Genomic DNA, 72,089 nt, shown 5'->3' with positions numbered 1-72,089 from the left:
TTTTTGAAATACTGTGCTACAATCTTAATTTAAATTGATAAGCATGTTATTTCCCATTGTTTGACTCATGTAGAAGAAAAACATATTATGTACATCTTCTATAATGCCCAGAGCTTAATTACCTAGTACTATATTCATGAAATAAGAAATAAGAAAAGAAGACTGATATAAAATAGCTACCTTTAATTAATTTCAAGTATATAATTTTTTGCTTGTAATTTAGAAGTTTAAAAATTAGAACATATAAATAGAAGTATTATCTCCAAAAACTGTATTAAAGTGTAGCAAATTGTATCAGTGGAAATGCCAATAGTAATTTGAAATAGCTCCCTATTTTTTACTTTTAGTTTTTAAAAGTATTTTATCAATAGCATAAGGTTCATTTCTATTGTCTTCTCTTTTTTTAAAAAAATCTTCCCTTGTGACTCCTTGGCTTTGCTGAATATTTTTCATGATTCTATTTTGTCTCATTTTATTGGCTAGTAGCTTGCTCTATCTATCTATATCTATCATCTATCTATCATCTATCTATCTATCTATCTATCTATCTATCTATCTATCTATCTATCTATCTATCTATCTATCTATCATCTATCTATCTATCATCTATCTATCTATCATCTATCTATCTATCTAATCTCTATCTGTCATCTATCTATCTATCATCATCTATCATCTATCTATCTATCATCTATCTATCATCTATCTATCTATCTATCATCTATCTATCTATCTATCTATCTATCTATCTATCTATCTATCATCTATCTATCTATCTATCTATCTATCTATCTATCTATCTATCTATCATCTATCTATCTATCATCTATCATCTATCTATCTATCTATCTATCTATCTATCTATCTATCTATCTATCTATCTATCATCATCATCATCTATCTATCTATCTAACATCTATCTATCTATCATCTATCTATCTATCTATCTATCTATCTATCTATCTATCTATCTATCATCTATCTATCTATCTATCTATCTATCTATCTATCTATCTATCTATCATCTATCTATCATCATCTATCTATCTATCTATCATCTATCTATCTATCTATCTATCTATCTATCTATCTATCTATCTATCTATCATCTATCATCTATCTATCTATCTAATCTCTATCTGTCATCTATCTATCCATCTATCTATCATCATCTATCATCTATCTAATCTATCTATCATCTATCTATCTATCTATCTATCTATCTATCTATCTATCTATCTATCTATCATCTATCATCTATCTATCATCTATCTATCATCTATCTATCTATCTATCTATCTATCTATCTATCTATCTATCTATCTAATCTATCTATCATCTATCTATCTATCATCCATCTATCTATCTATCATCTATCTATCTATCTATCTATCTATCTATCTATCTATCTATCTATCTATCTATCATCTATCTATCTATCTATCTATCTAATCTCTATCTGTCATCTATCTATCATCTATCTAATCTATCTGTCTCTACCTAGCTAGTGGTTGCTCCAGGATTCAGAGATTCGTATTATTAACTCTGAGCAGTCACGGGTCACAGTACAGTTTCAGCTGCTATGAGACCCACCCACATACAGCGTGAGGAGTGCACAGCAGCATATTCCGTCGCCCCTTTCCCGGCCTGTGTGCAGCTGTAGCCAGACATTTCACTTCTACATATGTTAGGACCATGATGTGCATTGTTGCTATTTTCAGTTCATTTTTGAAGTATTAAAAATAAGAAAAAGTATTTTATATTTATCCATGCATTTGCCCTTTCCAGCACTTGTTATATCACTTTGATAAACCCACATTTCTCTTGGGTTCATTCCCTTCTCCCTGAAGGACTTCCTTTAGCATTTTTGTAGTTTTAATCTACTGACAATGGATTCTCTCCACTTAGGTAAAAATAAGTCTTTATTTTGCCTTTTGTAAAAAAGGTATTTTCTCCTTGTGTTTTCTGTGAATGAATACAACTGTTTTTCCTTTCAGTACTTAAGAGATATGTGCCTACTTAATGAACGACCACGTTAATAAAACTATATGGTATATTCATCATATGGTGGAATAACTAAACTTTCAGTTGGATTGTTTGGTCCTGTGTGCTATAACACCTACAGTGTTGTGTCAGAGCAGAGAGGCAATAAGCAGAGAAGCAAAAAGTAAAGGCTCTAGGGCAGGTAGTGAACACGTGGAAAAGAAAAGAAGAGTAAGGTGACGAGGGGTCCTGGGCAGAATGTTCGGAAAACGGCTCTCTAAGGGTTTGAGGGTAAAGGAGTGAACTGGAGAATATGCGGCGGAGAAAACATAAGCCCTGGAGGGAGGGAGGAGGTTATTTTGGTTAATTTTCATCAGCCTCCTGTATTTATACCTATAAATTATAAATTAAACTAAAAAATGTGGATTTGACTCATTATAGCAAAAAGATGGAGTGTATCAACCATGCTAGTGTTCACTCACTTTTTATGTTAACAAAGCCCAATTTTAAACCATGAAATACCGTCCTTTTCTCTACTTTTAATTATATTTTAATTGTGCAGATTGTGAAAAGGCACTAATTCCACAGTTATTTTTTATTACAAGGTATTGATTAATCAATCATATCTGCTTGTTAAAAATGATTGCATCTTTAATTTTTAAAATTATTTCTCTTTTCTTAATTTTTTATAACTGCCATGAGGAAAAATTATATTTAAATTTAATAAATAATCGTTAATTGTCAGCAAGTATGTTATGCTTTTTGGTCTGCTCCTCTGATTATGCCCTGAATGTGATTAGATGTCATCTGAAACATGTTCCAAAATTGCTAGCTGCCACACTCATTTCACTCCATATTTAGAAAAGAGAAAAAAGTATATTTCCTTCCCAGAGGTAAGCCTGTGTACATTATTTTTTTATTTTTAAATGCTATTCTTTTCCCAAGGATAAAAATAATCAACATGGTCAAATTATGCAGAAATCTTCATAGCCATGATATTTTTATTTAGAATTTTAGACTTTATATTTAGGTAAGGGACTGACACACTACCACTGAGTGCTACCTTTAGAGAAAGTTAAACCACATACCCCTCTGAAAACTAAATGCTCATTCTAATTAAACAATGAAATATACATGCACATAGATATAAAATGTATATAATATATATGCATAAATATATATACATATGTTTATATATTATGTAATGTGTATGTATATATATGAATTTCAAGTATATGTATATATATAAATATGTATTTTTTTGTGCATAAATGTAAACTGCAGAATGTCAACTATCACAAATTCCTGAATTAGAATGGATCTAGAGTCACCTTCACAAAATCAGTAAACTGGCAATGGCTCAACTTAAATTATATTCCTTGGGAACAAAGCAAAGTATATATTGAATTCTCCAAGTCTAGGTATTCCACACCTAACAATGAACCAGATCCTCCAACATGCCTTCTGGAAGGAATGGAAGATTGTAACTAAGGTAGTCTTTCTGTTACAGTCAGCTTTATTACATTTCTATTGCTGTGTAACAAATTTACTATCTCATAATTTTTATAGAAACTGAAGTCTGAACATAGGGATATTTGGGTTCTCTGCTCAGCACCCCATCAGGCTGAAATCTAGGTATTTTGGGGCCCATGATCTCATCTAGTCAAAGTACCATGAAGGCACAAAGTAAGTGCCTTCAGTGTCTCGGACACAAATATTTAAAATACAAATATTTATAAGCTAATGCAGACAAATTCCAGAAGGATAATATTCATTAACAATTATAACTAGTTTTTAACTAAATGACAAATTAAATATAATAGTGATGGATACCTAGATTAGTGGTTTCAACCTTTTTCATCTTATGGCATATACACTAATTACTAAAATTTTGTGGCACACCAAAAAACATATTTTTTGCAGATCTGACCCCCCAAAAAGGTATAATTTTGATTCATTCACACCAGACTACTATTGTTGTATTGGCTCTTGTTATTTTTTTAATTTGACAATCTAAAGGAAAAGAGGTCAATGCTCCTGACTAAATAGCCAGGTATTGCATGTTTTAAATATTCTTGCAGCATAACGGTTGAAAAAGCGCTGACCTAGTTTATTATGTAAAGGAGTTTGTAACTATTCCCAAAACGGAAAACATGGATTTTGTTTTAATAATCTGTTTGATTATCTAATTTTAGTTATTACATCAAAAGTTAAAAAGATATTAGCTTTTTAGCTAAAGATTATTTTTGGTAGAATTTTAATTTTTTCCCCTCCCATTTATGCAGGGACAATTTATAACATAATAGGCTCTATCTTTTGATATTTGGTTCCCAAGATATCTTATTTTAACTTGTTATATGATTATGCATCCTTATTTTTAAAATACAGGTTAATTAAACAATATTAAAAACAGAAAAAGACAAGGAAAACATTGTAGAATGTAAATAACATGAAAAAATAGCCCAAATAACTATAAGCTTTGCCAGGTTTCTGTCTGATGTATGTATATTGGCAGACAATGAAAATCTTTATCTCATTTAATTCAAGAAAATTGTATAAAGTGATATTGACATTTATAAATTACACATTTTTCAAATAAATTATAGTAAACAAAAAGCCATATGCAGTATAAAAATGCATTTTGTGTTTTGATTTTATGAATTTCTTAGAGTCATAACAAATACACATCAATACTTATGTTTAAATATACTATATATAAAAATTAACTGTCATTTTTAAATGCCCAGCATTATTTATCCAGATGTTAATATATGTGTGTGTCTTTCACACTATTACATTTTATTTATTTTATTTTGAAAAAATTATAGCCAGATTTTTTATGTGAAATCTAAATTTAACTTATTTGTTAGCTCTATCATTTCCTGTCTTAATATTTTATTTAAACTATATTATATTTCACTTTTCCTATATATTTAATGCCATTTTTTTCATTTACTGATATTCTACATTATTACATTAATTTGGTGGTGAAATAATACAAAATTTGCTTATCCACATGATTTTATTTTTATTATTTCAAGGTATTTATTTTTGTCTCTGTTATCTCCCTTCAGAGAATAAGTAGAAGAGTTGTCTACTAAATACTCTGGTTTTCTATAAAATGCCTGCCTGTTCCTGAAAAACAACTTATTTAAGCCCATTTAAGCAGTGGTAGGAGCACTTTTGAGAGTTCTAGCGTAATGTAACCTTGGAGAATTTGGGCAGAACAAGAGTTCAACTAGGAAGAAACCTTGTTTCATTCCTCCACTATTTGTGCCTCTCTAAGACCTAGCTAATTAAATGAAGCTCATCTCTAAGGAGACTGTTTTACTAACTCCCTCTCCTCAGCCAGCAATCTCTTTCTAGTATTAATCTTAAAACTGCATGCTTTTTCTTTTGTTAAAGCTATCTTGATACAGTACTGCTGGAAAAAACAATAATTTAAAATCACAAGTATTTTCAGCCTAGAAACCAGGAAAATGCAGTACCAATGAGTTTGCAAAATTATGAAAAATAATTTCCCAGTTTGACTTAGGTAAATATATAAGAAAACTGTAACTGATTGATATATTTTAAACATTAACAAAAAGTATAATTAATGAAAACCTGTATTTCTCTATGCATATATAATTCTTTGTCTTTGAACAGTTTTCATTCTACTTCATTTGTTTATTCTAATAAGTTATTTAAAGATATTTAACACTTATTCTTTTTGTTATATGTTTGGGTACTTTGCTAGCAAAGCCCAGGGAGGGGAATAACCAAACTTAATATAAACATGTAGTCCAGAATTACAAATGAGAGTAGCATGATATGGTGAAAATCTGATGAACATTTTAGCTTGAGTGCTAGAATTTTCCAATAGGTTTTTTGGTACACCCTCCCCTGGGTCTCTAATATTCTGCGGAGAAAAACAAAAAGCTCCCAAAGCCTCACATTTCTGTTTTTCTAAAAATTCAGTAGATTCAGTGGTGTTGTTTTATATTAATATGCTTTGATCACAGAATTATTTCAGGATGAACTTCCTAAACTATTTTGACATTTTGAGATTATTTTGATACTTAAGCACTTAAAATAAAAATAAGTAAATATTTATCACAAGTCCCCCATGCCATCTTTTAAAACAAATAAGTTCATTTTTCTGATTTTCATCCAATCAAAATACATCTACTCAAAAAAGCCTACAACAGACATTTCAATTAACACCATATCTCTATAAAATGAGCAAACAAAATAACAACAAAAATAAATAAATAGCAACAATATCTGCCAAGGCAAAGTCTATTCAAGGGACTAATTTTCAATCTGAAAACAAGCACCTCACTATTTTAAATCTCTAAGGCTAAACTGGTCAATTTCCTCTCCACTTGCTTTACTGGTCAACATTTACAAGATGATGTCTTTATGTATCACTTGCTTTAATGATTTTTTTTCTTACATTAAACTTACTTTTTTCAAAATAGATTCAGTGACACAGAAGCATGGAACAGACAGACAAATCTCAGAGGGAATGTGGGGTGGGTGGGGAGAGATTAACCAAAGAATCTATATGCACATATGCATAACCCATGGACACACACAATAGTGTGGTGAAGGCCTGGGGCTGGGAGTGGGTGCAGGGTAGAAGGGGTCAATGGGGAAAAAAGAAGACATCTGGAATATTTTGAACAATGTATATATAAAAAAAGAGTGAATAAAAATATAGTCACTTTACTGGTACAAAAAAACATAAATATTAACTCAGATAAAAGAATAGGGCTAATATGTGTTTTACTTTCTTTTATATTACTCAATCACAATTACATTTGAAAACAGCTCTGAGATAAACTTCACTATTACATAAGTCATTGTCTATGCTGAAGGGGACTAATATTTAAAGTGTTCAATAAATGATTGCTTTAAAAAAAATTCAGTCTGTGCACTGTTTTGTCATCTTAAATATTGGGATTTATCCTTCATGGACATAAATAATACTGTAAGTTTATAAAGAATAGTGAGATCGCTTTTATTTAATTGAAGATACGTATAAAAATACTTTGAAAATGTTACTTTCTAATCCTATACAAATATTGATTTTAATTTAAACAATGTTTTCAAAAATTTGTGGAAGGCCTACTATCTTGCACTGTGGGATGATACATTTTTCCTTACCCTGGCCATGTTCCCCATGACAGATGAGGAACAATATAGTAAGAAATAAATACGTTAAGACCAGAGGTACGGCCATGAAGGATGTACCATTGGAAGCAATAGTCTTTAAAATGGAAGTTCTGCATCAGGATATGTCATAAAGGAGGATTTATGACTTTCTTGACTTATCATTCTAACCTTACATTATAAAATTAGATTCTTATGCAATCAGCGCTCTAAAACTTCCCATTTTCCACTGGTCTTCTTTTCTCATTTTTGATCTTTGCATTTAAAATGATCTGTGAAAGAATAAAGTTGTACCCCAGCTGCTGTTGTGTTTAATCTAGGAGCATTCAGATGTTTCTCCAATGACAGTATTCACAAAGTCAAGGAAAAATGCACCTTGAAAGTATTAAATCTGGTCTCTCTGTGTTTAAATATGATAACATTTCCAAAGGTGAAAAGGGTCTACCTTGAAGTAGCAGCTGATTTCATGCTGTAAGTTCCTCATTTTAGTTGAATTTGATATGAAATAAAAGAGCACACAATCATATCAAATATGACTGCCCTACTTTGTTAAAGTCAGACATATTAGAAAGCAAGAGACCCGTGCAATCATTATTAATCAAAAGATGACAGTCTATCATAACATTTATTGAGCACCTATTTTTATTGAATATTAACATCTAATATACTATCCATAATTTCTCACCATGAATAAAATTATAGTGTATGAAAATAGATTTTGGATATGAAAAACTTCATATTTTAATTCATGGCAGTTTCTAGTCAAATGGTTTTAGGCAAACTAGTTCATATATATCTTTCATTTTTCTGACTTTTAAAATGAGGGTATTAATCTACTTCATAGTAGTCTATGGGCATTCAAAGAGATAGTTATTCTATGATAATTTTTTGGTAAACCATAAGATATTAAACAATTATAAATCATTTGTAAAGATCCTATCATAAGATAGAAAAATTGTGGAATTTCAGAAAGCATAGCTATTCTTCAAAGTAAAATAAAGTCTGGTCAGATATCTCTTTACCTGAAATCAATCTTTCTAATAGAATCATGAATATTGAAACTCTGATTGGCCCTGCCCCAGCATATTCATTGAGCAGAGGCTTCATTCTAGGAAAGGCAAGCCAAGAAGACCACAGGCTACTAACCACCCTCCCTCAGATACCCAGTCATCGACCAAGAGTGTTACTCCAAGAAAACGGGGTACCCACCCCCCAGCTCCTGTGCAGTGGCACAAGGCACCATCCAGGCAGAAATCACATTATAAGGGTGCAAATTCTTCAGCTCTGTCTAGAGTGGCTGATAATTTAAGACAGAGAATGAGGAACTCCATGCTGAAGGTGTTGTCTAAAACAATGGAGATACCGGCGAAGAGCAATTGAGAGGACTAGTGATATAAGTCAAACGACAGAGTGGCTAGTAGTGTAATAGAAAGAACCAGAAAAAGAGACAGCCAAGAAGAGCACCCCTGAGGTCACAGTCAAGCCCGGGGTTTTGGTCGGCTGTGCAAACGGCCTAGGCTGCCCCTGCGTAGGAACAGTCAGAAAGGACGCTCACACGCACAGGCTGGACGCACCCCAACCCACCAGCACCGAGGAGAAGCCTCCTGGGTACCAGGGACTCAAAACGCCCTCTCATCCAACCCTGTCTGAGCAATAAGCCACTAGGGCAGCTTCTACGAAGGCAGGCTTCAGTATGAAATTATACATAGCCCCAAAGTCTGGAAGATTGTTTAAATGGCCAAGGCTCTGCCCTTTCCGATCCTAAAAGAGAACTACAAAGCTGACAATTCCTGACCAAAGACAGGGCCAAAAATAAATAAATTATCTGAATAGTAATAACTGCACCAAAGATGAAAAGGGGTGTGTGTGTGTGTGTGGTCATGCATTCATTTATTAACTGCTTGGGGACATGCAGTTGAACACATGGCCGAATTTCTAGGTGTAATGAAAATTGACGTCACTGAATTAATTTGATCAAGTCACTTAAATAACAAATGACAGAGCAAACAACAAAAGCAACAACCATCCCTGAGCAGAATCAGGGTCCAGAGTTACCAAAGGACCCGGCAATTCAGCTTCTTAATACATAACCCCACCAAAATAAAAATGTATGTCCACCCAGAGCAGTATCATTCAAATTAGCCAAAAATGGAAACAAGTGTCCATCAATAGAAAAATCAATGAATGAAATGTGGTATAGCTATACAGTGAAATATTATTCAGCAATAAAAAGAAAAGAAGTAGCAAAATGTGCTACAACATAGATGTAACTCAAAAACATGGTAACTCTATTTAAATTCTTAAAGAACTGCAATACCATGATACGGAGTTTCATTCAGTGCGAGAGAAAATGTTCAGGATTAGATTGTGGTGACAGTTTCACAACTCTGTCAACATACTAGAAAATACAGATTAGTACCTTTAGATGTACGACTTGCATGACATATGAGTTATATCTGAGTAATGCCTATTTTAGAAAACTTGAGCATGTAGTAAAATTAGTGCCAAATTCTGACAGGAGTTACAGCTGAATATTAGATCAGTGGGATGAAAACTGAAATGCCTGCGTAAATACAGCTGGAATAAACACGTTTCGAAGGTTCTATTCATTTATTAGCCTTAGACAAAGTACAGAAAGTAAAAGATAAGTTGAGATACAAGGTGTACTGGCAAGACATATAAAATGAAGGCTTTTTACGTAATTTCTTTAGGGAAGTCTTGTCAGCTCCACGAGGGGCCTGGATTAAGCTAGAAAATAACATCTCATCAAGATACTGTAGTCTAGGATCACAAACAGGGATGCCTCGTACTTCACACAGCCGCAGGTGTGACGCTGGTAAAAAATAAGGTCCCTGCTTTCCAAATAATTAGAGCTTCAATAATTTATGCTTTCTACAACTGAAAACAGAGATGATATTTCTCCACTGTTATGCGTTAAAATGTATGTTACCAGTGAAGTAGATTTGGTCTAGAAATGTAAGGACAGAGGCATTTTCTCAGAACTTACTAAGGGGTAGATATAATTGTTTTGCATTAAGAATGTGATTTCAATATTCAATGACAAGGTTTACTTTCTGTATATTTATCTGACTTGTGACATGTAGCATATATTATAGTAAAGCTGTGGCCTTGATTTTGATCTTCATCAAAGGTTCACACTTTGAGTGTTTCAGCACTTGGTTCTTTAACATTTTAGATAAAGAAAAGGCAAACTTATTTCCAAAATTTCTAACAGGTTATAGTCCTTGGACTCTCATCTTCTTGAGATTAGAATACTGTGTATAGCTTGCTTGTCAGTCTTTATAAGGGCTTTCTCTTTGTGCCTTGACATAAGAGACAAATGGAGAACTGTTCAATGGGACATAATAAAAAATGTTATTGAAAGAGTTAAAAATATGAGCTGTAAATGGGAATTTACAGACTTTGTGCAATGCCAAAGAAATTTCCAAGAGTAATAGAATACAAAAAAAAGCATTTTTGTAACATAAAATCTATTCATGAGATGCTGTCATTAAGCAGATTATTACCAGCACTTTCTATTCTCTCCATATACAATAAAAATTAACATTCACTGGGTTCATAAACAATAAACTATAAAGTAAGAATTTATGCTAGTGGCAGAAGCTTCATAAAATGTGTTTGTGTTGCTGTTTATTATGTATAGGCTCTGGAGATGAGTGAACTCTGGTATCTACAGAAATCTGTGGAAAAGAGCAGTGTGAAGATGGAAGCATATCACACTGCAGGCGTAGGGTTGTTGTTTTTCTTTTAGCACATTTTGTCTAGTGGGATGACAGTTTTAAATCATTTTCAACAGCTATACAGCTTTTTAACATATGAGAACATTTTACAGTTAAATTAATAATTCAAAATTTAAAGTAAATATTGGCTGAAACATTCTGTCTACTTAATCCATTGCATGCATATGTATATTTCAAATTCCATATTTTATCCAGCAAATCAGTTATTTTAAGTTAGCTTTGGATTTATTGGTCATGGACAAGTTGAATTATATTCAAACTTACGTGTGCATATGTATATGTGTCTTTAATTATGATGTGGACTTACTATATTCTTAAAATAGTCCTTAATTCAAGAAAGTTGGAGAAGCACTATTATAAATGTTGCTAAAAATGTGGGTAAAAGGTATAACAAGAAAATACTTTTCAAACTTTATCAAGGTTGTAAAAAAACAAAGAAGTTTTCTATGTATTTTCTGTCTAAATGCCACATGTTTCAAATGCTGTATCTGTGAATGTATTTTATCACTGATGCTTTGCTATTGGTATACTGATGATGGCCTTTAAAAACATTTCACTTAACTAAATTCATCCTGTTAGAGAAATGCTTAGTCAAATTATAATGTCCCTGTGCACTGAGAAGAGACAGCCATAAATCATCTCTAGTAAAACAAACATTTCTCAGCAACCTTTTCATTTAAATTAATAATAAGGAAGATAATTCTGCTCAGAGGAAAACATGATAACTTTGTCTCTAGAGCCCATGAAAATCCCCTTTTTAAAAAGTTCCTTTTGAAATAAATCTATTCATCTGTCCATCCATCCACTGACCCACTGAACTTTTGTTTTACTAACATATATCATGTTCAAGTCTCCATGTTTATTCATTTAAAAATAACTTGGGGCTCTTATATTGTGACAGCGGTGGAAATTGAATGGTAAAGAAACTATATTATTCATATCCACTTGCAGCTTATATTTTAGTGCAAACCATAGATATTTAGCCAATAGTTATACAAATATAGATTTACAAATTGTCATATAACTGAAGAAAATACAGGATGCTCTAAGAGTGTATGAGAAGAAAACAACCTATTCTAGAGGCAGATTTTATAACATATTTTATCAAATAAAGGAGAAGCCAGGGAACACATTTACTGGAGAGTTATATGATCACAAATTCAATGCTACACAAACCAGTTTCTTTCAGTGTCCTTTTTCTGCTTTCTGTAGCATTATTTGTTTCATGCTTGGTTGTACTGAGCAACAAGATTTATTTTTGTTGAACTGGCTTAAGACACATGTTACTTCTGATGTAATCTGTGGATGGAGGAGTTAAATATACTGTTTGGAAATGGGAAATGTGGACAAGGAGTTTTCAAAGAAAATTCACAGGATTTTTATTTCTAATTATGTTTCAGTACATGATGTCAACTTTTACTTACAAATATACATATATGTTAATAAATAAATAAAGAGGGAAAGAAGGGGAAAAAATGAGGAAACTAGATGAAGACAAAGTACCATAGGATAGGAGGCTCCTATATTTTGTTTTTGAAATTTTGAGTATAAAGAGCTATGATAGCCCTGATTGGAGGTTCTGAGCAGTAGCCTGTAGGTGCACAAAATTCAGTGGAGTAGAATCAGTAAGAGATATGCGGGGTTCGTAAACTTATACATGAAACTGAAATGTGGGAGTTATGAAATCATCTCAGTGAACATCAGGCATTGATAGTGGCCCAGGACTGAGTCTTAAGACCAATATACAAAAGTTAGGCAGAGGTGGTGGTCAAGAGATCAAAGGTTTGACAATGGAGATACTAAACCCTTGGCAGCACACTCTACAGGGTGAAGTGGGAGGAAAGAAAGGAGGGGGTCATGAATATGTAGTTTTAGAGGAATAAAACAATCTAAGTTCCTTTTAGTTTCTGATTAGATTAAAGAATGCTAATGGAGAAAGTAGGTACAGGAAAGTTAGAGGGCTGTAGTCAGAGGGATGTGCCTTTGATGATATTAAGATACATGCATCTGACTTTCTGTATGTTAATACACGTATACACAGGGGTGACTGTCAAAATGCATAGCAGCTGGTCCACACCGGAACAGAACAGGGGCCTGAAGGCCACCTGCAGGGCAGACATCTGTAATTTAGTGGTTGAATTACATCCACAAGATTTTAGCACCATGCAAAAATTTTATCAGTGCACACATATAAAATTTCAATAAAATCAGAACTATTTTGATTATAATCATTGTTCAAAACACTTTTGAAAACTTTGAGTCTTACCTATGATACTTCTCAATGTGTTAACACCTACAAAGCCATAACAATATATTTTGCAAAAATCTATTTTCATTCCAGACTTATTTGTAATCCTTATTATATAATCAATAAATATACAGGTCTTCAAGCACTTTCATGCTTTACTGCTTTCATCATTTTCATTTAGCAACCTCCAGATCATTTTGTACAAGTACTAGTGATTTTGACACCAGGTTTGGTCATAACCTTTGTCCAATAAACATACAGGCTGAGCAATCTCTAATCTGCTACATTAAAAACTGAAGGAGGCATTGAATGGGGACCAGTACTTGAGCAATTCAGAGACTGATTTTCACGTGGTAGGAAGAATCCAGAAGAATTTCAACCAGAAACAGTCCTTGAATCCATGAATTAGGTATAAAGGGTGAGGTCTGGCAAGAGCCAACACCTAATTATTTCCTAAGTGGCTGAGTAGTTCTCTTTCAGGCTAGAGTTTCATCAACACTGCAACACGGGGAAACATTCCACTCAGAATTATGATTCTTTGTTGGGAGTGCTGTTGTAAATATTGACCTTGTTTTGTATTGGTGACCATGTGAATGGGATAATGGAAAGGAAACATAAGATCCTCAAAATGTTACGTTAGCTGAAGCTGACATCTTATACATTCAGTGTTTTTCTAAATCTTTTGTATGAGGACACTGGAACAAAATCAGTCTTCCTTAGGAATAAGAAGCTATAAATGCAAGGTTAATGAGAGCTGCTTATTTCCATCTCCTCTATTTGTAAGGCGTAGACCCTCCACACAGAGCTGAGGCGTAGCAAGAAAGCATAATAAAAATGTCTTTATATCCCGGAGTCACTAATGCCTAACCCTGGCATTCCCTTTAATTTTTCAACTACACGTATCCATTAACTTATATTTGTTGTTATTTTTTTTATTTGCCTTCTATTTAAGCTAGTTTTAAATAAAAGAATGCTGACCAAAACCTCACCACACCTGCTATTTATCTGATCAGTGTTTGTCCCTTTGCTGGAATCTGAGGAGAGAAAAATAAAGGGCCTGTTCTTTTCCCTCAGGGATTCTGTTCTTACTCAAAATAATTAGTTTTGGATTTTGCCACGATTTGGAAAAGCGCAACCAAATATTTTCTTTAAGAAGTGTTTATTTTCAGTTTTAGATTGTTATGCAATTAAGAAACACAAGAATTTCAAAACAGGGAGTTGAAATAGAGGTGTGCAGATGAATAACTAGCTAAATAGGTAAAGAGTAAAACAGAAATCGATAAAGGGTACAGAAAATAGAGAGGTTAAACAAAACAACAAAGGAAAACTAAACTCACAGAAGAATGCTTAATACTAAAAAGTATGAGCAATTATTTTATGCTTTATATTAGCAAGAAAATATTCAAAAGCAAAGCAATTCTGAGAGGGGGTAGTTGAGTGGGAAAGCTTTAGGAGGGTTAGAAGCATTCTGGCGAAATGGGAGGCATTGCTGTTATACCGGATGGATTGAAATATTTTTTAATCTTGTGCCTAATATCTTTTCCCATATGTATTTATTAAAGGTCGTCAAACGCATGAACCCATGTCCCCTGTCGCAGGTGTGCTACAGAACACAGGCTGGGCCATAGTATATGGTTCAGTCGAAGACAATGCAATGTTTGGGGTTTTTTAGAGATTGAAATGGCACCTGGGAAAAAGAAGAGGGCGGTGCTCTCTCACTAAGGTTTGCACAGCGAGCTGAGAGGAGTTTAGGCCCTGGGGGCGTGAGGCGGGCCCCCCTGGAGAGGGCGCCAGGTGAGAGCAGGAAGGAGGGCCGGGGAACAGCCGCACACGCTTGGGAATATCATTTGGCTCCCGAGGCTCAGCTATCCCGCGGGTTTTTCAGCTGCATAAATGAGTGCATCCCCGTGTTTGTTTAGCCAGTTAGAAGTGGGTTTGTGCCACTGGGAAGGCCGACACTGCTTCCTAATGTCATTTTGTTCTTGCCACGGGGCCTGAAGCACATCCAGGAACAACCTTAAGGAAAACGTCCCTTAGAAAGGATATCTTTTCTCCTGGCATATATGTGTATGTTGAATACCCTACAAAGTGGTGTAAAATGGGCCAGATCGTCTAAGATATGTTACCAAAGGTTCTCCCCTCCTAATTAGCTGGTAGAAAACTTTGCGAAGTATTAGTTATGATTTTGCAACAGTTTCCAGGGCAAGAGTTGGACTGCGTAATATTTCTTTTAAAGCGTTTCAAACCACAATTCGATTAATCTCAATTCTAGGTTGTAAAAATCAATGTTTGGCAGTTATTTTAAGCCATATATTGCCCCCCCCCCCTTTTTTAAACACATTCTGCCAAAACCTCTACAATGCCTTTCAAGTTTGGAGAATATGCGGACAGGAACTTTAACAAAATTATTTCATCCCCTCCAGACACTTGGGAAAACTGTAAAGATAGGCAAAAAACTAAAGCTGACTGTTGGAAAAAGTGAATAGAAAATAAATTGTGAGAAATTTTTATTGCTTACCATGTTGTTCTGATTTATTACTAGGAGGAATTCCTATTAAATAGTATTTCAAATTATATATACAAAATTTTTCTATGAATTATAAGAATAACAGAAGTATTTAAATGAGAGTCAGTCTATGTATGTGAGCTTTGTAGAAAGCTTGTTTTTGCTAGGGGTAATGAACCAAGATAGATTCCTTCCAAATTTAGTTTTCAGGCCCCAAATTTGGTCCACAATAGAGATGGATTGGTCTTGTTTGGCCATGTCGATCACCCTTGAAAGGCATCTCTCAGGTGACTTTAAAACAGTAAACCATTAGAAACATCTCCCCTTGAGCTGTCTGGCATTGATTTTTTTTTTTTTGCTTCAGCTGAGACGTAAATCAATAACACTTCTTTGGCAATCATGACTACTAAAGTGGGGTCATGTTGTATTCCAACATTTCCTAGTATAATCAGAGGTATCATTGTAAAAATCTATCTGTTAACTCATCATATGATTTTTTTTTTTTTTCTCAGTTAATAAGGAGAACTGGTACGTAGAATACAGCATAATCCCTTTGGAGTGTAGTTTTTTCATTCAATCCAGGAATTTGTTTAACGCTATCTAATTTCTTTTAGATCTACTGTCCACCTGCTCCCCGCCACCAAATAACTGCTACAGAATAATTAGTACATAAGAATTAAGAGCAATCATAGCTCATGAAATTACAGATATATTCTTATAATTTCATAGAAACATGCCCATGTTTCCCATGTCAGTAAGCCAGCATAACATGATAATATTATATTCTTAGTGATATAGGGAGTAATGAGTAAAGGTAATGCGTAGACTCAAGGAAAAAGAACCAATCATAAAAGTTGTTGGAACTAATGCAATTGAGCCATTGCAAATTATGCCTAAAATCTCATTCTTACCCTATTTCCCTTGGTAAGCTGCTCATTGCATTTTATCCTACACTATACCTCATTTCTGGTATAAATACGACGGTGGTATCTTCACTGGGAATATTAAAAACTGTTCTACGAGTATGTACCCTTACTAATCGAAAAGCCATAAATGTGCCTTTTATTCATTTGTTGGTATAATAAATAAAGGTTGACTTTCTAAAATTAGGTTTTTACATGTAGAAAATTAAATTATGTTTCTCTTGTCTTTTAAAAATATTCTTAGATTAGAGTACACATAGCATAAGTTTCTCTGCTATTGATTAACAACACACAATTTTATTTTTTACTAGAACAGATGAAATTGACTTAGCATTAATAAGTGAATTTTAAATGTTTGATTTTATGTTCTTATAAACCGTATAAAACTCTTTGGAATATAAAACTTGCTCACAGACACATACAAAGAGATACATACTTAAGGTACTGCTTGTATCTACTATATAATATATATTACAGGTTTACTGCCTTGATTTCGGTTTGAGAAAACTCAACATTTTTAGTGAAACAACAAAAAACAAATACATATGTATATAAACATAGGGATTTTCTAAATGTTCTGTATTAATTGGTCAAATCACCTTCCCCTTCATATGCAAACTTTTGCAAATACGTACCTTTGTGAAATGACAGTTTTTGTTATTCTTCTGCAAGTATGTATTAGAAATGTATATTGTACACATTAAAACAAATTTAACAGATAAGTCTGAGGAATATTAGCATTCATATTTTAATATACATTTATTTATTACATGTATTACATAACTATATAGTAAAATATAAAAGTTAGCATTAGTTTGTACACTGCACTACACACACACACACAAACACACTGACACACATACATTCAAAACAGGAGTAGGAGCCATTTGCACTCTCAAATATTATGTTTGTATCTGTGTTTTGTAATTCTACTTACATTTATGTGTAATATACTATTTAGTTTTATTATTGATCAACAGTCTCTTAAAGTGCTAAGATGTATTTTAAATATTCCTTCAGTCTTTATGCTGTGTTTTTATATCTATTTGAAATGTAATTTTTTATATATTTAAAAAATACATATGTATACACATATGTATATGTATTCACTACAATGTGTTAAATAAATTATTCCCAGAAAACATTTATATGTTTATAAATATCACTTTGTCATCTTATCTTCTGTCAAATAATAATATGTATAGGTATACAAAACTGGTATTAAGTATTAAATAAAATTTGTTCATTTAAGTGAAAAGATTATTAGATGCATGTACACATGCATACAAAATAATATAAATACATTTAGAAAAGATAAAATTTATATCAGGCCCGAAACCTCACCAGAATTCAAAATGGTCATAATAGTGCTGCAGAAAGCTACATCCCATTTGTCTGATATAACTGAAATCAAAATGTACGCAATGACTAATAGTAAAATACTAGCCAAAGAACAGAAAGAGTATCTGTTAAGGTGTTCTCCATCAAGGAAAAAACCTGCTATTATTTTACTTGTAGTCCCTCTTTCCTTCTTTATTAGTTTAGCCTAAAAATAGCCAGGGACTTGTGTTTCATTACGCGCAATGTCAGAGTGAACTGCCGATGTTGCAGGTGAAATGAATAGCTGCTTCGCTCAGAAATACTCTGGCAATCAGCCACGCATTCTGCCAAACCAGCATGCTGACCACCTACTTGGCTTGAGTCAGATGGCTATTTGGAAGCTTTTAGTCATTACCTTTTATGTGATGTAACTGCCCACTATTCAGCATGACTCATTTATCATTTTATGCCAAAGAACTGAATTATCTTGTATTTATTCTTGTTATCTTCCTGGAGAGTCTGACATGACTTTAATGTCAGTGTATTTCTTGCTAGAAAATAACATATGCGATATTTTGAAAACTGGCTGAACTTGACAGCATGTGAATTGACACTAAGAATATGTAATTTTCTAACATTGCCTTGTGGAACGTACATGTGTTTACTTTTAGGGTCTGGAAACTTAAAGGTTTCTATATAACACCTCCTAAGATTCCCTTCAAGATTCTTAAAAATAAAATACAGAAAAAATTAGGTCCATCTGGACCTATTGGATGGAAAAACTTTGGTTACTATAAGCACTATAGAAGCAAGTCCTTTGCAATGTTAAATAAACCCCAGTAATTACTATTAATATTACATGGGAAATTAGAAACTAATAATCCATTTATTAGCACCAAGAAAAAAAGTAGCAAGAGCAGAAGTAGGGTTACATTATGGAAAGGCACGGAGTAGTGAGGAGAAATACCATGAAAACGTAAGTTACTCAGAAAGACAGCATCTGCCACTCTATCTACTATGCACACACCCTGCTTCTGCTCCTGCCGTTCGCCTCTCTCTCCTAGTGACATCTTCCTCTCCTTTTAAACTACTATACTGCGTAAACTTTATTAACAAAGAGACCTGACATCAAGCTCAAAGCGTTGTTCACTGTTTCCTCATCAGGCCTGGTGCACGGACACATTGACAAGGGTGATACAGGAGAAATGACTAGAGTAGATGTGGGGGAAATGCATATGCTGATGCAAGTAAAGCTGGAGTCAAGAAATCTGCTCCAAGAAATCTGGAGGGTAGTGATCAGAAAAGAATCAGCCTCAATATCTAAGTGAGGACACAGTGGGTGTCCAGAAGCTCCGGGAAGGTTTTTTATTCAGTTGTAGATTAAAGGGTTCTTTGACAACACTGGGCTATTAACCTTGATCTTTTTTTTAAGAATTGAAGTCATTGTGGACTTAATTATCCTTCCCATAGCCCCTATTTTGAATGGCATTCAATGTCAAGGACATGGCATCTTATATGTGAAGCTAATAATGTCTGTATTGGATGAGAAAGTGCATTGGATGGAAAGAAAGGGCCTGTCTGCTTGGCTTCTAACACTAGCTTTCCTTCCTATTAGTGATATGATTATTTGGACAAAATATTTGTACAAGTAATTTAACCTGATTTTTAATTTATGCTTTCATAACTTCAAGATTCTAATGCCTAACTCACAGGTTTAATGTGAATGTTAATGAGATAATGCATATAAAATTCTTAACACACTAGCTGGCTCATAATAAATCCTCAGTGAGTAAATCTATTTAATTATTTAATAATAAAACCTTATTAATTTAATTAATTATAATGTTAATGTGGATATTAATTTTTTTTCTTCTGGTTTTCTAAGTTATAGTTGTTTTTCTCAACTTATCCAAATATTTTTGACTAACAAGAATGTACAATGGTTATTAAAAAAAAAAAAAGTTCTACAAACTTATAGAATTATGGTTTAGCCCAAGATTTAAAATGAAGGAATACAAAGCTCTCTTTTAATAATTTGGAGAATTTTGAATAAAATAAATCTGTAAATTCTTTATACATTTAAGTTGGTGATTCTGATGGAAGTGATTAAAAGATATATGTTGTAAATACTACATATGGGCATACAGTTTAAAATTCAGTAGCTGAAACTGGTAGAAAGATGTATAATCTAGTAATCAACAAGAACTTTATTAATGACATCAGAAAAATGTTTGTAAATGGGAAGAAAGCAGAGGATATAAATGCAGTAGCTGCTTTTAAGGATCAGGTAATTCTATACGCATCAAATAGAATTTTGCAATGTCCAGAATGTTCAATTTGAGGCAAAATAAAATTCCTTAAGTGATTTTCTATATCACAATTTAATTATACTTACAACACCATGTCATAGCTAAAATCATGATCATCAACAATTTGAAATTAGAAAGAAGTGCAATTCCAAAAGAATGGTACAGGTGAGTTGGAGAATAGAGTTGTAATGATATGTACATCAGCAAATCAGGTTCCTCTGGTGTCACCTCGATCCATATCCTCAGTCCATATGTGGTCATTCCTTCTGAGGAAATTTAGAGCTGTTGGGAAACTCATATCCTGGTTTCATATTCTTGGAACTTCAGCTTCTGGATGTATCTACAAAGCACATGCAAGCATGTGCATACACACACAAACACACGCATACAAACACCATTAAAAAATCAAGTCTGGGACCTACTATACCCTCTGTTATATGAACACTGAGGTGAAATTATAAAAAAGAAGTAAGTTGTATAAAGTCAAGTGGACAGCATTTTTTAATTGTCTGTTTATTTCTACTGATCATCTTTATTTCTTGGCAGTATCATAAGTTAATACAGATCTCAAAAGTCTTCCCCAACCCTTATATTAGTTTTGTTTCAATTGAGATATTTTCCGGAATGACCGAGGAATGAATTTTTCATATAAGTTCTGCCATTACTCCATATTGTTCCTCCCCACTTGTCAAGAAATAAACTTGGTCCAGACTACATTTTCCAATATATCAGTAGGTGGTCAGGAAGCATAAAATTCCCATGAAGCCATTCCTAAAATCATGGCATTGGCAAGCTAGCTTCTAGAAGCCATTAAACTTATACTATAAATCTGGTCATAGCAAATCTATATGGGAATTGATGGGACACAGAGAATGAATTATGTATCACAGAACTGCTGAATGGCAAAGAAAGAATGCTCACTCAGGCACATGTTGTATAGAGGAGAAAAAAATATTTGTATGATACTTCTGCATTCTCAATATTAAGGAACTGAAATTGCCACAGAATATGAATGGTTGTGTAATGTTATGTTTTAATCAATTCAAGAGAAGCATTAGAATTCCTAATTAAAGAAATATCTGGGGTTTTTTTTGGTTTGGGCGATAAGTATACAGTAATTTTACAGGTATTTATTATTGAAATACACAAAATATAATATTTGCATTAGATACAATTAATTAAAGTAATTATCATTGAAGTATCAGAAATAAAGCTTGGCTTATAACTATGATGAGCTATGATCAGCTCAGCCAGTTTTAGTTAGAAAACATGAATATTTAATTGCAGATGCACACACACACATTTAGATTAATATTAAAATTGTAATTAATGGTCTTATTATGCAAATGATGCTGATGATTTCTTTTTAAAGGTTCATAAGTATATATTTTAGAAACATGTATCTATCTACTTGTTAAAAAGAAATTTTCTAATTTAAAGTACACATTTTATATAAAATAAATATAGGGATTAAAGATCCTTGTGAAGGAATTAGCCTGAGAACAAGCAGATCACTTCTAGAATGTCTTGAGATCTGTAAGGTTAATTTTATTTTTTCAACATAGCACAATCCATCCTTCACTTAAGGGTTCTTTCTCTCTTGCTCAGAAAACATTATCTTCCCCCAAGTATATGCTTATTAATGTAAAAGGTCCAGTTACTTAAATACATTATAATCAGAAATCATTTGCAGCTAAATTCATATAATGAGCAGTACACAAATTTTCTAAGAGTAAAATGGACTTTCTGATTATAAGTTGATTATGTAACATCTTAATGGTCATCAGTTAATAATGCACAAAATGTTTCCCTAGGGCTAGGTCAAGGTCAAGGAATAGTGTTGTTTATAGACCTTGAGGGCATTATGCTAAGTGAAATAAATCAGATGAAGACAAATACTGTATTATATCACTTTAATGTGGAATCTAAAAAAAAAACAAAACAAAAAAACCCCAAACTCTTTTTTTTAAATATATCTTTATTGATTTCAGAGAGAGGAAAGGAGAGGGGGAGAGAGAGATAGAAACATCAATGAGAAAGTCATTGATCAAGCCCGCAACCCGGGCATGTGCCCTGACGGGGAATCGAACCCCAATAGCCTGGATCCTAGGTCGACACTCAACCGCTGAGCCACGCCCGGCCGGGCAAAACCCAAACTCTTAAATATAGAGAACCCAAGGTGGGGGTAGAGAGTGAGTTTAATGGGAAAAGGTGGTCAAAAGGTACAAACTTTCAGTTACAAAATAAATAAGTCATGGGGATGTAATGTACTATATGGTGACTATAGTTAATAATACTGTGATGGATATTTGAAAATTGCTAAGACAGTAGATCTTAAAAGTTCTAATCATAAGAAATAAATTGTAAAAAGTTATAGTCATTACAAATAAAAAATCATAATAAATCATAGAAATGAAATATAGAATGATGGATATTAACTAGACTCATTATGGTGATCACTTCACAATATAGACATATATCAAATTACTCTGTGGATCACCTGAAATTAATATAATGTTATATGTTAATTATACCTCAATTTTTAAAAATAATGTCGATTGATATCAACCAGTTTATAAAATTATATTTAAACATTTGCCCAGCCAACCTGGCTCAGTGGTTGAGCATTTACCTAAGAACCAGGAGGTCACAGTTCGATTCCCGGTCAGGGCATAGACCCGGGTTGCAAACTCAGTCCCCAGGAGGAGGCGTGCAGCAGGCAGCTGATCAATGACTCTTTTATCATTGATGTTTCTACCTCTCTATCCCTCTCGCTTCCTCTGAGAGAAATAAAAATATATTTTTAAAAATATATTTAAAATAATAGTTAAAGGGTTTCTTCAATTTTGGATTTTAGAGAGGTTACAACTGTTACTGTTAAAAAGAAAATAATCTATTCATTTGAGTAGATTGTTTGCAGTTTCCTAAAGTTAATATAATATCGTGGAAAAGTGCAGAGTCTTTCTATTAGGGCTATGGTTGTATTCTTGGTATTTCAAGAATGATTTGAAAAACATATATTTGCATATACACATTCACATACATATGTACTACACATATACACATTTATACATTAATTTTTATTTTTATGTCATTTTTTTAACATATAAAACATATTTTTATAACTTATAAGACATATTTTCAGGAAGAGACAAGTTCTTAAGTTAGTTTTCCTCAAACTTGGAACTGAGATATAATATTGAGAATCCAAATTTTCCTTTAAATGTGATGCAAATATTATTCTAGGTTACTAAACACTTGTGAGATGAAAAGGCAGAAGGTTGTAAAGAGCGGAGACTTCAAAGACAAGAGTTAGATTAAAATCTTGATTTGTCACCAAATGATCAGTTACATATTAGTCTCAGTTTTCTAAACTATTAAGTTGAATTGGTAATACATAATCACTTAAATAAGGGAATTGGTATGCTGTAAATTTTTGTTTTTCTTCAATTTGCATTACTTTATCATTAGAGAAATGGCAAAATTTATAACGAGGAGAAGCTGAGGAGTCCTGAGAGGAGTCAATAACTCTTCTTTCTCTGTTCTAGTTGTGTCCTTCATTGGCTTTGTCTATTTTTCTTCTTAGGCTGACTGAACTGTTTATATGCTTAGGTCAGAAAGCTCTCAACCTTGTGGTCTGTACTCACTCAAGCTTCAGGATCCAGAGAGATATCCAGCACTGACATCTTTTTTATTTAAAATTGCTGTAGTCAAATGCCTTCAAATGTTGGTGAATCCTTTCTATTATTTACTATCCCACTGAAGGAAAGTTATAATTTTATGTGTTTCTAGAAGAGAAAAATAAAGCTGCCTAGTTTGACTCTTTCTGTCTAACCTAATATTTTTCCTTTATGATTGTTTAATCTTTCATTTCTAACATTCCTTCTTCAATAAAATTATATGCTGATGGAGATAGAATTAGCCAAATCTATAATTTTCTGCATGGGTCACAGAGGTAATGAGAGCAGTGACTCCATTCCCCCCCCCCCCAATACTCACCAGAGGATATGTTTTTATTGATTCTTAGAGAGAAGAAGGGAAAAAGAGAGAGAAACACCCATGTGAGAGAGAAACATTGATCTCGATCATCTGTCTTCTGCACGTGCCCCAACCATGATCAAACCTGCAATTAGGTATGTGTCCTGACCAGAAATCAAACCTGCAGCCCTTTTGTGTGTGGGACAATGCCCCAACCAACTGAGCCACCTTGCCAAGGCAAGCAGTGACTCCATTTTAAAATAAATGCCTTCCTTATGTCACTCCAAAGGGAAATAATATATATATGTTTGGTAATATCTTATGACAACCTACATATGATGTAATACATTTAAATGTGAATGAATATGTGACAAGTTTCAAGCATCTTTATTTTACATCTTCATTATAATTACTTGAAAAATTCCCCAGAAACATGTTGCTAAATGTGGCTTTAAATAGACTATAGTGCATTTTTGCTGAAACATTTGAGCTTTGGTTAATTTTCATGAGCCTCACAAGTGTGAGGGGGACTGGCTGGAAAGCTCTGGTGGCAGGTGCTTTGCCACCTGCCCCACTGTAATATATGGCTAGCAATAAAGTTAATGCTTTCCTCACTCACTGATTACCATTCACAGAATGACTGAAACTTTGGATGTGGTACAGTATTTAAGGGGATGACATTTCAGATTTATGAATGCTTATTCTGAGACTTAACAGTTTTTGAAACTACCATTTCTCAGTTCTTGTATATCAGAAGGGAGACACAGTTCTTTGTGGGTTATGGCAATTATTTAAATATACTGTGTTCATACAATATATCTTTATCATATATGCCTTCATTATACACACACATATACACACAGATGGTAAATGGCAGAGCTGTGATTCAGACAGTTACATTTGATTCTAGAACTTGACAATTAACTAGTACTGTACTATAAACTATAGATTTACATAAATCAAAGTAATCATGAATTATTTAACCTTTCCAAACTTAAGGTTCCTCAACCATAAGTTGAGGAAGGAAAGTATCTATATTGCAGAATCATTTTGAAAATTTGAAAATATATGCAAATTTTCTGGCACAATAGAATGCCCAATAAATTTTAATCATTATTTTTTTCTTTGGATTCTAAGCTACCATCACAGATGGCAAATGGATTTCATCTTGAGTGCTTTCTATGATCAGAGAGAGTGGAAGGTATGTTTCATTCCTCTGGTAAAGGCACAGACATAAATTCAACTTCTTGTGCCTATTGTGCCTTGAATTTCCTTCTCTTAGCTTTGGGACCTTGAGAAAATGAATGACTTTCCTGTGTCCATGTTTCTTTCACGTGTAAAGGAAGATGAAATTAGTACCAAATTCATAGGGTTATGATGAAAGTTAAATGAGATAAACATAAAGTTGCAGGCTGAACGTGCATATTTTATTTCACTCTCAAGCTGCAGTAAAACTTCAGCACACTGGAAGTATCAACTGGAATGCACAAAGAGAACAGCAGAAAAGACCATATCAGTTTCTATATTGGAAGGTCAAAGGGTGAGTTGTAACTGTGATATCTTGCATACTGAATCTGTGAGTGATACAGTTGAAAGCCTAGAAAAAACAACCACACTAACATTTATTCACTGGATTCTCTCTGAAAAGCTAAAATATTTTCAGATAGCTTTGCTAGTGGATGTGAATTAAAACTAAACAATCGGGCAAATATGTGAAATCTTCTATTTATTAGCAATGTTTTAACCTCCTTCATTGAGTGTAACATCAGAGGAGGGGATAACTGGACAGAGTATAATGGGGGATTGCTGGACTGGGGAACTCTGAGGCTTATAGGAGGCAGGAGACAGGTATGGAAAACAGGGAGATTAAGTGAACATACACCTTCTAAATGTTGAGACCTTTAACATTTTTCCTGTACTTGGCACTCAGATCTTAATGGATAGAACTGCAGTATTTGGCAAGATAATGAATGGTTCTTCTTTAGTGCAACTGACTCTGGGGTTCTCCCAATGAAACAAATACAGCCAGTTCTTAGTGAAGGGTAAAGACATCCAACTTAGGGTTTTCAATGAGATTATTAGTGATGCATTATGAAATATGAACACAAAGCCAAAGATAACCAGACTTTGGATGAAAGTTTCTACTATGAAAAATACAGAAAAAAGTCATATGCAGCAAAGACAAATTTTTGCAGGAAGAAGAAAATTCAAAACAATCACCAAAAAGAAGAGCTGCAGTTAGAACCAAACTGAGTAATATAAAAGTGAGTTATTCAGAGAACAGAATTGCCTTTGGATATTAAAAGAACACCATGGTAAAAATTATACTAATAACAACAAAAACTTTGGATAAAGTTTAGAAGTTGAGGAAATATCCTGTAAAGTAGAACAATAAGAAAAAGGATAATTTACTATCTGAGTAAAATCACCTGCAAAAGAAAACAAACAAACAAAAAGAATCTAAGAGGGAGCAATTATCATAGAAATAATTCAATAAAATTTCCCAGAACTGAAAAATAGATTATCTTGATTTTAAAAGTTCACCTAGTACAAAATATTTCTTAAAATTGATTGAATATTGTATATGTCAGAGTGTTTTGAGAAATTTAAATGATTTGTACAGTTGCAGTCATATTAGTGATGATTTTATGGAAAAGTAAAAAAATAAACTTATTTCCAGTGAGAATAATGTCCTGTGTGAATCACCTATAAATAGCATTTGCATAGTTACAATAATGTAACTTTGGGGCATTAACATAAACAAAATGACAATATAATTATATTAGAATTTTGAGAAGATAGAGAAGTTGCTTATATTTATAGAAGTGGAAGATAAACAGAGAGGCAGTTTCATATCGTGGTGTTAATTTCATAGCTAACACTACACATTGAAAATCAAGAAGCAGGAGTATAAGCTCAAGCATATAATTCTTAAAAATAAAGATAAATACAAATAAACAACTAAGGAGTTAAAAGTTGTTGCTCTGGGGAAAAGGAAATATAGGTGAAATCAAGGGACTGAGTATAACTTATTTGAAACTTCAAATTACTTGTGCATATGCTTTTAATCAAGATGCAATATATAAAATGAAATAAAAATGTGGCTTTTAACAATGTCTTACACATATTAAAAAAAAAACAAATTATCAGATGATGATGACATAATCATCATCAGCATCACCATGGGCCAATATTCTTCCTAAAATCTCTCAAACAAGGAGTATCTGACCTCAGTGTACCCTATACCTTTCACTAAATGGCCCCAGGCCAGAAACTAGCAGCAGCCAGCCTTGGTTCACAGCTAAGCCTTGTCTGGGCACCTCCAGCCCAGCACAAGTAGCAGCCATCTGCAGATCACATTGTAGCTCGTGCTGGGAGGCCCCTCGCAGAACACAGGTGACAGCTGACCTTGGCCCACACCTCCTGGGAGGCCCCAGAGCCAGATCACCTAGTGAACAGTTACAGATCACATCAAGGCACCACCACCCAACCACTACCACAAGTGACACACTCAAGGGGCAGATTCAGTGGACATGAGAGCCCTGCTGAAATAAGTCCTGCTCTGTGGAGTGGGACCCTAAACAGCTCGTCCTCCAAGGTGGTCAGTGGTCACAACCAGTCCTTGTAGACTGGGCTGGGTGTAACTCACTCCCATTGACGTGTCAACAGCAATCAAGGCTCAACTACAAGAGGAGGTGTACACAGACTACACAGTGTGTGGGGGGGTACACCTCCAGTGCCCATCTTGGGTGATCAGAAAGTCTGTGCCATTGGACCCTATAGAACACCTACTGTATTAGGCCACTCGACCAAGTCTGGAAGATGTAGTAGTCCTACCCAATTCATAGAAATACTGTCAAAGAGAGGAGACAAAGAAAGATGTCCCAAATGAAAGAACAGAACAAAATTCCAGAAAAAGAATTAAACAAAATGAAGACAAGAAATCTACTAGATGCAGATTTCAGAACACGGGTTATCTGAATCCTCAATGAGTTTAGTGAGAATTTAAACAGTATAAAAAAAGACCAGTCAGAAATGAAGGGCACACTAGCTGAAATGAAGAATAATTTACAGGGAATCAACAGTAGAGTAGATGAAGCTTAAAATCAAATTAACAATTTGGAATATATAAGAAGGCAAAAAAAGCTTTCAGAGCAACAATAAGAAAAAAGAATCCAAAAAAATCAGAAGACTGTAAGGAGAATCTTGGACAATTTCAAGCATACCAATATTCACACCATGAGTTGCTGGAAAAAGAAAAGAGAGAGCAAGAAGTTGAAAACCTATTTGAAAACATAATGACAGAACACTTCCCTACCCTGGTGAAGGAAATAAGACACACAAGTCCAGAAAGCACCGAGAGTACCAAACAAGATAAATCCAAAGAGGCCCACATCAAGGCATAATTAAAATGTAAAAGGTTAAAGACAAAGAGAATCTTAAAAGCAGCAAGAGAAAAGCAGATAGTTACCTAGAAGGAAGCTCCCATAAGGCTGTCAGCTGATTTCTCAACAGAAACTTTGCAGGCCAAAAGGGGGTGACAAGAAATATTCAAAGTGATGAAAAGCAAAAACCTACAACCAAGACTACTCTACCCAGCAAAGCTATCATTTAAAATCAAAGGACAGATAAAAAGCTTCTCAGACAAGAAAAAGCTAAAGGAGTTCATCACCACCTAATCAGTATTATATAAAATGTGAAAGGGTCTTCTATAAGAAGAAGAAAAGTGATAAAAAATATGAACAATAAATGGTAATAAATGTCTATCAATAATTGAATCTAAAAAACAAATAAATGAACAAGCAGAATAGAAATAGGCTCATATACAGAGAACATTTTAACAGTTGCCAGATGGGAGGGAGGCTGGAGGATGGATGAAAATAGTGAAGGGATTAAGAAGTATAAATTGATTGTTACAGAACAGTCATGGAGATTTAAAGTACAGCATAGGGAATATAGTCAATATATATATCCTATATATTGTGTAGGATGGGTGTGAGTTTTATCGGTATGGTCACTTAGTAAGTTAAGTAATGTCAAATCACTGGGGTGTACACCTGAAACTAATATAATGTATGTCAACTGTAATAAAAAATATTTTAAAAAGGAAAGAAAAACATGATATAAGAATAAGAATATCTTGGAAGAGAAATATTGGACACAAATATGGGGAGCACATAACTAAACATAAGGGTGCAGGACAAGGTTCCCAGAGAAGTCCTGTTTTAGTTGAGAACTGAACAACGAGTGGGAGTTCTCCAAATGAGACTTGAGAAGGTAAAGAAAGTGTTACAGAGGCAATATTACTTACACAAAAGCTGGAGAGAGTATGACCCACTTGAGAAATTTTGAAAAATAAATAGAACATAAAATGAGGAAATGGATGAAATAATAGGAGGGAGCAAGACAGAAGACAGATCTTACAGAGCATCATAAACCATTCCTATCAGGAGTTTGGAAGCCATTATAGCAATAAACAGGATACTGACTTCCCTGTAAATACATTAGAAAGTCTGAACATAATATATGAATAATAAATTAGAAGAAAGTATCAAGACTGATTAGTAGATTTTTTTCTTCAAGAAATTCTATTCAGGGATGATTGTAGTCTCAGTTGGCATAGCAACATGAGAGTGGAAATGTGATCACTTTAGGGAGGAAGACTCAATAGTACATAGATTTTATTTTATGAGTGGGCTTCAGGGATGGAAGAAAGAGGGAGCAGGATGATTTCAGAGTTGCTGGCATGAACCTGTAGGTGGACTATGATGTTATTCATAGAATGGCAAATGCCATAGAAGGAACATATTTAGGCTGTGGGAGGGGGCAGGACAAATGATGACTTTAGTTTAATTGTATTGTACTTTCAATGCTTCCAAGTAATCCATTTAAAAACTTGAATTTACTTGACTAAGACTGCAGACAAAGTTGTAAGCTATAACAGATATATCTGAAATTCATCAAAATGTGATTATAATTAAAGCCATGGAAGTAGAGTACATTTCCCATGGATACTGTGTAGAAGAGAGAAAAGAAATCGGGACAGAACGCTCTAGAGCAAAGCATCACAGCCAGCCCTGTGAGTCTAAGAATAAGGGGTTAGTGCTGAATACATTTGATGGTATAGATGCACCATAGTTGGTTTAACTGTTCATCTATTGAGGGAAACATTGGTTGTTGACTGTAATAAGGAATGCTTCTAGGAACAATTGAACAATTATGTAAAGGTTTTTGCATGGACATACGTTTTTCTCTGGGATAAATGCCCAGGACTGTAATTGCCAGGCCATATGGTGATTGTATGTTTAGTTTAGTTTTTCTTTTCTTTTTCTTTTTTTTCTCTGTTTTTATAGAAGCTGCCAAACTATTTTCCTTTAGTGATTCATTTAGGGTAGTAGTTCTTTTCTTTCAGCACTTGAAACATACGGTGCCACTTTTTCCTGGCCCCTTTGGTTTCAGTTTAGAAATTCATTGTTACTCAAATTGTTTTTCCTCTAAACATAAATAATTTGTCAATTATTTCTTAGTATTTCTAAGTTGCCAAAAGGCTTAATTCAAAAGGCATTTTTAAATGAAGTAGTGCCCTGTTCATATTTGCTTTTAATCAATACCAAAGTCAGTTTAGAAAACTATGCAAACACATGTGCATAACAGCATTTTTAATTGGCTTCTTCACCACACATATTCTAAAAACGCAGCCCAAAAATCTATACCAACTTATCATAAACATGCAAGCCTTTATCTTCTTGGCATAATGTAAAAGGCGGTCATCTCATGAGGCACTGTTGTTTTTTCATCTCAGTGGTTTTTCAAGTGATAAACCAAAACTGTGCTTTTATCTGGCAGTGAAATAGCAGTGAGTCACAGGAGAGAAAAACTTCAGGTGCTTATGACAGGAACAGACATGAAATGAACTTACCGACAGAATTTCATGTTGCAAGAGATAATGTAATCTTTAAAGTCCTTTTTATTTTTTTAATCTATCTTTATTGACTTCAGAGAGAGGAAGAGAGAGGGAGAGAGAGAGACAGAAACATCAATGATGAGAAAGTCATTGATCGGCTGCCTCCTGCACGCCCCTGACTGGGGACTGAGCCCGCAACCCGGGATGTGCCCTCACTGAGAATCGAACTGAGGTCTCCTGGATCCTAGGGCGATGCTCAACCGCTGAGCCACACTGGCTGGGCTCTAATGTTTTTAAAATTAATATATTTTATTTTTCCCCTGATACTCCTGTCCATACAGTTAAGCCCTTACCATAAACATGCAAATACCAACATGATTTTGAAATATCAGAATTTTTTATTGTCAAATCAACTGCATCATTGGGTTACAATAAAATTCAGACACCTAAATAAATAACCCATGACCATTTGAGATTCTTGAAATTAGGCAGGGAGGGGTAGTTTAGTGAGTTCATAAACTAGATGTTTAGGATCTGATTTCTGAATTAATGTTGAGGGGAAAAAAAGACTCAATAATATATATCAAGTGCTTACTTTGTGTCTGGTAATATTCAAAGAACTTTACAAATGTTACTGATTTAACCTCTCAGCAATCATAGGATATATTACATATGAAGAAATTGAGAGAAAAATAAATTACATTATTTCTTATCTGACTAAAAATGATCAAACAAATAAGAGATACAGGCAGAAATTAAACCCCAATCATCTGACTCAAGATCCCAGCTCTTAGTCCCTAAATTCTACAGCCTCTTTAAGAAAGATCTGTGGGCATCTTTTGTGTCAGCTCAAGCAATTAACACTTGAAAATATAAGTAAAATAAACTTTTATACAACAACAGGAAAGCCAGTAATATGGGAAAATTAAATGACTTGAATATTTCTTCACCTTGGCAAACTATTAGAACACAGGTCGTGGCAATATGTCCTATAATTATTAAAATTTTCTTTCACATTGTATTTTCACTGGCTTTCTTTGTTTGGAAGTGTTTGAATTGTAAAGTGTAAGAGCTGAAGCAACTGAAATGATTCAGGCCACAGAGAATAATATTTTTATTTTAGCATTTAAAAAGGTCACTAAAGCCGAACAGCACTAAATTACAATGCTAAAAATCACAGAGTCTGTAAACACAATGCACTTTCACAGCTGGTTTTCTTAATCTGAGTTAGATTTGCATTTTGGAAATCATATTAAGGTGCCAGTAAGGGGTAAATTGGGCTTCTTCTTTTGATTGAAATTTTTGGAACACAGAAGGAGTACTTTGTTTTTAAGTATACCTTCAAAAATTGCATTTAAAATTATTATAATCTTCAACAATATTTATGGATCAAAAGCAATATAAAAAGTTTCAAACAGTAAAATATTTATTATGTATTTTTTTCATAAGTTCAAATAAAAAATAGCAAATAATAGAGAACTTTAAATCTTAACAAGTAAATAACACACACACACACACACACACACACACACACACAGAATTAAAGACCATTTGATAGATTCTTTATTGTTTCTTTCTGTAGGGGCAGAAAATATTTTCTGTGCTTCTTCCACTTTCTGATGATCTCCTAGCTAATCCTATACAGAGAGAGCAGCTTCCCTACAGCAAAAGAAATCAAGGCCAGTCCTTCTAATTATACAATGAAAGCTATTGGTATTCGGGAAAACTGATTTGCTGCCAATAGAAGACTGTCATTAGGACTTCATGCTTTTTAGTATTAGAACAGTATGTTGGCCTGGTTTGCTACCTAAAGTTTAAGGACTTTCAACCCAATCCCACACTGTTTTTATATTTTTAATTTTTTTATTCTATTTCATTATGGTTGAATGAGAAGATTAGGAAGCCCAAACACTTATTTAGAAGTATACCATGCTGCTCTGCTCCAGGTCACAAACAGAAATCTGCCAGAAACATCTCAAGGCCAAGTGGCAAGAATATAAGGTGCAACAAATGCTATGACTTAAAGAGTATCTAATACCCTACATGCATTTTCTATTGCCTCACCTCAGAGTCTAAATTGTCCACCATTAGATCTCCTGTTTGGCTAAAGCATCATTTAACCAAAAAAAAAACCAGAACAGTATGAGAATGTAAATATCACTAATAATCAGTAAAATCAAGTCCATCTTAATGGTACGATGCAAAGAAAAACCTGAAATGACTATGATGAGAATAAACCCAGCTTGGGTGGCACAGGCCGTGTTTCGTGGGTGAGGCACAGGCTTATTACATAAGAAGGTAGAGGTTGACTTAGTTGGACATTAATATTTTTGCCATTAGCAAAAGAAAGTTATATAAGATAGCTATATTTCACTAGATCATTTTAGAGACTAAATTTTTTTATGCTATGCTGACTTACTGTTTTGATAATCATAATGAATCACCATTCTTTTCAGGGAGATAAGTATTAGTTTTAGAACTGTCCAGAAAAACCATGTATTTATATACTATTTTTTGGAAGGTGACCCTTTGACTGGCTAGACCACTGAGTATTAGAGAGTAATGCTTTGATTCGATGTTCTATTTCAATTTCAAAAAGGTTATGAATTAGGCTTTAAAATTGGTAGATGTTTACCCAAAATTATACCGTAGTAGTTCCTTTGGAAATAATGTTAAACCCTATTGTTTTAACGATCAGAAAAGAAGTCAAATTTATAATGCAGCCACCAGTTTGAAAATAATAAATCAAATTTCTTTATTGTTTAGCAAATTTAATTAAACCTATCATTATTGTGCTCTTCTTAAAACACTTCTATTGGTATAGTTGGAAAATAATGCTATTGACATTAAGGTTTGAGGAGACTGAGTCAATTTTTGGTAAGTAACTAGTATTCTGGCACATATTAAATGCTATTTTTGCATTCTTCTGCATGTAAAGGATTTAAGTTAAATATGATAGTTTATGGTAAAAACCACAAAGATAAACACATTGGGCTTATATTCAAGATTAAAGGTTAATATTAAGAGTGAAAAAACACCATCATAAAGATTATGTATTCATTTATGTACTAAATTCATTTATCATTAAATAAATAAATAATGCAGAGTTACTTTGGGACAGTAAAAATCAAAAGTGATTTATGCTAAGGGGAATAGGTTTGTTTTTTTCCTAATGAAGACAAATGTTAAATTAATTTAACCTGTTTCTACATAAGTATTAACCAAGTTCCCTGAGTTAAAAACCACTAGAGAAAAGCCCCTAGAGAAAATTTCTTTTGAAAATGAGATAAAGTACTGAAAATTTTCATTCCATAACCTCACTATATATTTCACTAGGAAATAAAGTTATATTTTATTACTAGAAAATAAATATCAGGTAAAAAAAACTACAACAAAACTTCAAAAATTATCACTTACATGTAGTCCTTGCATTAATATTTATGGAAGACTGTTCAGTAGTAGCTTCCTCACCATCAATGAAAGATAAAGCCTTACACTAATGCGTTTATCATAGTTAATTTAGCTTCTCTCTCACCCTTGAGACATGGGCCATATTAAGTATGTAACTTTAAATCTTTATTTGCTATGGAAATTGCAAATCAAGTCTGTCGTTACTTAACATTTTTGAAGTGAACATTTTGACAAGGGGCTAATGTCTGCACAACAACCTCACAGATTTAAACAGCAAAACATAAAACAAAAGTAAAAACAAAAACACGTTACAGTTGTACCCAGGGAAATACAGTCAACTAAAGGACATTGAATATTTAAGTCCTATTGTATCTTATTCTAGTGGTCTGAGAATCCTGCTAGATTCAAAGAAAACTTAAACGGTGACAAAGTAAACAAAGAAAAATGGGATAGCAGTTAGGACATTGTTATGGGAATTAGGATACAAAATAGGACAATTTTATGAAACAGCAGAAATGACAGTAAGCAAAGAGATAGGAACAACTGTGTCTTCCAAATGCCTTGTTACTCAGGCTAAATAGTCAAGCATGTACCCTGAGTTGGATGGTTCGGTAACAAAACGGGAAGAGAGAAAGAAGAGTCACCAAGGAAAGGAGCTATTAAACGGCACACAATTTCATAACTGGGAACACACAGATTGATTTGTTCAGAAGAAATGCCTTCTCCTTTTTGCAATAGTTTTCCTTACCTCCTGCGGGGAAATTCATTAAGGCCCAGTATTTCCTCTACATGTTTGCATTTGCATACATGTGCATCCATGTTTGTTCCCAGATCACCATATGTGTGACTCTGGGCCACTATATGACTCCAAATCCCAAAAAACCCAGTGACTGTCTTAGCTTTTCACTTTCAAAGCTAAAAGTATAGCTAATGCCACTCTTGGACATGAGCGATTGTTAGCATTTAACACTTGTGTTTTTTATTCTCAGTACTTGGGGGCAAGAAAGATCATGGCTTGTTTATGTTTAGAGCTGAAAATACGAAGTATAAGGAACATCTAAGGAGAAAAAAAAAAATGCTCCTGAGGCTTTTTACATTGTCAGAAACGCCTTGATATCTCTGTAGTTTCTATTCAAGAAAGCTATCAGGCAGTTCTTTTTGCACAATTGGTAGCATATAGCTCAACAGCAGTTAAGAACATGCAATGCATTTGCAAGTGCTCATTAAAGACCAACCCTTTCCAGGAAGATAAACACATTCTCAGAAAACTATTAGATAATACGTGCATATTTTCATATTCCTCAAGATAACAGATCTTAAGCTAAAGAAACGGAGGTTAGCCAGAGTAGGAAGGAGAAAGAATTCTTAAGCACTTCCTTGAATTAAGGTTGAGTGAAATTAAACAGTAGCATCTTCTCCAGAATGGTTTTGTGAAAGTAGATTTTTTTATTTCACTTTAAAATACAAGCGACTTCTTTGGGTAGTGTATACCAAAAGAAATTATAATAAAATGGGAGACTCTGTCAAAATAAATATTTTAAAATGGTAGTTGTACAGTCTACATTGTAATTAATTAATATATAAAATTGAACTTATAATTTATGTTATTTTCTTGAAAATATTACTCTGTGACTATTGCCACTAGATTATTTACTGACAGGAGTGGGGGTGTGGTGGAGGGGGGCCATTGGAGAAAAAAAGAGGACATCTGTAATACTTTCAACTTTGTGTTCTACTCTTGTGTTCTCATCTTTTGTGTTTGTGTGTTACCCTCCCAACCCCAATTGTGTTTTTGGTCCCAAATGTCACATAAAGCGTTATTGTCAAGCTTCATGGTTCTTATGACAACCAAGTATCCTTAGGTTATTTCTCCCTCACCCATCTCTCTTAGGACTACTATAAAAGTCTTATATGTATTTCCCACCATTGTCCCTCCTGCAACCCATTCTCCATGCTGCAGTCTTTAAAACATAAAATGAACTTATTAAAACAGAATAAAATTCAAACTGTTTCCTCTGAAAGCCAATTATAACATTATAAATCAGTACTCACATTTCATTTATTCCTACACTCCAAAACAGAAGTCAGTTCTTTTGAAAATAGAGCTTATAAATCATATCAGGGCATAATAAGTTTTATGGCTCTGATTCTTTATCTCCACCATTGTGGAGAGTTCAATTATTTTTAAGTAAGACTTGTGCTCACCCATCTGTACAAGTCTGTAGCAATATCTTTGTATGTTGTGAAGATAAAATTTTTAAATGTCAAAATGTAAATATAAAAATCCATGTATAAACACTATGCATTTATTTATGTAAAGATTATAAATGTAGGGTAAAACAATATAAAACGACTTTGAAATTAAACATGTTCCAGAGATGTTAATATCCTATAGACTACAATTACTTGATTGAAAGTTAGGCCAGCGTCTGGCCGGCATATCTCAGAGGTTGAACATTGAACTATCATCCAGGAGATATCGGTTCAATTCCTGGTCAGGGCACATGCCCAGGTTGCAGGATCCATTCCCAGGAGGCAGCAGATCAATAACTCTCTCATCATTGATGTTTTTATCTCTCTCTCTCCCTCTCCCTTCCTCTCTTTGAAATCAATAAAGGCATATTTAAAAAAAATAAATAAAACTTATTAAAAAAAATTAGACCAAGATTGTGTTAATAGAAGCTATTAAGCTATTATGATCTTATGGTTAGGTTATAAAGAAATTTTACTGTTAGGTATGTATTCAATTTCAAATACAGTGTTTTTCAAACAAATTTTTTTAAAGAAAATAATACTTAAATCTTTCAGAATTTGAGAATTTTGAATTACAAATTTTGGTTTTAATTCATTTAGCTCAATAATATTTTGCAGTGTGATTAAAGTAATTGTTTTCTCAAAACTCTCTGCACTGCCCAGTGTTCACATAGCGGATGGGCACCTAGACTGGGCCCTTGCCTGCTGAGAGGTCATCAGAGACAGGCTACAGAAAATGGCTTCAGGTGGTAAAAGCACTGAGAGGTACAAATGCAATATATGCATAACTTTCTTTTGTATACTTATCAGGACCGATGCCAAGTTAAGCCTTTGTGATAAAAATATAAAAGTAAAAATCATATTGAATGCTTATAACAATCCTGAGAGGTAGGTAATAGTATTATTTTGAAGAAAAAAACTGGAGAGTTGATGTAACTGGCCCAAGGGTCAAATACTGAGTAACAAGCAATAATGAAACAGCACACTGGTTCTGTTCCCTTAAAGCTGATTGGTAATTAATGATCCTTGAGTTATTTACAGAGACAACACTGCACATGTGCCACCCCTGTCCTTAAAACCACCCCCAAACCAAGAATCTTCACCCTACAAAACTTGCCTCACCAGCCCTATAGGGCACCCTGTTCTCCTTAACCCTGGAAATTTGTCTAGGCCCCAGATCTGGGAGACAGATCTGAGCAGTGTCTCATGTCTCCTGTGAGTTGACTCAACAATAAATAAATAGCTCTTTATTTTCTCAAAGGCAGTGTCATAGTTTTGGCTCCTATGCACATCAGGCAATGGGCTCTTCCTCACTGACAATATCAGAATTCAATTCCAAGACTGTTTGACTCTATTTGTAGCCCACACATGGTCTTATTAGATATTTCTGAATGAGTCATGCCAAAACCCAATTGGACATTCAAATGTAAGTAGATCGCCAGGTTCTCTTTCAAATACCAGGAGTAGGGGCAAGAAAAACTAAGTTTGAATAGAGCTTCCAGGGAGTTTGCAGTTACTTGGTCATTCCTTAAGCATCTCCATTCCCTTTTGTCCAAAAGGCTCCTTATTTTCAGGAGTCCTGTTTAAACTGTGGGTCTCAATATGGAGATGGATGTCTTAACCACCATCAAGTATGATTTCAGCAGAGATTAGCTTATTATCTGATAGTTATCTAAATACAAGCCCCATAGGTATGGGAGTGGTGAAAACGTATAGGTTAGGAGTTTGGGGATCTGGGAGTTCAAGAGTAGGAAAGCAAAAGCATATGAGAAAAAATATTTTCAAATTATTTCCAGGACATGTATATAAATGTGAAGAGGGAAAAGCCATTTTCACAAACACAATTTATTTTCTAAAACATACAATGCTACTCTCCCTATTACTGCAGTTGGTATACCAAATTTTTAATGTCTCATCCAAATTTATTAATATTTCAGTATTTGTTGTGGGGGTTGTGATTGTTTTGTTTTTGTTTGCTTGTAGTTTGGTTGTCAGAAACATATTTATATCTACATTTAATTTTCATGACACAATCTCATTTTATAAAATCAATTTTGTTAAAATTAAATTGACCTATACTTATATTCATACTCCGCACTAGATTCCTTGAAAGGTATTTCACATTTTTCTTAGCATGGTTTATTATAAAAATGGCAGTGTTCTAAATCCACTGCCAAATAGAAAGACATGGAGTTTGTTTTCTTAATATAATCTGTAAATTCATGAGTCAATGAGAGCTATATGAGTTTTAAGAAAATCAATATATCAAGAGATAGCAACACTCCCGGCATTTAAAGGAATACATTTTGCAAAAGAGAAAGATGGCGGCAGATTGAGTGGAAGCTACACTGACACTCTCCCGGGACTAATCTGGATTTGCAACTAAAACATAGACAAATCATCCTGAAAACCATCCTGAAATCCAACTGAAGACTAACTGGAGAGCACCCTCATAACCAAAGAGGAAAAGTGGAGACTGCAAAGAGACTGGTAGGAACTGCGGACGCGAGAAGGCTGGCTGGGCTCCCACAGGCAGCAGCTGAAGGTCTGAAGGGAGATCTCAGCTGTGGGGGTTCCCACTGAGAACTCTGGGGCCTAAACCCCAGGCATGGGTTCCCAGCCAAGAGCACCAGAACTGAGAAAGTTGCCCACATAACATCTGGCTGTGAAAAGCAGCTGGGTTTCTGTCTGCCAGGGAGAGGTGGCTGCAAATGCAGACATCCTCTTTAAGAACCAACACACAACGTTTCCTGTGCAGCCACTCACCTTGGGCTCCAGCAGAGGGGGAGTGGAGTGGACTGGAGCTGTGTGGGAAGAGTCTGTTCTCCACCCAGACTGTGGAGGACATCTTTCTTGGTAGGCAAACTATCTTTTGGCTTTTGCCTGAGGGAGGAAGCAATTGTCCCACCAGGCTGGAGAGCCTCTTGCCCCGCCCAGAGGATTTTATATAGCCTGAGTCTTGTTAAGAGACTGATAACAACGAGCCACCCCACCCTGTGGAGCTTCTATAGCCTGAGGCTCATTAAGAGAATCAGATTAACAAGTCTGCAGGCTGAGGCAGACCTCAGAGTGCTTTGAGTCTTTGCAGACTTTGGTGTACATCTCAGTCCTGTCCAAATGCACCCAGCCCCAGCAGTGGAGACCTCAAGCCTGGGGTTGTTGATAGCCCCAAACAGGGTACTCAGGGCCAGTCACAAACTGCGTCTGACATTGGCCTGCACCAGAGACGCTCCAAAAAGACTGAGAATCCTAGAAGATCTACCTAACATTTAGCCAAAATGGGGAGACCAAAAATCAAGCCCCAAGTGAAAGAACAAGAGAAGTCTCCAGGAAAAGAGCCAAATGAAACAGAGATAACCAATCTCTCAGATATAAAGTTCAGAGTACTGATTGTAAGGATACTCAACAGCATGAAAAAAGATTTGGAAACTATGAAAAATGACCAGTCAGAAATGAAGAATGACATAGTAGAAATAAAGAATACATTAGAAGGAATAAACAGCAGATTAGAAGAAGCTGAGGATTGAATCAATGAATTAGAAGACAGGGTAGAAAAAAATCACTCAATCAGAGACCCCAAAACAAAAAACAATTAAAAAACAGGAGGACACTCTAAGGGAGCTGTGGGACAGCCTGAAATATAACAATATTCTTATTATAGGAGTGCCAGAGTAGGTTGAAAGTAAGCAGGAGTTAGAGAACCTGTTTGATGAAATAATGGCAGAAAACTTCCCTAACCTGATCAAGGAAAAAGGCACACAGGTTCTGGAGGCACAGAGTCCCAAGCAAGAAGAATCCAAAGAGGTTCATGCCCAGACACATCACTTTTATGTGGAATATAATAAACAAAATAAACTGATGAACAAAGTGGATCCAGAGATGTAGAAGCTTGGAACAAACTGAAGGATCTCAGAGGGAAGGTGGGGAGGGGGTGTGGGTGGGGGAGAGAGTAATCAGGGAACTTGTATGTTTATGGGCAAGGCCCATGGATGCGAACATTGGTGTGGGGAGGGCTTGGGGGTGGGATGGATGCGGGGTGGAGGGGATCAGTGGGGTTAAAAGGGAGACATCTGTAATGATCTCAACAATAAAGATTAAAAAAAAAACATTAAAAAAAGTCATTTATTAAATACCATAGTAATATTGACTTCTGTTATAGTAAAACATCTCTCAAAAAAAAAACAAAAAAAACAACAACAAAAAGAAAAACACAGGCAACAAATGGTGCCACTTGTGATAAAACCCATGACATCAAATCCAGATTTAATACCTGACCTAACTGCTGTTTCAACTTTTCCTAGAAATGTAATTTTAATCAAGCAGTCTGGAATTTTCTAGTCAAGCACCAGTAAGGAAACCGTTGTGTGGGCCTTCTCCACCCTCCATAGAAGGAAGAGAAATTTGCATTATAAGAAACTTTATCATTCCCTTCTGCACAAGAGAAGATGTCCTGGTCTAAAAATAATCTTTTTTTTCTTTCGTTAGTAGCTCTCTTGTCTCACTCTCTTGCCTAAAAAGCTTTCTTTTTCTGCAGTCTCTCAGAGGGCATCCTTCAAGTTACTAGATGGGACTCTATCCCTTCATGAATCGCTTAGCAAAGACAATTTCATCTTCAAATTTACTCAGTTGAATTTTGTTCTTTATCAGTATTTTATTCCTGGAAAGAGATCTGGGTAGCCTAATGCCACATTCATTCCAGCCCACTTATTAGACTAAATGGATCTACATCTTCATGTACATTCTAGAAGCATCTTCTCCAAGATTGTGGAGGGTCTTTTTTCCTGGGGGAAACAATCGCAAGGTAGTGCAATGAGCCCCTTCCACTGTTACTGGTCTCCTTCCTTTACACCTTGATTGTGACACCTCCTTTCCTCTATATTTTTAGGATTCTATTATCCCCGTTGCTCTGAGCGATGCCAGTACTACCACAGCATCTCACATGTTTAGTTCTGGACCACACAGGGAGGCCTCCACTGAACTTCTCAGTGATGCTCATGCGTCTCCCCAGTGCATTTCTCATAGCTTTAGTAAATAGCGCATTCTCTGGAACCTCTTGTAAACATTACCTTCTGATGGGTTTTCTGCCTCATATAGCATATTCATGCCAGCATGCCCAGTTCTTCAAGCTCTGTAATCTTCTCTTTCATGGTACTTCTGTCATTTTACCTCACTTAGTGCGGGCCTTCGCTTTTGCCGAGCTTCTTACTAGAATCACATTCACACATTTATTGAAGTGTTTGCCAGGAGATAGTCAGTTCTCTACAGATGTCAGGAAAGTTCTCCCAAATCAGTATGTTCTCCCTAATCCAGCTTTTATTTCATCACTCCCTGACCATCTTTCTTACAATTTTGTCTCATGTGTCTTTGCCTGACTCCTATATGCCTGAATTGACCAGCTCTGCAGTTGCTTTAGGGTAGAGCCCCCTTTCTCTCCTATTGAGATTCAGCAAGTTCCCTGCCAGCTTATCTGCCAAATGGCTGAGAAAATAAACATTTTAACTAGTATATTTTTGGGCAAAATGTATACTTTCTAGCCAGAATAAACTAAACATTTAAAAAAAAGTATCAATGCAGCCTATTTCAGTTTGTGTATCTCCTTTTCCTAATTTCCTGGCTTTTATCTATCTATCATCTATCTATCTATCTATCTATCTATCATCTATCTATCTATCTATCTATCTATCTATCTATCTATCTATCTATCTATCTATCATCATCTATCTATCATCTATCTATCTATCATCTATATCTATCTATCTATCTATCATCTATCTATCATCATCTATCTATCTATCTATCTATCATCATCATCTATCTATCATCTATCTATCTATCTATCTATCTATCTATCTATCTATCTATCTATCATCTATCTATCATCTATCATCTATCTATCTATCTATCTATCACCTATCATCTATCTATCTATCTATCTATCTATCTATCTATCTATCTATCTATCTATCTATCTATCTATCTATCTCTATATCTATCTATCTATCTATCTATCTATCTATCTATCTATCTATCTATCTATCTATCATCTATCTATCTATCTATCTATCTATCTATCTATCTATCTAATCTATCTATCTATCTATCTATCTCTATCTATCTATCTATCTATCTATCTATCTATCTATCTATCTAATCTATCATGTGTGTATATATTATATATGTGTGTTATATATATATAACTTCATTTAAAATGTCCATACTTTTCAGCAGGAGTTGTGGTTACATGGCCTAATCTGGCAATAAGGCATGCTTTGTTTACTCCACATCAGGCTTAAAAATGAGTGCATTAGTTGCTGAAATGAAGATATTGGAGATATCACAAATGCATCTGCATGTTTTCTCCTCACAAAGTAGATGACCTGGCAACACGGTGGCACCTTCTCCATGGCACCAGCTGGAGAAGCAAAGCTGTCAGCCTTTCCTGTGCAACAATGTCACCACCATCCTGCTCTATTCATTTGTTTTATTTGCCTTGTCTCTGTTTATGACTTTGTGGCTAAGGTTTTATCATAAAATTCATTTTCATAACATTTTGTTGTTATAATTGGAGTGTCAAAAACTCTAGTCACTTTCATTGATCTAAAAAAGATTTTTTCTTTATATTGTTTATTTTAGCAGTTTGTTTAGAAGCTTTCTAATTTTATTTTGTCTTTTCATTAAAGTGTTGGACAAAACTGTGCACATAAGGTCTTGTATCTTCTGTTAACTGTTTTTATAATATTTAATTCTTTACATGAAAAATGTGACCTATTGTTTTTATTAGGACAAGAATATTTTAAAGATAGACTTTCAATGGGTAGACAGTGGGTAGAAAGGTAGGCAGCAAAGTCTTTGAATTATCTTCTGTTCAAGTTTAATATAAAAGTGTTAATCATTAATATAACTCTGAAAAAATTGCAATCATCCAAGATCAAGAAATACTGGCAATTCCTTCCAGTAGGAGAAGAAATTTTATTATAGCAAAAAAAATACAATTTTCTGCATGTAGATATAGTCATACTTAAAGTTAATTTTTTAGAATCTATTTTTTGGAATAAATATTCTTCAATATATTTCAAAGAACTGATTTTGAAAAGTAAGTCATAATCTGTTCTAGTCCCCCCATATAATATTTATAACATCCATATTTGAAAGGAACAGGTACAAAAATATATTTTATAAAATAAAGGGGGGGGCAAAAGTAGGTTTGCAGTTGTAATACAAATAAAAAATACAATAATAAATAATAATATAAGATTAAGCTTTCACGTACTCACAACTACAAACCTACTTTTGCCTAAATAGACTAAAGTAACCCAATCATTGGTAACATGAGTGCTATGTTCAACTTAAGAATTTGAATCTAAATATAGTTTTATAAAAGTAAATGTTCTTTGGTTTGTTAAGGAAAAAGAAGTGTGTTGGGGGTCTCCAGACCACACTTTGGGCTCAGTGACTTGCTAGAGGAGCTCACAGAACTTAGAGTATTATTATTTTCATGACCATGATTTAGTACACAGAAAGGATAAACAGTAAAATCAACAAAGAAGAAGACTCATGGGCAAAGTTGGGAGCCGCTTCCAAGTGTCTCTCCCTATGGAGTTACATGGGTGGTGTTTAATTTCTTCCATCACAGAATTGGGACAACATATGTCAAATGTCTACCAGGGAAGCTCCTTAGAGACTAAGTGCCCAAGGTTTTTGCCTGGGGACTGGCCAGTTGGCTTTCTGTCCAGAAGTTTCCACAATTAGAAATACCCAGATGAAAAGTGGTGTTCAGCATAAACCATATTGTTTGGACAGTTTAGGCGCTGTGAGAGCCTCTTGGTTAGGAAACAATGGGAACCCTCCCCGAATCCAAGTTCTCTGGCATTAGCCAAGGGCAACTTTGCAAACAATCCTTTTTAAGACAGCAGTTTCAGTCCTGCTCCATTAACTATTTCCTGCACAGTAATCTTTTAGAGCTGGCTTCTATAGTCAATTTAATTGTTTAAAGTGTTAATGTTTCCTGTGATAGCTATCCGAGGTATATGTCCTTCAAAATCTTTATTAAGTGCTACAAAGTGATTGTAGGTCATCAACTGGAGAAGCAAAGATGGAAAGAGTGTGTTTCTACTATATTTAAAGAATTGGTTAATTTGGATTGCTTGCCATTTAATCTGAGGTTTAAAGAAATCAAATATTTATTTTTCCTGCTACTTATTTTTAAATAGCTAACCATGAACAATCTCCCTGTGGCATATCTTTGCATTTCAAATCTCATATGTTATAGAAGTCTGACACAGCACTGGAAGAATCTTTCATATCTGATGATGCTCAGCAGGGCAGGCGTGTGCTCTAGACACCGCATATCTCCTTATAGAGATACTTTTCATTTTTTCTCGTACAGTTGAAAATCTATTTTCTATCATTCATGTGCATATCTCTAAAGCAAAAAAAATAATAATTTCTCCAGCTTCGGAAATGAATAAAGCATTACTACTCCACACATCAGTAATAGCAACTTAACATTTATAATTATAACAAATCAATACCAGTGCTGCTCAGGTTATGGCTATGCTCGCAACAGATTAGACATGAGAGACTTATTTACAAATGGTAATGATCAGGAGAGTCAAAGAAAATGGCACGATGGCTTTAATTTGATCGAGGGAGTTAGGATCACTGTGCTGGCATTCTTATCATAATCACTCCTCTATTTTATTTGGGCAATCTATTTTGGCAGATTGTATTGCATAGCATGTGCATGGATGTGAGTGTGCGAATAGTAAATCTCAATGAGAATCTTAAAATTATAATACTCCTTTTGAAGTTCTATTTTAATTGTTCTTTCCTGTGTATTCCTCATATATTTTATTTTTTAAAAAAATATGTTTTTATTGATTTCAGAGAGAAGAAGGGAGAGGAAGAGAGAGATAGAAACATCAATCTGCTGCCTCCTGCATCCCCCCCCCACTGGGGATCGAGCTGCAGGCCTGGGCATGTGTCCTGACCAGGATTCCAACCGCTATGTCCTGTTGCATGGGGCAGCACTCAACCAGCTGAGCCACACTGCCTGGGCTCAGGTCTAACTTAATCATCCAGAAAAGACAGTGATTAAAATGGAATCACATTGTTCGACCTTATTTGACACTGATCTATAGAATGACATGAGAGTCGTGCATAATAAGGATATTTTACAGTCTCTTGAATCATATTTTAAAAACTGGCAAGTGAATTTAGATTAAATTTACAAAAATTTAATTTAGCAGGCATTCAATCTAATTCCGACATAAAGCTAACTCCTACATAATCAAACACATTTTAAGCTTGATGAGTAACTAAAAAATATTCACCACATCACAGAAAGATGCTCCTCGGGTCTTAAGATTGTCCTTAGTCTTGTTCAGTTATTGAACTGTAAAAGCTGTGATGCTTAAATTTCTTTACACATACAGATTAATTAAGGTAAAGGATTTAAACTTCATTAAAGCCTTTTGGTTTTGGTCAATGTTACAACTTCTAACATTTTTATCAGGTCTTTGTAGTTTTCAAAAAGGCCTTTACATCCATTATCTCATTTGATCACCACCACTCTAAGGGAAACTAAGAAGACATTATACATGTTTTACAGAAAGAAAAAAAAAAAAAGAAGTTTTGAAAGGCCCATAAAGTTTTCACAGGCTAGGAATCCCCTTTGCCATTAATAGGCAAGTAAAGAGTAGCACTAAGAAAGGAGGTAAGGTCTTTAGCCCTGCAGACCAGTCACTTCTTTGAAACATAGGTGTTACGTGTATGTGCATTTGTGTAAATGTGTGTAAACATGTGTGTGCATTTGTGTAAATTTGTGTAAATGGTTGAGCCAACTCCATTGACAGTGACTCTTGGGAATGCTAACATCAAAGCTAAATTTATGGTGAAATGATAAAATCCTATAATTTCCAAACTCTGGGGTTCCAAATCCAAAAGGGTTTAATGCAGAGAAGGTAAATGGCTTATATCCTCAATGCTTTGTCAAGTGGAAGTCAAATGGTGGAAAATGGACATGTTCAATTCAAAGATGAACTGTGCCTCTAGTCTCAAAACACCTGCATTAAGTACTTTTGTTATTGGGGATGTCATGCTTCTAAGATTCAACGTTCACCCCAGGACAGGTGCAGGATGGAGAATGGATGCCGCTACAAGCTTCCTTTATCTCCAGTCTTTAACTTAAGCCTTTCTTTATCACCCCAAATTCTCCCACTCTGTAATGTCACCATTAACCACAACCAGAATTCACTACAAAAAACAAAACAACCAATGCTACTCGCTATATTCCTAGATAAATTTTGAAACATTTACCTTTGTTGGGAGGTATACTCCACAATCAAACTCAAGTTTTCCCTATGTTCTTTAGGTACACTGGTAATACCTGTTTTCCAGTTCTTCACCAGACACTATTTTAATTCAAAGATCATGAATTATTTTAATGGTGCTTTTAAAACCTGAAGTTATGTCTATGAGTCATAACAACAAAGGAAGTTCTATCAATTCTGATAAAATTAACTCAATTAAATGCAGATTTATAGGAGAGGAAACTGACTTTATTTTTCATTAAATATCCTGAGCATTAATATTTCTTCAAGCTTCAGTGCATGGCCATTCAACATTTAGTCTCTATTAAAAACAAAACTTTTTAAAATATGTTCAAGTCAATGGATATATATAGTTGTGGTGTGTGTTTTTTTGAGTTTGTTAATGTCTTTTCCTGAAGAGTAACTTGCCCTCTTAAGTAGACGGGAAACTCTATATGTGAAAGCATCAAAGGATAGAGTCAATTACATTATTCAATTTCAGTCATCTATAACAAGCATTTACAGGGGACAGACTGGTAGCTTTACTTGTCCTCACAGATGAGGCTGTTAGTTTGAAAAATGTTACCTCTTTCTATTTTATTTCTTTTCTTCATGACTCTATAAGGTTGCCTATTTGTTATTCTTAAGAAGCTTTGCTTGACTCTGATAAAAAACAATGCAAATATTTGTTATGTTAGAGCTATTGATAGTTTGCCCTTTAGTCTAACATTTAAAGGACTACTTTTAAACAAGTAAGACATTTTCAAAGATAATTCTGTCTTTAAAAATTGTATCAGTGGTAAGGTATTGTCTTCTCCTTATTTGTTTTGGCCAATGCTAGTTTGATGTCTAGTGTAGTAGCTGAGGACAGAGACTCCAAGGCCACCCTGGAACTGACCTACAAATGCAGTTCCTGGAAAAGTTTTTGTCACATCATAAGCACCACGCAAGAATTAATCAATTATTTGTTCTAACCAGACAACAGAATTTGAAGCCATAATCATTACATATTTGTGTACGTGTTTGTGTTTAATGGATAAACGTGCCATGAGATATAAAGACATTAAATAACTAATTCTTAGTATTTTTTTCACTTAATACCCAGTACATTAGATTTTATGTAACCTGATTATTAGCCCACAGACCAAAGAAACTTTTATCAACATTACAATTTTTATATTTGATGAAGAAGATAAGAGAGCAAACTTGTGTTTTGTTAAATGTGAAGAAATAGACGACTCTATTATTTCTGTAAATTGCTGTTCATTCATTCGCACATCACTCAAGTAAAGGTAAAATTGTACATTCTCAGAAGGATTTCACTATAAAATGAAAATAGTGTTTACCTACCAACTGGGCCTGAGAGGTCAAGCAGGCGCTAGTAAATTGCAAGAGTAGTGGCTACGTACTCCTTGGGACCTACCCCTAATGCTTTACCACATTATTCTAAACAGTTCCTTTGTTCAACTCTCCTCAATTACCCACCTTTGAGTGTGTGGTCCATGTCCTGTGTGGACTCTAATCAGGATTGTGATTTTTTTTTCTAGGAGTAGCCCTAAGACATACACCCTTGTGGTTGGTTCTGGGATTGGGTTGCTCACATATTTAAGGGTTATTAAAATAATTCTCCTTGGGGGCATAGGAAGTCTGTAGCTTGTGGCGATATCATAATTACACCAATTATAAAGGTTGCTGGTATAAGAAAGAATGTAGGTGGAGGGAAAGGTGAAAGAAAGGCAAGGGAAGAAGCCCAGGTTTTAGCATTTGGTTGCTATGGCAACAATAGTGACTAGGAGAGTTAGCTCTTTCTCTCTGACACCCTTGCAGTAAATTGCAAAAATTTGCTATGATCCATCACTTCTCCCTACATTCACATACTTTGCCATAGTTTTCAATGTAACTTTGTAGCAACTTCTATCAAGTGGTAGAATTCATTTTTCCTGCCCTTGAATTTATATTTGCCTTATGATTTGCTTTAGACAATAGAGTATGGAAGAGGCTATGAAGGGCTAGTTTCAAAATTCTAAACTGGTGAACACTTTAAATTATAAAATATGTGCAAGTTAATAATTTCAGCACACAAAACCTTAAACCATTTTTTACATGTTCTAAAACTATTTACATTAAAATGTGTTGAGTAATTGGAAAAATATTTATAATGTACAAAATAATGATCTGAATATGAGTAAACATTAGAAGTTAAAAGTCCCAACATGGAGTTAGAGCACTATGGTTGGAATTCCAGTTCTTCCATTTATATCCCAAATTAATAAATACTATTGTTTTGTGCTTGCTAAAAATGTAAGCAAATTTAGATTAAAAATATGCATTCTTTGCCAGTTTTTTTCTTACTTCTAATTTAGCTTCTAAAACAGTTTGCTTAGGAGAAAAAAAGATGACAGCTGCATTTGCCTGAATTATTATTTATTATGAAATAAAGGAAAATAGAGTAATGAGATTTTGTTCTAACTATATCCTTTTCATGTAATTTGTATTTCAAAAACCTCATAAATGCATATAAATCACAAGAAACATTAGAAAGCTTTTATTGTGACTTGTAATCAGAATTACTAAGTAAAGACTACATAGCTATATTCAATATTCATTGAATTATGAAGTAAAGCAGTCTCTAAAATCATAGAAGCACATGAAAAGATGTTCAACATCATTAGCCATTAGGGGAATGCAAATTTAAAACACAATGAGTTATCATTACATTCATATTAGAGTGACTAAATTAAACAATTAATGATAATGCCAAATGCTGGCAACGATGCAAAAAAAAAACTCTCTTGTGTACGTTGCTGGTAGAAACATAAAATGGCACAGGCACTATGGAAAACAGTTTGGCAGTTTCTTAAAAAATTAAACACGTACTAACCATATGACCTAACAATCAAATTCTTGGGCATTTATCCCAGAAGAAGAAGAACATGTGCTTGCACAAAAAACAACAACAAAAAAACTGGAACACAAATAACAGTGTTATTTTTAGTGACTCAAAACTGGAAACATCCCAAATATCCTTCAGTAGATGAATGGTTAAACAAATACTGGTACATCCATACAATGAAATCCTACTCAGCAATAAAAAGGAACCAATGTATAATACACATAACAATTTGGATGTATTTCAAAAGTATTATACTTAGTGAAAAAAATATCCAATCTCAAAAGTTACACATTGTAAAATCCATTTGCATAATACTCTTGAAATGATGAAACTATTGAAATGGAGAAAAGATTAGCAATCACTAAAGGGCAGGGGCGTTGGTGGGGCCATTGAGTACAACCATTAAGCAGCAGTGCAAGGAGTTTCTTTGTGGTGATGGGACAGTTCAGTATTTTGACAGTGGGAGGTCACATAAATGAATATGTGAGATCTAATTAGATAGAACTACATACACACATACACACACACAAATGACTGCATGTAAAATGGATGAAAACTGTGTAAGTCTGTTGTATAGTCAATGCAATTGTATCTGTGCCAGTTATCTGGTTTTGATATCAATCTATAGCTGTATTAGGCGTCAACATTGACAGAAGCTGGGTGAAGGGTCCATCAGACTCTATATTCCCTCTTTGCATCTTCCAGTGAGTCTATAACACACTCAGGATAGAAGTTTAAAAACTATAACAAAAAACAAAACATCTAAGAGATAAACCTCTGGTAGGCAGAATAATGGCCTCTGAAAATAACCTATCTTCAAAGCTATGAATATATCATCTTACCAGGCAAAAGTGTCTTGGGAGATGTGATAGAGATTACACACCTTATTCTGGAGAGGTTATCCTGGAATATCTGGGTGGGCCCAATCTAATCTGATGAGTCCTTAAAAGTGAAGTCAGAGATACATTGTTGTTGGCTTTGAAGATGAAGGAAGGAGGCCATGAGCCACAGAGTAGGGATGACCTCTAGAAACTGAACAGCAAATAAACATATTCTGGGAGCTTCCAGAATAGAACAAGGCATTGTCAACATTTTGATTTTAACCCTATAAGACCTGTGTCAGGCCTCTTACAGAATCTTACAGAACTGTAAGATTATAAATTTGCATTGTTTTAAGCCATCTCTAACAAATTATTACAGCAGCAATATTAGAAAATAAATGCAGTGTATTAGAAAATCAGTAGTTTGCATAATTGGGTTAGAAACTAATATAATAGCAATGAAGTACATTGTGTGAATTTTGGATCCTGATTTTAAAAGGAGAGCCATCTCTTAGAGGACATTCATGAATGGAATTATGTAACATCTGGGTTTTATTTTAAACATTCTAGGAAAAAATATAGTGGGGAGTGGGAATAGATAATACAATTTTTGAAAGTGTTGATAACTGTTGAATCTAGAGGTAAATACATTGGGGATTATTATATTCTTATATTTGAAAATAGAACTTTTAAAGCTTGCTGCTTTACAGGGATAAATCATTGATAGTTGTAACTTTAGTATAATGTCACATAAACAGACATGTTTCATTTTATTTAAAAATATCTAAGAGAATATAGAATGGCTTTTAAAAGGTTCTAAGCCTTGGCATATATTAAAGATTTTAATCTTAGTGATTAACTCTCAAGTGCTTGAACAAATCAATCAGTAGCTGATTGAGATTTTAGCTGTTCTTGATTGGATTTTGTCCTGTCAGAATTAAAATAAGGCTAGTCATTTTAACATATTGAAAGCATGTTTAAAATTGGCCATGAATGTTCTTACAGTGAGGTTGCATAAAAATTAAGGGATAATTTTGGAGAGGGAAACGGGCATTTAATTGGGACACTCATCTTCTTGATAATCTATCAATATAATCAGATTTTTAAAATATCTTAGTCTCCTTTAGACTCCATGCTCCTCAATCTTTCCAATTAAGATTCAGTGTATTAGTTGGCATTTCATTGAAGATAACTGGAATCACTTTAGCTATTTTAGGTATTTTAAACAGAAAGACTTAATGAAGGAAAACAAATGCTTACAACAGGATCGGAAGGGATGGAAGAGAAGCCTTTAATTTGAATTTCCAAGAAATAAAACTAAGATAACACTACAGAATTTATTCACTTGGGGGTCTCCTACTTCTATCAATATTATGAAGCTGGCAAATCAGCAGAAAACCACAGGGATTGCTGACTGAAGGAACGTATTTCTTTAGCTCTTATCTGGAGATTTGGAAACTGCCACTGCTGCACCTGTTGGCTCTAGAAGCATGCTAATGCTGATAGGTGTTTCCATCCAAACCATGGGTGGCTCACACCTGCATCGCAAAATCTATGTAATGAATGAATAGTATGCAATATTATGGAAAAACCCAGATTCTCCAAGATTATTATTTGGTCAATGGGGGCATCTGATTCCCTAATCGTAGTTTTGAATAGAATGCATTAGTTGAAATATCCTTGACTATTTTGTTAAATATTGGTCCCACAAAATGCTAAATCTCTTATTCCTCTTATCCTGACTGCTTTAGTTGTTGAGGCCTGATGCAATGTAATTTTTCGTTGCTGCCAGTAAATAATGTGTTGTGGGGTGTTTTGTTTTGTTTTGTTTTGTTTGCCTCTCTGTGACTCCGGAACTTGCTCAGGCAATACAGCTGTGGTCCCACAAGCTCTCTTTGTCTCCACTGCTCTCTACTTCATTCTACAGCACATCCACCTCCCTAAGATGTTACAGACCATTGCCTATATGGGTGAAATTGGTCTTTTGTTCTTTTGTAAAAGCATATAACACCTTTATTGGGATATAATCCACATACTATATAATCCACCCATTTAGAGTGTACAAATCAATGTTTTTTATATATTCACAGATATGCAACTATCACCACAGTCAATTGTAGGAAATTTCCATCACCTATGTCTACGGGCTGATGCTCTAACCACCAAGCCAAATTGGCCAGGGCTCCATTTTTTCACTAGTGAATACTTAGTGAAGTGAATGAAGAGACACAAAAATTTGAGTTGATTGATAATTGCCAGTGTAAGCAAAAGATATTTGTTTGTAGGGTAATGAAAACAAGTAGGCTTAATAAAAGTTATATATTTACTAGGCAGTTTAATTAAGATTGAAATTAGAAAAAGGTCAGTTATTCTTCACCTTTTCTATACAACTACTTCTATTTTGAGCTTTTACAGAATTTAGGATCTTCTTCAGATAACCAAACTGTAAATTTATTGCAAAGTAGGAGATGACTTTCTTTTGGGAGAGTCATAGTACTGGGATATGAGCATAAAGATTTCCATGCCAATATTCTTTTGTTGAGCTTTACATAATCAATATATGCTTTACTTGTGAGCAGTGTTCATATACTTTTAACCTTATTTATGTTTTGTTTTCCAATATATACATATATAGGTGGACAATCTTTGTGATTGGCTGCCTTAAAAAGATTCTATTTCAAAAAGTTTAACCTGAAACATAGTTTGACCAAGGTATTGGGAGAGTCACATACAGATTTGATTCTTTGTTGTGTTGGCTTTTGTTTTCTAAGGCTCCTCAGACTATCTTCAAGCCATGTTAACACTGGCTAATTTAAAAATTTCGAAGAGAATAAATTCCAGGTTGACTTTGTATGGGTCTTCAGATAAATCTAGATTGCTCTTTCAGTGGTCTTACAGTTCATCTGCAGAAGATATTGTCTCAGAGGAAAGTTCCACTCTTCTCCCAGCCCCCTACAATTGTGAAGCTAAGGTGATGACCAAAGTCCTATAGAAAATATTAAGGATGCTCCTGGAAACTCAAAACATATAAGATTCTTACTCTTTGATGGCTAGAAATTTCTATAATTAAGTTAATAGGAAATAGCACACTCCAAGTAAAAACTTCTGGAACTTTCAATAATATGATTTATGCCTTCTAGCAACAAAAGCAAAAAAAGTAATATTTCTCAAAAATAAAAATTATTGTGTTATTTAATATGGATGTTAGATACAGACTTACATTGAAATTTACTTTTCTCACAGTATGCTGTGGTGTGAATTATACAAATATATTTCTATTCCACCTTTAATAATTTAGGATAAAATGATGGTCCTCCCCTCAAAAAAAATCTTTGAAAGAATGGTAACAACATTGTCATAGGATGAACTTTTTTAGAAATGTGTTATTCCAAATGTAATATTTTAGGTTGCAATCTATAGATAATTTATAATAACAATATAATTACACTATTATCTTTCCCACATTTTTTCTTTGTGTTGTAAATTAATTGTGTAACGTTTATCAATTATATGGCCATCATGCAAAAAGGAGAAAGGAAACCCTCAAGAGCATTTTTAATGAGAACGATTTGATTAAATAAGAAGTGCTATAAAGAAGGTAATGAGTACAGCCCAAATAGCAAAATGGGGCAACTCTTCTGGGGTTCGTATAAATGTATTTATAGATGTGTTACTGCACACCTTGAAATATAGGAAAGTAAATTAAAAGAACACTTCAATAGATTTGTAAAAAGAACATGTTGCAATAAAATTAAAGTGTGTGTGTGTTTGCTTAATATGGATTTACACTTAACTGGTTTTTAACTTGTTACTATATTTAGTTAGTAGAATACCTCATTCACAATAAAATAACATCATCCAAATGAATTTAACCCCCCCCCCAACATCCCCCAACCCCAACACATACAGTTTCCCCAATAGCGACACCTTGCATTAGTGTGGCACATTCGCTATAATTGATGAACTGATACACTAGTATTAACTAAAGCCCATATTTCACATTAATGTTCATTCTCTGTGTTGTACATGCTATAGGTTTTGAAAAATGTACAATGACATGTATCCACCATTACCGTATCATACAGAACAGTTTCACTGCCCTAAACACACCCTGGGCTAAGCTTACTCTTCTCTCCTTCCCAACCCTCGCACCTCTGGCAACCACTGATCTTTTCACTGGCTCCATATTTTTGCCTTTCCCCAAGTATTATATATTTGGAATCAGCATGCAGCCTTTTCAGACTAGCTTCTTTCCCTGAAAAATGTGTAATTAAGTTTCCTCCATGTGTTTTTACGGCTTGGCAGCTTACTTTTTATGTGTATCACAGTTTGTTAATGCACATACCTGTTTTAGTTCTTTCCAAGTTTTGGCAATTGTAAATGAAGCTGTGGTAGACACCTGTATGCAGGTTTTTGTGTGGACCTATTTTCAAATAATTTTGGTAAATAGAGGAGTTAAATTGTTGGATTGCATGGTGAGAGAATGTTTGGTTGTGTAAGAAACTGTTGAAGTGTCTTCCATTGTGGCTTCTGCATTTTGCACTCCTACCAGCAATCAATGAAAGATTGTTTTTTTTAAACCTCCTGGGGATATTCCCAGATGTGATCTGAAATCTGCTTTCTTATGCAGGGGGCAGGGAGAGATGGAAGAAAGGGCAGATTACTCCTTACTGGGAGGTGGCTGCAAAATGAGTAGTTTTATGCACCCATCCTTCAGATCTTAAAAGTTTATATGGAGGCGCTAACTAGGGCCAGGCATGCACACAGGAGACCTTAACAGGATTCAGTCACATACACAATTTAGATGGTCTCATCACCACATTATTATCTCAAGGCTGTGTCTTTGGTTCAGCTAGTCCAGGGAAGGCAAGCAGAGTGGAGGGAGTTGGGTAGCCTCCAATTGCCTGCGTCCAATTGACCCACAGTCATGTCTTTCATTTTTTCGATTACAGGTTACATTCAATATTATTCTGTATTAGTTTCAGATGTACCGCAAAGTGGTTAGAAAATCATGTACTTACCAAGTGATCCTGCCGATGCTTCTAGTACCCATCTGGCACCATACATAGTTATCACAATATTACTGACTATAGTCCCTATGCTGTAATCTACATCTCTGTGACTATTCTGTAACTACCAATTTATCCTGCTTAATCCCTTCACCTTTTACACCCTCCCCTCCCCTCCCCTCCCCTGACAACTGTCAGTCTGTTCTCTGTATCTATGAGTCTGTTTCTATTTTGTTTGTTTGTTTATTTTGTTCTTTAAATTTCACATATAAGTGAAATAATATATTATTTCTGAATTATTTCACTTAGCATAATACTCTCTAGGTCTATCCATGTTATCACAATGCTTTTGGAAAAATTGGATGGATATAAGCAAAAAAAAAAAAAAGAGAAAAGAAACTAGACCATCTTTGTACACCATATACAAGAATAAACTCAAAATGGTTTAGAGGCTTAAATGTAAGACTAGAAACCATAAAACTCCTGGAAGAAAGAAAACCAAGGCAGTAAAATCTCGAACATTTCTCTTAGCAATATTTTTTTCTGTTATATCTCCTCAGGCAAGGTAAACAAAAGAAAAAATAAACAAATGAACTACATCAGACCAAAAAGTTTTTGCACAGCAGAGGAAATCATGAACAAAACATAAAAACAATCTACTGAACAGGAGAAGGTACTCCATGTACATGAAATGGAAGAATCAATATTGTCAAGACATCAATTCTTCCCAACTTAATCTATAGATTCACTGCAACCTCAATAAAAATACCACCAAATTATTTTGTGGAAATGAACAAACTGATTCTAATATTTATATGGGGAGAAAAGACTCAGACTAGTCACTGCAATATTTCAGGAGAAGAACAAAGTTGGAGGACTAACATTACTTGACTTCAAAACTTATTTTAAAGTTGCAGTAATCAAGACAATTTGGTACTGGCAAGAGCACAGACACACATATTAATGGAATAGAACAGATAACCCAGAAATGCACCCACACAAATATAGGTAACTGATCTTTCAAAAAGGCATTTGAGTGGAGAAAGGCTGGTCTTTCCAACAAATGGTGCAGGAAGAACTAGAAATCCACATGGAGAAAAATGAATTTGGACACTGACCTTATACCATTCACAGAAATCAAGTCAAAATCATAGACTTAAATGTAAAATACAAACTATAAAACTCCTAGATGATAACAGAATTTAAAATAGGTGACCTTTTGTTTGAGGATGGCTTTTTTAAATATAAAAGCATTATCAATGAAAGAAAAAAAAATAATAAGTTAGATTTCATTAAAATTAAAAACTTTTGCTTTGTAAAAGACAATGTCAAGAGAATGAAAAGCAAGTCACAGTTTAGGAGAAAATATTTACAAAACATATATCTCATAAAGGACTAATATTCAAAATATACAAAAACTTTAAAAATAGGACAGCAAATTTATTTGGTTCTTTTTTTATTTCTTTCATAAGAGTTTTTCTCATATAGGTCTTTACATGTTTTCTAACATTTATGACTAAACTTATTTATTTGGTGCTAATGTAAATGATATTGTGTTTTTAATTTCAAATTCCAAGTGTTCATTGATAGCATATAAGAAAGCAATTGACTTTTGTATATTAACCTTTTACCCTGCTACCTTGCTATAATCACTTGTTTGTTCAGGAGTTATTTTTTGTTGTTTAATATTTGTAATTTTCTCTATAGAAAATCATGTCATCTGCAAACAGTGTTATTTATTTCTCCCTTAGCTGTGTACTTTTCTTTTCTTGTCTTATTGCAATAGCTATAACTTCCAGTAAATTGTTGAATATAGTGGTGAGAGAGGGCATTCTTGTTTCTTGTTTACCTTAGCAGGAAAGCATCTAGTGTCTACCATTACGTAAAATATTGGCTGTAGCTATTTTTGTATATGAGTGTTGGATTTTATCAAGTGTTTTTTACATTTATTGATATGATTATATATATTTTTAATTGGCCTGTTGAGGTGATGGATTATAATAACTGATTTTCTTTTTAAATTGAATTTATTGGGGTGACATTGATTAATAAAATTATATAGGTTTCAGGTGTACAATGCTATAATACCTCACCTGTATATTGTATTGTGTATTCAGCACCCCAAGTCAAGTATTCTTCCATCACCATTTATCCCCCTGTAATGATCATTGATTTTCTAATATTGAACCAGCCTTACATATCTAGAGCAAGTCTTACTTCATTGTAGTGTATAGTTTTTATACATTGCTGCTTTTTATTTGCTATTATTTTATTGAGGATTTTTACATCTATGTTAATGAGTTATTCGTTTGCAGGTTGCCTTTCTTATCATTTATCTAGCTTTGGCATTAGGGTAATGCTTGTCTCACAGAACGAGTTAGGAGTATTTCTTCTGCTCTACTTTCTGGAAAAGATTATAAAAAACTGGTATAATTTCTTCCATAAAATTTTGCTAGAATTAAGCAGCGAACACATGCGGGCTTATTCTTTCTGTTTTGGAAGCTTAGTAATTATTGATAAAACTTCTTTAATAGATATAAGTGTTGCATAATTTGTATTTTTCCATGTTTGAGTTTTCCTGGATTTTGTCTTTCAAAGATTTGGTCCATCTAATCTAAGTTATAAAATTTGTGAGATTCCAAATGACATTTTTGTTGTTGTTGATACCTTCCCGTGCTTAGTTTTTAAAATATACAAGACTTGATTTTCTTATCATTAACTCTTTGTTGTCTTATTTGTTCTGATCTCAAGTGGAATGCAGTATCCTAGGTAAGTGAATATATGCAATATCCAAAGGCTAAATCTTTAACTATGAAGCAGTATCATTTCAGGTATGTTTAATTGAAGAATAATTTTTAAAAATTGTTACACACCTTTCTTGGAAAACCATTTTGGTAAATATGTGTTGACTTTCACTTCATTTAATGATTTCAGCATTATTATAATCAGAGTTGAATAATTTTCTAAAGAGGAATAACCTCACGTCTTCACCTAAACTTTGGTACTCTAGTTGGTAATATTTCTGCCTTGTCGTTGTGACTCAATCAGTTCTTCAGTGTTCCCTTTGTGATAACTCATCTCAGTTTTGAGTATGCAACTAAAATTACATATAGCTTTTAATTTCCACCGGGCCTCACTAGTTTTATTGGTAGCAATTTAAGGAATATGTTTGGTATTGGAGATGTCATTACCTCTTTCCAGACAACAAATATTCCAGAAGGTTGAACATATGGGTAGTTTAGATTTTTGAGTGAGATAATTTCACTGAATTTTAAAATAATACAGTAAGCAGTGTAAGCACTCATAATTCTAAATGGCTTATTATTTACAACATATAAATAATTGAATAAATATACAAGCTGGAAGGTGTTTAAAGAAATAAATTTATCTTATATAATTACTTTTCAGTATCTTGATAAATATTTAATTCATTATGAAAATTGAAATTATTTAATCTCATTTATTCTCATAGGAGTGAAATAAGTGAAAATTAACACATTATTTCTCCAAATGTTTTGAATAAGCATCATCAGTGGAAGGACCAAATCAAACAGGCATAGTAAAGCACTAAATGTTTAGACAGTTCTACATGATTATTTGAAATGGAAATGGCACATTTACATGCTTGAAACTCAATTCAAATTCCTATATAATTACTGAGAATGCTATACCTACTTCTATCAACTTAAATGCTTTTCTCTAATGATGAAATATAATTATAGCCCTCGATATGCTCACGTATAAGAAAGTTAGATAACTGATATTATTAACTAGAGATTCCTGTTAAAAAACTCTAAAATAGATAATCATAAAAAGCTTTCATCAATCTGGCCTGTGTGGCTCAGTTGGTGGAGCATCGTGCCGATACTGAAAGGTTGCGAGTTCAGTTCTCGGCCAGGGCACATACCTAGGTTGGGGGATTTGATCCCCATCAGGGCAAGTACAGAAGGCAACCAACCGATGTTCTCGCTCACGTAGATGTTTCTCTCTCTCTCCCTTTCTCTCTTTCTAAGATCAATAAGCATATCCTTGGGCAAAGATTAAAACAAAGTTTTCATCAAATTTAGTAGCAAGAAGCTTACTGATTTACATCTCGAAGAGGACAGTTTTGGTGGAGTACAGCAGGTGGAAGCCTGACTGCAGGGAATTAAAGAAAGGTAAAAGGGAAGTAAGTGGAGAATGTGATTGGTGACAGTTTATTTTCCTTTTTTTTTTTTAAAGTCACTAGAAAAGAATAAAGATAATAAGACAAAAAAAAAAACCCTCTGAAATGGATATTTGGTAAAATAATTGATGACCACAATAATGTTGGGAAACAACACAAACTTAAAATAACTTCTAATGTGTCATTTAAATATAAGATTTTGATTTTACAACTTTAATATCTAACAATACCAAAGACACAATATTATTTTTAAAAAAATAAATAAATACTTTTTCTATATTTTTATTTAAAAATAATGTTATGCATCTTACTTATTTAATAATTTCATTTTATTAGCCTGAAGGCTCAATGATCTGGCCATGCCAAATAAAACAGAGCATTTACAGATCACTTTATCAATGTTTTTTGTTTTTATGGTTTTAGTATGAAGTGATGAAAAAAATAACATCTATTATTGTTTGGGTGATGTTGAGAGTAAGGATAGAGGGTGAGACATGCTGTTTATTCCCATGAAATAATATTAAAAATACCGCCATCCTTTAGAAATTGAGATATTTCACATTAAAAAAAAATATTTTCTGCCTTTTTTGGAAATACCTGTAAACAATAGGCAGTAAAGGAGTAAAAGCTACTATAATTAGAAAAATCTCTAAGGTCTTCTCTTCACCACAATTACCATTCAAATCTCTATTCTCATTGACCTTCTTTTTCTGGAACTAAAAATATTTTAATTTTGACTCCTAATTTAATCTCTTCAGACCATCACTCACAGAGGTGGCACTGTCTATGAAAACCAGTAACTTTCCAGAGACTTAATACACCAACATATTTTCACAGTCCCTTTCTGCATTTGGATGTGCTTGGCTTCCAGATTTTCTAGCAGGCTCCAACTCACTCACCTCTTCCAGGGCAGGTTAATGCCCTTCATTTAATTGTTAAACTACATTTTGAATCTTTACACTAGCACCTTTACACTAGCACAAAAATTGTGAAAGGTTTAATTTCTATAACAAATTTCTTAGTCCACAAAATCCATAGTGGTTTCTCTTCTGAGTACCTTGCCTGGGAATGCTCCAAAGTTAGACACAATAGTATCTCCCATTGGACATGATCTTTTGCAATGTGACCTTCCCTATTTTCTTGCTTTCAGACCTTGAGTCTGGATGACTCCTTTAACTGCATAGCCTTTAGATGGCACAGATGCTTCTGCTTTCTGTTTTGGGTTCCTATGTAAGAAGTATAACCACGCAGAAACTAGCATGCTGTGAGACACCCCAGCCAACCTGAGACACCCTGGAAGATGAGGTGCCATGCGGAGAGAAAAAGAGGCCAGTGAAAATCAGGGTACCAACATCTGAAGGAAGATGCCATCTTGGAAGTCAATTCTAGCCTTCTCGACCCAGTCATCCCACATGGATCAAAGATGAACCCCCCAGCTAAGCACTCCTCAAAAACTAGACTGACTCAAAATTGTGAGCAAAATGAAATAGCTGTTTTAAGCAACTTAGTTTAGAGGTACTTTAAAATGTGACAGTGGATAACCTGAACCTCCTCTCATCTCCAGGGAAAATCCTTAATATGCAATATGGCTTTCTTAGGAAGGCTCTCTGTGCTTGTATCATTAAACAAAAATAATAAAAAATAAGTTTTAAATATCATGACTACAAAACTATAATGAGAGAGCATATCCATACTCTTAGTTGTACATTTTATCTGAGCATTACCTAGCTCAGATTAATCTGGGACTTCATTTCTAACATTGAGTGACTATTTAGGCGGGTGTTTCTGACCCTACGTACTTGGCTTTCTCCAAGATTAATTTCCTTCATTTATATGTTTGCCTTCTGTGATGACAACTTATAAATCACCATGATTCTAAGTACAAGGAATTATTATAAACCTTTAAGAGTAAGAGTTTACACCATTGTTCAAAAGCTATTCTGTGACAGTAGTGTTTGATATATTGAGACTGTTCTTGCCAAAAAGTCACAACAAAAGGTGAAGTGTTCATGATAAAATAATTTATCACTCCAGGTATGTATAAGGAAACTGTAATCTGTAAAACTATTTTTAGAGTCTATTGTAGGTATGTATATACGTTATGAACTCTGCTTCAGTCTGTGTTGGTGATATTACACCTGACCCCCAAGTTTACTTTTTTGACTAACCAAAATACATTTTGCTACGTGGTGTTCCTGTCAAAAATCCATCAGCTAAATTTATTTATGAAGAAACAACTGTGTTGCTACATTGCAAATGCACTTGCCTTAGTAACACAATAGTACAATAATCACTTCAGCACAGCAATAGTGCATTGAGAATAAACGCTTTTTGTTATTTAGGGCTTTATCTTTGCTTTTTTTTAAAAAAGATAAAACTATTTTATTTAAAATTCAGGATGTGTATTCTACTTGATTAGCAGGCAAATTTTAATATATCTTGCTTCAAATGTTAACTAGAATGTTTAGAATGAGGACTGAGAATAGAGATTTGCTATCACTTATCAAATTGGGTTCATAATGCTAAAGCTCATAACTTCATTTATTTTCTCAGTTTCTTTTTAAATCTTCAATTAGGGTATGATGCCTGCAAGTAAGTAATAGGTACTTAATAAAAGTCTCATGATTTGAACAGCCTGGCTCCCATAAGCATGTTTAATTAAACCAAAGAAGAAATCATAATTTTCTGTTTAGTTTTGTTACTTTCCATGGGGAAAATAACTTTATTAAAACTATTAGAAGCTGAAATTAAATGCTCTAATTAAATGCTATATAAGTAGTCTACAAAATCATAAGATGCAATTAATACACCATTATTAGTGTGATAGAAATCAAAAGTTAATTCAAATGTTTCAGATGACATTTGGGATGGTGTTCACCTTTATAGTGGTAGGTCATATTATGTACTTTTTTCCAGATAATTACAAAGGTCATCAATGGTGTGAACCCACCAAAGGCCTCAGGAACTGCCATGTTAGCCCTTGTCAGTGTCAGTGGCTAATAAGTGCTAATATCTCCCCATTTTCTGGCCAACTGGTTATAACCAAGAAAAAAAATCGATGCTAACACTGACACCTGTAATCCCACATATCTGAAGGAATGGACTAGATTTTAAATTCCCTACTTTTAAAACATTTCTTATCACTATTATATTTTCCCTCTTTTATCTTTAGCCTTGACAGTAACATTTCTATCAAAACTATTTTAAATGATTTTGACCTTATACCTATCTGGGACACACAGAATATCCACATGCTTTTGTGAATTTGTATAAAATTTCTGTTGTTTCTGTACAGTCAATTCCCTTCCTATCACCTTCATGCTAAGCAGTGACAGACAAAAACCCAACTATACAGTGAATGAACCTTAAATATACCTGCACCTATTCATGCTTGCTTTTTTCCAATTACTAAGTGTTATTTTAATGAGTAATGAGTTAGTATTTTGACTTAATTGTTGATGGTAATAATGGTTATCATCAGCTTATTTTCAATATTTAAAAACATAACACAAAATTATGATTTTATTATTAATTTGGATGTGATTAGCAGATATTTAAAATAATTATATTTTCAACAATTATTTTATTTAAATTTTACTTATTGATTTTTAGAGAGAGAGGAAGGGATCAAGAGAGAGAAACATCGATTTGTTGTTCTACCCATTTATACATTCGTTGGTTGACTCTTGTTCGTGCCCTGACCTGGGATCAAACCCATAACTTTTGGTGTATCAGGACGATGCTCTAACAAATTGAGCTACTCTGCCAGGGCTCTTTTTTCTTTAGTAAGGTCTTTAGTAGGCTTCCACATCATATCTAAGTATGATTATGTATCAGTGTGAATGTATCATATTTTTCCATTTACAAGTGAAAATGTCATGTTTTAAACAAAGAGAAGAGAATTGTACAACAAAGGTGTAAGTTTTTGTCCCTAGATGATGATAATAATTTTTTGTACCTGTGCTATATCCAAAGCTTTATTTCAAGATAACTGCATGGGCTCTGTGCTATTCATATGGTTCCTTCTCTTCTACAAAGTAAATATGCAGTAGCATCACAAGCATGGTTTGTTAATAAATATCCTTATCCCTATTATAAGAATATCATGGGATTTTAGATTTTGAAGGAGACATAGAGAAACCTAGTCCCATAACAATTCACTCTTTTTTTTTTTTTAGTTATATATTCCGTTATGAATCTGATAAAATTCCGGACCCACTCTACAGAGCAATGCAAACATGGATGTTCTTTCAGTTGGTATTAATTAATTGACTGTATCTACCAGAGACTCTCCTACTCACTGGTGAACAAACACAGGTTTTTCTAGTAGAATTAATAATCTTGTAAGAAAGATGCATTAATCAGATAATCACACATACATCATTTTAAAAACAGATAAGTACTCTCAACTAAATGTTACAAGAAACTACAACATCTGTTAAATATCCAGCCCAATATAAATAGCCTATTATAAGTAGCCTATTAGTAGTTTTATGAAAATCCAGGCAGATGTAGTATTAAGGACTGTTTGTGTCCTCCCAAAATCAATGTGTTGAGGGCCTAATCCCTATTGTGAAAGTATCTGAGGGTGAGACCTTTAGGGGGTAACCAGGTCATGAGGATGGAACCCTCTGGAATGGGATTAGCGCCTTTATAAGAAGAGACAGGGGAGGGATTATCTCTTTCCTCCCACCATATGAGGACATACACCAGGAAGAGGGTTCTCATCAGACACTGAATCTGCTGGCACCTTGAACTTGGACTTACCAGCCTCCAGAGCTGTGAGAAATAAATGTTTGTTATTTAAGTCACCCAGTCTCTGCTATTTAGTTATAGCCACCTGGGAAGACTGAGACAGGTGGCTAAGGAGAAGTTAGTTAATCCTGGGAAGAGAAGTTGTAAAAGCTTTCAGACAGAAGAAACAAAATTTGCAGAAGCACTAATGTAATAGGTAGCATGCAAATAGCAAGCAATGGAAGTTCAGTGTGAGGGAATGCTGGCCTCAAGAGAAAATGGCATGAGGAGAGAGTGAAGAGGTGTGTGGGGGTTGCTGCTAGAAAACTTAAGTCTCTAACAGCCATTTTAAGGATTTTTAGCTTTATTCTAATAATAATGGGAAATTACTTAATTTTTTTGTTTGTTTTATTTAGAGATGTGAAACAGTCAATTTAATGTCAAAATACCCCTGTAGCAAGAACAATTTTGGGAGGTCAAGAGAAGACAATCACACTTGCACAAAAGTTTTTTATATCTCTTCCCACCCCAAACTCTGTTACAAACTTTTATCTTTCTATAGATCTAAAGAAAGGAGGAATCTAAAGAAATGGCAGTGAGCAAGGGCAGGACTAGTGCTTGCTGAAGCTAAGTAGGCAGATACAGGCTAAATTACAAAGGGTTGTGTACATCAGGGTAAGGAGTTTGGGCTTCATTCAGAAAGGAAGAAGAAATCGTGACTTAAAGAGTGGCTTCACTAACCTTACTCACTATTTTCACTTGGTGCCTACTCATTAACAGATACCATGCTAGATTAGAGGACATATTTGACTAAGATCGGCAAGGATTGGAGAAATGATCAGAATGCCTTAGAGAAAGATCACTGTCATCAACATGAAGAATGAATTATATTTTAATAATCCAGATGAAGAAGAATGGTAAGGGTCAGAACTAGAGAACAGAAGAGATGTAAAGTACATGAGGGATGTAAAACTGCTATTTCCTAATTGATTGATGCCCACGCTAAAAACAACTAAACTTTTTAGATAGAAACATATGTAAGGAATCTTAGAGTCCAAAAAGTATATAAAAGAGGGGAGCTAAAGAGACACGCAGACCATTGATTTTAAATCAGTTGTCAAGCAGACTGAACTCTATGATCTTGTTTTTGTTTTTGTTTTTTTGTTTTTGAAATCAAGGAAAACAAAGGAAAAAGGTCAGGAAAAGCAGAAGACCATCAAAGGGTGGAAATCTAACAAGAGAACATCTGCTTAGCTATGGCATCACCAAATATATGAAGTATAGCATAGCATACAAAGATAAATTATATATAAATCCATCCCTTCTACCTCTGCAGTTCAGGGAGGGCTGCAAAAATAGGAAGAAAAAGTCTCCACAAATATTTTGTACCCAGAGTTAGCCTCACACAGGTTTGCAGTCTGGAATCACATTTCCTGGTGTGAAACACTCAAGCCAAATGTGTAGTTAAGACGGTTCCTTCCTATGTGAGAGGGGTAAATGCAAATCCTCTCCAGGAGGAGCTAACTTTAAAGCAGCCCTCAAAGCATTCTCAGTGGTAAACGTCAGAAACTACAGGCTTAGAGCAAATGATGGGAAAGCAGCAAATAAAAAAGATCTTGTGCAATACAGAGCAGAACCTGCAAAGACTTCAAATACTAGAATGAACACATACGGAATATAAAATAAGTATATTCAATAAAAATTTTTAAAAGATGAATTGATAATGTGAAAAAAATTAAAAGATTATAAAGTGGCTAAGCTAATTTTAAAAAGAAACAAATATAAAATACAATATAAAATACAATAACTTGAAAACAGCATAGAGTTCTCTAATAGATAAACACGATATCAGGAGAGTGGCTACTTCTAAAGGGGAATGCAATGAGAATAGGTAGAGGGTCAATACACAATTTTTTTGAGACTCAGGGCACAGTGGTGTTTATCCCTTCTCATATATAAATATAAACATTCTTTCATATTGGTATTTAATAAAAACAATTTAACAAGTTAGCAAGATTTTAGGCATTGGTGATGGAGTTTGGTTGCGATTGGAGGGAAAGAGATGACTTAGAATGACTCCTAAGTTTCCAACTCAGTCAGTTTGGTAAATTGTGTTATTCAGAGAGATAGCAAAGGTGGGAGGAGAAGCACATTAGAAGAAAATCTTTTTAAAACGGTGCATTTGAAGGGCCTGTGAAGCATATAGGTGAAGATATAGTGGGAGTAGTTAGAAATGTTGGTTGAAAATTCAGTAAAGATACAGGTGAAAATAAAAAAATATTCAAGGAATCTTTATTGAGAAGCAAATCTAGGATGCATGCAGATGGAAAATAACCAATGCTTAAGTGTCACTCAGAATCCTGAAAATCTCATATTGTCCCAATTCCATAAACTAGGATTTTGGAGAGAGTTTTATTTTACATGTATGGGCAGAGTTGTAGGATGGGTAGGAAATGCTGAGGCACTAAAATCACAACAGTGGAGAGCTCTCACCACTGCTAGTCATGCAAGGCTGAGGGTTACGGGTGGGCAGGCGGGACTGGGACTATGGACATGGCAGTGCCTGACTGGCCCTACTTGCAGTGAGGGGAGGGAGGGGCCGCTGCCAGGGAGTCCGAGCGATGCAGCTATAAGGTCAGTTCAGCCCCTGGGACACGAGCACTGCAGAGGACAGGAACAGGTACAGAGTGGGGAGTGTGCACAACTGGGAATAGAACCCTGTGGAACTGGAATATTTAAAAACTGGCACTATCAAAAGAAAATCTCTCTTTGGCACTAAGTGATAGGTAACATGCAGGAGGGAGTTGGTAGTGCCAAAAGGAGCCAAATAAGATGCAAGTTGTCTAAATGAACTGAAATGGATGAGATCAGAGAAGTACTAGAAGTGGTTTAAAATCGAAGGTGCGAACTAGGCAAGAATTAAAGTGGAGAGTTGAGGGTACACGCAAGAGGTTTTTGTGTTCTTGGTTAGAATCTGCAAGATTTGGCAACAATTTGGATATACAAGTAAAAGAAAAGTGACAAGAAGTGGAAGATATCTCCATAATATAAGAAAATAAGAAACCCTGAAAGAGAATCATACTTACGAGGGGAAGTATAATTTCCTCCACTTTCCATTTTTAAATACACATTACATTTATTTAATATGCAAAATACTCATTAGCGTTGCAAGCGGGTAGGGGAAACTAAGCTCTAGAGTGTCAATAACAGAGAGTAGGGAGTTGTTACATTGGAGGGTATTTGGGAATTACAGCAACTCATTTCATTAGCTGGATCTATCACATAACAATGAAAAGGAGAAAAGGAACCCCTGATTTCCAGGCGCTGGCCTGGCAGTGTCAGCTAGGCATCAGTGCTGCAGACTGGGCCTGGCACTCATGGCTGGGCCATATTCTCCTGACGAACACCAACAATTTCAGACATCAGCATCAGACAAGGCCAATCTGTGATCATGATAAATTAAGTCAAGACTGAGACCTCCACATAATCATGTCTGAACACAGGCCAAATCTGATCATTGTCTAAGCTACAAAAATGACCAAACACCCTGCTAATAAGACTGCTGCTTTTCTCAATTACAGCCTTAGCCTAGGGCTAGTCTTCACTTTAGATAAAATCATCTATTAAGATATCCGATCATAGAATTACCCCACCTCCAGAGCGAAGTTCAACTTCTTTAAACCTTCTCTGAAGTCAACTAACAGAGGCTGGAATCTTAGGGATCCTTTTGAACACCTTGGTAATTAGATGTCTCACAGGTCCTCGGGGTATGCATTCTCCTTTGCTGCAGCAGGAGTATTATACCCAACTTGCTGGGCGGTGTCACTGGTGATCTTTGGCTGAAAGGAACTGGAAAACTTTAATATCCATCCCCCCTAGAAACACACACTGTAAGAAAAAGCAAAAATGCAGGATTCTGGGGAAAATAGAGGCATGGAGAATACGTCATAATAGAATTGTGGTTTCATCCATTGAAAATAAAAATTTCAGACGAGTCTGAATCTTTTCAAAACTCCTTCAAATAATTCTATTTATTTATTTTAGGGCTGGGGCTTCAGATATGAATGAAATTTATAATACTGCAAGGTATTAAAGTCTCATACATATTGGATCACTATTAGATGTGTGTTCAGTATATTCAGTGTCTGAAAATGTAATTACCTACACTATTACAATCAAGTTATCTTTATAAATCATTATAAACTCTTTCAATTTGCACTTAATGGCCTAAATACCTTTGTAATCAGTAGAAATCAAATAGAAAATCTGATTGCATTATCTCATTGGGTAAAAACATAATTATTCTCTCTCTCTCTTTTTCTCTCTCTCTCTCCTCAACTTACTCTCCTCTCCCCGTCCAGGTTGCCTTTCTCTGCAGGAAGTTTCTAAAGTGCCCAGCCTAACAATTCCACATGAGAAAGAGGCTGTGTAGCAGCTCTGCTCTTTCTGTCTGGCTGGTTGGGGAAGTGCTATGTGGATTGATTTGCCCTGGTACTTGGCCATCCCCCTGTTTCCCATTTGCCCACTGACAGGTTTTACGAAGGACACTAAGTGCACAGTTGCCACCTCGTTTATGAGTTCATCCGTAACGCTGCACCATGTGCCTTTCCCAGGCTGAGCTTGTTTACTGCCGCTTCCTTCGCGGCCAGGAAAGGTGAAGGTTATTTTATGGCTGAGCAGATGATTGCCTCACACTTGGTACTGTCTCTCTGGTCCCTTGGTGCCTCATATAGATTCTTGAATTATACTTTCCAGTGGTTTTGGATGTCTTCCTGTGCTGTTAGCACTTTGCCATCTGCTGTCCTGATGCCAGTGCAGTCTTTGGGTAAAATTCAATGTTTACAAATCCCTTTGTAGTGTTTCTATCTACCTCTTGTTTCCAATATTTTTTACTACATTGATTGTTACTTTTTTATCTCTCATTCTTGGGTTTTAATTTTTCCCAAGCAATTTCTGGTATTTCACAGGAAAAAAAAAATTGTTTTGCTAAATGCAGTCGTGCTAACATATGTAGCCAATGCTCTGACTGATGATTTTCAAATGTACTGCAAATATTTATGAAATAAAAGTGATACCCAATTTATATCCGCTGGACTTAAAAATTCATCAGTCATTTGAAAGTGTATATATTCAGATCATAAGTAAGCTTGATGCATCTAAGGTGTCATGGTTTAAGATCTTTTAAAAAACGCTTTTTTCCCCAATCTTGAATTTTTCCCAAGCTCTAGTGATCATTTTACTTTTTATTGCTGTTTTCATTTAGCATGATTTTCAGTGGGTACATAATATTAAATCCTCTACATTTTAATGTGTTTAATGGTAAAACTATTAAAGTAACATAAATGTCTACACATTTTTAAAAAATAATTATCACTTTATTTACAGCTTTTTCTCTCAAACTATCACTGCTGACAGTTCCCTAGAACATATTTAGACATGCCTGCCACTTTCATCATAAAAATCTACGGCTTTGTAATTAAACAAAAGATATTTCTTCTCCTGACAAGATGAATTTATGCTCTACCCCTCCCAAATTGTAGTTACACAAAATAAACGTCTTTATGGTTGTTATTACCATCACCTTTCCATATTCTTCTTTAGTTGGAACTGGCTATAATGGGGAAAATTCACAGTAATAAATAAAAGTGATGTGCTGACGCATGTTCTCAAGTACTATAGAACCCAAAGGGAATTTCCTAAAATGCTCTAAAAATTACAAGTGATGACAGAACCATCTGGATTAAAATGATCATATATGCACTAAAATGTAATTTTGTTGTGGCTAATGAAAAGTACTACTTCATGAGAACCTTTTGATATACTTCATATCCTCCATATTTCTTGTACACCCTGTTTATTAGCAATACTTTCTGGACTATTCTCTCTTGCTTAAATGTATAAGAAAGACAGGGATTCGGAAATGCTATACCTGAGTCATCTTGAGGTAGTATACTGTGCAGAAGTTCAATTCCTTTCAAGGAGCTCAAACAAGACAAATAAAACTCAAAATAACTAGAGCTTAGTATCATCATTAGAAAGTTTAAAGTTTAACAGGATTGGGACTCTTTAGGCATCCCGAGCTCTAAGTATTCTGGTACTAAAACAACCTAATAAACTCATAAGTACCATGACCTAATTCTTCTGTAAATCAAGTAAACTTCTTTAGGTCCCCATATTTCTTCCTCATTGCTCCCTTGTCCCCAAAAGCCTATGCTTTCCTGAAATTCCTAAAGATTATAGATATAGAAGTAGCATTTAAAATATAATTGAACCGAACACTTGACGTCAAAAAAGGTCATTATTATAGAGTTTAGTATCCAAATAATATTGATAATATTGCAATATCGTGACATGTATGCTAGAAACATGGGCATAATATCAATTCTTGAATTTTAGTTAAGGACAGAAATAGTCCTTGTGAATTGAAGTTTAAGTGAAACAAACTTTCAATTTATACTTAAACAACAACTCTTCAGAGATTTAGCAAAATAAGAAAGTAATTTGGTTTGTCTCCCTAATAAAGATAATTAAAAGCAGTAAAACTACTAGCTGGTAGAAACATTTTATTGGATGTTTTTAATGTGGTCTATTCATGCTGGATCATGTGCACTTGAAAAGGCTTTATTTCTAAGGCTCAAATACAGCAGATTGCTGACTACGCTTCTTTGATTAGTTCTATAATAGTTAGAGGAAAACCAAATAGCATTTTTTTATTAAGTGATGTTTCATATTCACTCTTCTTTTATATGTCATTTCTTTTGCTAACTCTTACTTACCTAAAGTTCATATTTATGTTATACTTTATTCTTGAACCATTTGAAAAATAAAGTATGTACGCCCATACTCCTCCTTAGAAGCTTAACAGTTATTGGACGTGCCTTTACTCCTTCAGTCCTCACATATAACCATCATTTTATGTTTAAATTATAGCTCCCGTATTGCCTAAAAGGCTAACTGTTCATTTCCGTAGTCGTCCTCTGTCTTTAAGATCTCAATACATGTTTGCTTCCTGGAGTTTTGTGATCATTCTGACTCTTGGGTTTCTCTAAACTGCAGATCTTGCTATGCCATCTCTTTGTTTAATACTTCCATGACTGAAAAATAATAAATAAATGAATACAAGCCTTTAAATTATGAGATCATCCATTGTGTAGATCTTATCTATATCTCTCTCTCCTTCTCTCTCCATATCAGCAAATCCACCCTGTGTTTTCACATACTCATGTTACACTTAATGGTTTGCCCAGCTCCCTGCAGCTGCATCTGTGAGTTTCCATAATGCACTTTTCATCTTGTTTTTCTGCTTTCCTTTTTCCTTGGTACTTGTCTTATCTCTTATTTGCTTGGATACTCCTAGTGGCCTAAAGATGTAATTTTACAGCAAATATCCGAACAACTCAATAT

The sequence above is a fragment of the Miniopterus schreibersii genome, assembly GCF_964146895.1.
Source record: "Miniopterus schreibersii genome assembly, chromosome: 7".
NCBI lineage: Eukaryota > Metazoa > Chordata > Mammalia > Chiroptera > Miniopteridae > Miniopterus > Miniopterus schreibersii.
Note: the sequence above shows the minus strand (reverse complement) of the source record.